Below are 72,089 nucleotides of genomic sequence, written 5' to 3'. Positions count from 1 at the left end.
GATTTGATGATTTTGATTCTGATGATCTTTTCAAAGGACCAACTTTCTGTTTTGTTGATTCTCTCTATTTTTCTATTATACTTCATTTATCTCTGCTCTAATCTTTGTTATTTCCTTCCTTCTGCTTGCTTTGGGATTAGTTTGCTGCTTTTTCTAGTTCTTTGATTTTTGAGGTTAGGCCTCTGATTTTAAGTCTTTTTTCTTTTAAGCATTTAGAGCTATAAATTTGGCTCTCAGCTCTGCCTTTGCTGTATCCTATTAAGTTTTGGTGTGTGTATTTTCATTCTCCTTCACCTGAGGATATTTCTTAATTTCACTTCTGATGTCCTCTTTAAACCATTTGCTGTTTTAGAGTATGTTGTTTGATTTCCACGTATTTGTGAAATTTCCCTTTCTCATTTCATTGTGGTCAAAGAATATACATTGTATGATTTCAATATTTTTTAATTTATTGAGACTTGTTTTGTGATCCAACATATGCTCTCTGCATCGGCCCTTGAGAAATATGGATTCTGTTTTCATTGTGTGCAGGGTTCTACATATGGCTGTTAGGTCAAGTTGGCTTTCTATATCATTCAAGTCCTGCACTTCCTTACTGATCTTCTGACTAGATGGCCCATCTCTTATTGAGAGTAGTGTGTTAAAATTCCCTACTATTATTGTAGAACCATCTATTTCTGTCTCTGAACTGACAGTATTTGCTTCACATATTTTGGGATTCTGCTTTTGGGTGCATACATATTTGTAATTATTACATCTATCTGTTGAATTGTTGCATTTATCAGTAAGTATTGTGCCAAAACAAATGTACATCTCTATTACAAGGTGTTAATAATAGGGTGGTATGCAGGGGAAAATACACCTAATGCAAACTATGGAATATAATTAATAGTAATATTTCAGTATTCTCTCACCAATTGCAACAAATATACTATACAAAGGCTAAGTGTCATTAATAGTGGGGTATAAAGGGTATTCTTTAGGGAGCAATGAAAATGTTCTAAAATTCATTGTGCTGATGAGTACACAACTCTGTGATTATACTGAGAGCCACTGACGTTATACATTTTGGATGGATTCTACGGTATATGAATACCATTGCTTTAAAAAGAAAAAAGAGCCAACCGACAGTGCCCAGAATATCCCACACACAGGTGTGGTGAGGAAGCTCCATCTTTACTTGAAGGTATCCTGGGGCCCTACACTTTTTTTTTTTTTTTCATAAGCTTATAAGTGTCTATGCCCATTTGAATCTGTTGTGAACTCCAGAAAAGCCACATTCCTTAATTTTCATTCAGTATTGCTAGGTGGGAGCATATTGATTGTTTCCATGGAGATGTGACCCACCCAGCTGTCGGTGGTAACTTTTGATTAGATGGTTTCCTTGGAGATGCGTCTCCACCCATTCAAGGTGGGGTCACTTACTGGAGCCCTTTACGAGGAAACCATTTTGGGAAAAGCCTTAGAGCCACAAGAGCCCGTGCAGCCAGAGACCTTTGGAGATGAAGAAGAAAAACACCCCCAGGGGAGCTTCATCAAACAAGAAGGCTGGAGAGAAAACTAGCAGACATTGCCGTGTTCACCATGTGCCTTTCCAGTGGAGAGAGAAACCCTGAACGTCATCAGCCTTCTTGAATCAAGGTATCTTTCTCTGGATGCCTTAGGTTGGACATAACTATAGCCTGATTTAATTAGAACATTTTCATACCCTTGCCTTAATTTGGACATTTTCATGGCCTTAGATCTATAAATTTGCAACTTAAAAAGATCCCCTTTTTAAAAGCTATTCTGTTTCTGGTATGTCACATTCCAGCAGTTTGCATACTAGAACAGTGTCCAGGGCTTTATAAATGAAGGAGGTCTATATGGAGTTAAACTGGTGGAGACCTGACTAAGCCTAGGGGCCTAGAAAGTCATTCTAGCCAGGCAGCAGGTAAGGTCCTGGCTGCTGATGATATGCACTCATCCCCAGAGGTGATTGGAGAAACACCTGGAGTTGATCCTTGGCTTTGTCTCTAGGACATTCACACTGGAATGAAGGCTAATTGGTCAGCTAGCAATACAGTATCAGAGAAAAGGTGTCTCATACCAAAGGGCTGCCAGAGAAAAGGTGTCTACGGGAAAATACAATTTCTCAAACTGTAATTTATGGACCTCTACATCCAGCATCACTGGGATGCTTATTTAAAGATTCCTAGAGACTAGGGGAGTAGAAACGATACAGAAAGCGCCCAAAGCCACAACAGAGATAAAAAAGACAGCGTACCCCCATCCTGGAACGGCTGGCTGGCTGAGAGAAGCAGCTCGGGTGAGATCGCCGAGGCGCGCGGGCCTTACCGGGTGGGGTGGCAAGCGGCCGGAGTTACTCCCTTCCCTCTTCCCGGGCCGGCTGGGAGAATTGGAGAGGCGGTCCCCTGAAACCAAGGCGACTGGCGCCCACACCACGCGCAGCCCCCGGACCAACTGAGAGAATTGGATCGGAAACCCCCAGGCCGCGGAGAACGGTGACGGGTGGGGGAGGCCCCTTCCAAACCCGTGACTCCCGGGGAACGTGCACTCTCCCGGGCGGGCCGCTGCCGCTGGCGCCCTCTCGCCACGCTTGTCGCCCAGGGCCGACTAGGAAATTCGGACGGGCTCTTTCCCTGGCTGAGGCGACCAGCAACCCTACCTGCGTTCGGACCCTGGGCCGGCTCAAGCCGCTTCGGCTAGCGAACCCCCCGGACGGCGAGAGTTTTCCAAAGTTTAAGGTCCCACAGCACCTTTTACTGGTGGAACCCGCAGACAAACGTGTGCCACGAGCGCCACCTACTGGGTAGGATAAGAAAAACAGAACCCAGAGATTTCACAGGAAAATCTTCCAAACTTTTGGATCCAATACCCAGGGAAATCTGTCTAAATGCGCAGACGCCAACAGAAGATAACGGATCACGCTCAAATAATTGAAAATATGGCCCAGTCAAAGGAACAAACCAATAGTTCAAATGAGATACAGGAGCTGAGACAACTAATGCTAAATATACGAACAGAAATGGAAAACCTCTTCAAAAACGAAATCGATAAATTGAGGGAGGACATGAAGAAGACATGGGCTGAACATAAAGAAGAAATAGAAAAACTGAAAAAAACAAATCACAGAACTTATGGAAGTGAAGGACAAAGTAGAAAAGATAGAAAAAACAATGGATACCTACAATGATAGATTCAAAGAGACAGAAGATAGAATTAGTGATTTGGAGGATGGAACATCTGAATTCCAAAAACAAACAGAAACTATCAGGAAAAGAATGGAAAAATTTGAACAGGGTATCAGGGAACTCAAGGACAATATGAACCGCACAAATATACGTGTTGTGGGTGTCCCAGAAGGAGAAGAGAAGGGAAAAGGAGGAGAAAAACTAATGGAAGAAATTTTCACTGAAAATTTCCCAACTCTTATGAAAGACCTAAAATTACAGATCCAAGAAGTGCAGCGTACCCCAAAGAGATTAGACCCAAATAGGCGTTCTCCAAGACACTTACTAGTTAGAATGTCAGAGGTCAAAGAGAAAGAGAGGATCTTGAAAGCAGAAAGAGAAAAACAATCCATCACATACAAGGGAAACCCAATAAGACTATGTGTAGATTTCTCAGCAGAAACCATGGAGGCTAGAAGACAGTGGGATGATATATTTAAATTACTAAAAGAGAAAAACTGCCAACCAAGACTCCTATATCCAGCAAAATTGTCCTTCAAAAATGAGGGAGAAATTAAAACATTCTCAGACAAAAAGTCACTGAGAGAATTTGTGACCAAGAGACCAGCTCTGCAAGAAATACTAAAGGGAGCACTAGAGTCAGAACCGAAAAGACAGAAGAGAGAGGTATGGAGAAGAGTGTAGAAAGAAGGAAAGTCAGATATGATATATATAATACAAAAGGCAAAATGGCAGAGGAAAATATTATCCAAACAGTAATAACACTAAATGTCAATGGACTGAATTCCCCAATCAAAAGACATAGATTGGCAGAATGGATTAAAAAACAGGATCCTTCTATATGCTGTCTACAGGAAACACATCTTAGACCCAAAGATAAACATAGGTTGAAAGTGAAAGGTTGGGAAAAGATATTTCATGCAAATAACAACCAGAAAATAGCAGGAGTGGCTATACTAATATCCAACAAGTTAGACTTCAAATGTAAAACAGTTAAAAGAGACAAAGAAGGACACTATATACTAATAAAAGGAACAATTAAACAAGAAGACATAACAATCATAAATATTTATGCACCGAACCAGAATGCCCCAAAATACGTGAGGAATACACTGTAAACACTGAAAAGGGAAATAGACACAAATACCATAATAGTTGGAGACTTCAATTCCCCACTCTCATCAATGGACAGAACATCGAGACAGAGGATCAATAAAGAAATAGAGAATCTGAATATTACTATAAATGAGCTAGACTTAACAGACATTTATAGGACATTACATCCCACAACAGCAGGATACACCTTTTTCTCAGGTGCTCATGGATCATTCTCAAAGATAGACCATATGCTGGGTCACAAAGCAAGTCTTAACAAATATAAAAAGATTGAAATCATACACAACACTTTCTCGGATCATAAAGGAATGAAGTTGGAAATCAATAAGAGGCGGAATGCCAGAAAATTCACAAATACCTGGAGGCTCAACAACACACTCTTAAACAACGAGTGGGTCAAAGAAGAAATTGCAAGAGAAATTAGTAAATACCTCGAGGCAAATGAAAATGAAAACACGACATATCAAAACTTATGGGATGCAGCAAAGGCAGTGCTAAGAGGGAAATTTATTACCCTAAATGCCTATATCAGAAAAGAAGAAAAGGCAAAAATGCAGGAATTAACTGTTCAATTGGAAGAACTGGAGAAAGAACAGCAAACTAATCCCAAAGCAAGCAAAAGGAAAGAAATAACAAAGATCAGAGCAGAAATAAATGAAATTGAAAATATGAAAACAGTAGAGAAAATCAATAAGACCAGAAGTTGGTTCTATGAGAAAATCAATAGATTGATGGGCCCCTATCAAGATTGACAAAAAGAAGAAGAGAGAGGATGCAAATAAATAAGATCAGAAATGGAAGAGGAGACATAACTACTGACCTCACAGAAATAAAGGAGGTAATAACAGGATACTATGAACAACTTTACGCTAATAAATACAACAATTTAGAGGAAATGGACGGGTTCCTGGAAAGACATGAACAACCAACTTTGACTCAAGAAGACATAGATGACCTCAACAAACCAATCACAAGTAAAGAAATTGAATTAGTCATTCAAAAGCTTCCTAAAAAGAAAAGTCCAGGACCAGATGGCTTCACATGTGAATTCTACCAAACGTTCCAGAAAGAATTAGTACCAATTCTCCTCAAACTCTTCAAAAAAATCGAAGTGGAGGGAAAACTACCTAATTCATTCTATGAAGCCAACATCACCCTCATACCAAAACCAGGCAAAGATATTACAAAAAAAGAAAACTACAGACCAATCTCTCTAATGAATACAGATGCAAAAATCCTCAATAAAATTCTAGCAAATCGTATCCAACAACACATTAAGAGAATTATACATCATGACCAAGTAGGATTCATCCCAGGTATGCAAGGATGGTTCAACATAAGAAAATCAATTAATGTAATACACCATATCAACAAATCAAAGCAGAAAAATCACATGATCATCTCAATTGATGCAGAGAAGGCATTCGACAAGATTCAACATCCTTTCCTGTTGAAAACACTTCAAAAGATAGGAATACAAGGGAACTTCCTTAAAATGATAGAGGGAATATATGAAAAACCCACAGCTAATATCATCCTCAATGGGGAAAAATTGAAAACTTTCCCCCTAAGATCAGGAACAAGACAAGGATGTCCACTATCACCACTATTATTCAACATTGTGTTGGAGGTTCTAGCCAGAGCAATTAGACAAGAAAAAGAAATACAAGGCATCAAAATTGGAAAGGAAGAAGTAAAACTATCACTGTTTGCAGACGATATGATACTATACGTCGAAAACCCGGAAAAATCCACAACAAAACTACTAGAGCTAATAAATGAGTACAGCAAAGTAGCAGGTTACAAGATCAACATTCAAAAATCTGTAGCATTTCTATACACTAGTAATGAACAAGCTGAGGGGGAAATCAAGAAACGAATCCCATTTACAATTGCAACTAAAAGAATAAAATACCTAGGAATAAATTTAACTAAAGAGACAAAAAACCTATATAAAGAAAACTACAAAAAACTGCTAAAAGAAATCACAGAAGACCTAAATAGATGGAAGGGCATACCGTGTTCATGGATTGGAAGACTAAATATAGTTAAGATGTCAATCCTACCTAAATTGATTTACAGATTCAATGCAATACCAATCAAAATCCCAACAACTTATTTTTCAGAAATAGAAAAACCAATAAGCAAATTTATCTGGAAGGGCAGGGTGCCCCGAATTGCTAAAAACATCTTGAGGAAAAAAAACGAAGCTGGAGGTCTCGCGCTGCCTGACTTTAAGGCATATTATGAAGCCACAGTGGTCAAAACAGCATGGTATTGGCATAAAGATAGATATATCGACCAATGGAATCGAATAGAGTGCTCAGATATAGACCCTCTCATCTATGGACATTTGATCTTTGATAAGGCAGTCAAGCCAACTCACCTGGGACAGAGCAGTCTCTTCAATAAATGGTGCCTAGAGAACTGGATATCCATATGCAAAAGAATGAAAGAAGACCCATCTCTCACACCCTATACAAAAGTTAACTCAAAATGGATCAAAGATCTAAACATTAGGTCTAAGACCATAAAACAGAGGAAAATGTTGGGAGATATCTTATGGATCTTACAACTGGAGGCGGTTTTATGGACCTTAAACCTAAAGCAAGAGCACTGAAGAAGGAAATAAATAAATGGGAACTCCTCAAAATTAAACACTTTTGTGCATCAAAGAACTTCATCAAGAAAGTAGAAAGACAGCCTTCACAATGGGAGACAATATTTGGAAATGATATATCAGATAAAGGTCTAGTATCCAGAATTTATAAAGAGATGGTTCATCTCAACAACAAAAAGACAGCCAACCCAATTACAAAATGGGAAAAAGACTTGAACAGACACCTATCAGAAGAGGAAATACAAATGGCCAAAAGGCACATGAAGAGATGCTCAATGTCCCTGGCCATTAGAGAAATGCAAATCAAAACCACAATGAGATATCATCTCACACCCACCAGAATGGCCATTATCAACAAAACAGAAAATGACAAGTGCTGGAGAGGATGCGGAGAAAGAGGCACACTTATCCACTGTTGGTGGGAATGTCAAATGGTGCAACCACTGTGGAAGGCAGTTTGGCGGTTCCTCAAAAAGCTGAATATAGAATTGCCATACGACCCAGCAATACCATTGCTGGGAATATACTCAAAGGACTTAAGGGCAAAGACACAAACGGACATTTGCACACCAATGTTTATAGCAGCGTTATTTACAATTGCAAAGAGATGGAAACAGCCAAAATCTCCATCAACAGAAGAGTGGCTAAACAAACTGTGGTATATACATACGATGGAATACTATGCAGCTTTAAGACAGGATAAACTTATGAAGCATGTAATAACATGGATGGACCTAGAGAACATTATGCTGAGTGAGTCTAGCCAAAAACTAAAGGACAAATACTGTATGGTCCCACTGATGTGAACAGACATTCGAGAATAAATTTGGAATATGTCCTTGATAACAGAGTCCAGCAGGAGGTAGAAACAGGGTAAGATAATGGCCAATTTGAGTTGAAGGGATACAGACGGTGTAACAGGACTAGATACAAAAACTCAAAAATGGACAGCACAATAATACCTAATTGTAAAGTAATCATGTTAAAACACTGAATGAAGCTGCATCTGAGATATAGGTGTTTGTTTTGTTTTGTTTTGTTTTGTTTTGATTTTACTATTATTACTTTTATTTTTTCTCTATATTAACATTCTATATCTTTTTCGGTTATGTTGCTAGTTCTTCTAAACCAATGCATATGTACTAAGAAATGATGATCATGCATCTATGTGATGATGTTAAGAATTACTGATTGCATATGTAGAATGGTATGATCTCTAAATGTTGGGTTAATTTCTTTTTTTCCGTTAATTAAAAAAAGAAAAAAAAAGAGAGAAGGAATAATTGGAGCTGAAGGGATACAGACTGTACAACGGGACTGGATATAAAAACTCAGAAATGGACAGCACAATACTACCCAATTGTAATGCAATTATGTTAAAACACTGAATGAAGCTGCATGTGAGGTATAGGTTTTTTGTTTTTGTTTTTTTTTCTTTCTATTGTTTTAATTCTTATTCTGTTGTCTTTTTATTTCTTTTTCTAAATCGATGCAAATGTACTAAGAAATGATGAATATGCAATTATGTGATGTTATTAAGAATTACTGATTGTACATGTAGATTGGAATGATTTCTAATTGTTTTGTTAATTCTTTTTTTAATTAATAATAAAAAAAAAAAAGATTCCTAGAAACCTCCCCTCCAAACCTGCATGTCCATCCCACCAGAATCTCAGACAGAGAGGCCCATTTAAACAAGCCTTTTTAGCTCACTGAAGTTTGATAATTCTTGAAGTATGGCGAGGGCAGGGAGGTGGAGGAAGCAGAGGTTCTTTGGTTTTTTAGGGCTGAAAGAGAGGAAGGACCAAGCATGGTGAGGATGAGACGACTAAGGTCTGATGAAGGCTGCTTAACCCAACTTAGTGACCGCTGGCCTGCTGCCCATCCCCACAGGGGTCAGGGTCTCTTCCTGGGAAGTACCAGTCTCCACCAGTACTGGCTACAGAGGCCCTGATAGGAGTGAGATGCTGTGGTTAAGACCTGGAGGGCGGGGGTGGAGTGGGGTAGGGGAACCATACAGGTTCCAGAAGAGGAAAATCCCTGAAGCCAGAGGTGGGAAGAGTGGTTCGAGTTGAGGGTTTTTATGTCAGAGGGTAATGCTGGAAAGAGTTTGGCGCCACACTGTGGAGTGTTTTGGCTTGCAGAACAGAAGGAGATTAAGATTTAAACCTGTGATCAATATAAAGGATCTCTGGCTCTCTAACACATGAGCAACCAAACTAACCCTGGACTTCCTAACCAGATCGTTACATGAGGGATCAATATACTTTTCTCTTATTTAAGCCTCTGTTCTTTTGGGTCACTATTGCAATAGCTGAACCTATAACCTAATAAAGGAGTGGGTACATGCATTGGCTAGCTATTGCCACAGTAATGCTGTGTAACAAACCATTCCCAGATTTAGTGGCTTAAAATAATTCTCACGAGTCTCTAGGTTGACTGGTGCGGCCATGCTTTAATGCTGTGCTGTCTGGGTTGGCTCCTCATCTTGGGATGGATCCACAGTCCAGCTGGGGCAGCTCTATTCCACCTTCTGGGCCCCAGACTGAAAAGACAGCAACTCCCCAGGAGCAGCTCTTCTCACGATGAAGGCAGAAGCATAAAATTAATAATAGAAACTTGTAAGGCCTCTTAAAGTTTAGGCTCAGAACTGACACATTTTTGTTTCCGACCCATTCCGTGGACCAAGGCAATTCACATGGCAAAGGCCAAAGCCAGTGGATTGGAAAGAACACTTTACCACAATGAGACTGTGGCAAGAGTGGAGATGCAGGGAAGGATGGAAAATTGGGGACAATAATTCTACCTATGCCAGCATGTGACTGCCCTGGTTTGGAGTCCCATTCTTCCAGTGGTTACCTATAAATGAAGCACAGCGAAATGTTAAGTCCATCCACGTGAAGACTCAAGCACAGTTCTGTTAGGTCATCAAGAATCACATCTCTGGGTGGGCCACGATGGCTCAGCAGGCAAGAATGGTCGCCTGCCATGCCGGAGGACCCGGGTTCGATTCCCGGTGCCTGCCCATGTAAAAAAAAAAAGAATCACATTTCCTTCCTCTCCACACAGCCCCTGACTCCCCACAATGCCTAGTAACAGGCCCTGCCCTTAGTGATGACTCAGGGAAAATTACTGAGTGCACTGTAGGTCGTTCTTCCTTCTCCCCATGTGATTCCTTACGAAATACAGGCAACTCCCTAAGGTCAGTGCAGAGTGCTATTTCTCCATCCCATGAGTAGGGATCTGCACCCAGATCTCTCTGACACCCAATCCTGCACCCACTGCCTCCACTATGGACCTCCAGAAGGAAGAGCTTATGCAGAGTTAAAGCACCAAAACAGATTAGTGACATTTCTTTCTCAAGAGGCCATTTGGAACCAGAAAGATTCCCATCACCTGAGATACCCTAAGAGGAAGGCGGTCGAGAGGCAAGACTTAGTCAGGGACCCACAGGAACCTAAAGAAATTTTTAAGAATAGTGAGATTCATCATCAGATCCCCCACTGCTCCACGAAGCCCCTGGGCCCCTGTCATCAGGGCAAAAGCAAAATCAACCCCAGATGTTCTGCCTTAATATCTGCCTTTCCCAGGAGATTTTGCCCTTTAAAGGAGAACCAGTTAAAGAGAGCCACAATTAACTTTAAAGAATGTCACCACTGAATTCCAGGCACAGAGCCACGTGGGTGGAAAGGGTATTTTAGGGCACTGATTCATGATAAATAGTTTCCCCCATTCCCTGTAAGTGACTACTCAAAGTTAAGCTAACTCAGACTCAAGTTGATAAAAACAGAGGGGTTGAGAAACTCAAGTTGATGTGAAGCGTCTTGATTGTGATAGAGGTAGACTATTTGAGAGCTTGCTGTTAAAAGTAATGGCTAAGGGGGTGAGCCACAGTGGCTCAGCAGGCAGAGTTCTTGCCTGCCATGCCAGAGATCCAGGTTTGATTTCCGGAGCCTGCCCATGCCAAAAAAAAAAAAAAGAAAAGTAATGGCTAAGGGATTGCCTTAGTGGACTTCAAGAGGATAGTATGCAGCAGTTTTTTTTAGGGGACAAAATAGAACAATCTATCTCCAAGAAAGGTATTAAATGAACAAAGGAAGATGTACTATGGTATGTGCTATCCATTATATGTATAGAATTATTTGGTCCAATACAGTAGCCACTCACCACATGTGGCTATTTAAACTTAATACCAATGAAATAAAAATGTAAAGTAAGCTCCTAAATCACACTAGCCACATTTCAGGTGCTCAATTGCTACCTGTAACTAATGGTCATCATATTGGACAGTGCAGATTTCCATCGTCACAGAAAGTTCAACTGGACAATTCTGCTATAGAAGACCTCTGAAAAGACACACAAGAAACTGGTAATGGTGGAGGCCTTCAGGGAGAGGGACTGTGGGGCTGCAGCAATGTAAACACTTTGTACCTTTTGAATTTTATACCATGTGTTTGCATTAAGTACTCAAAAAATGAATCAGAACCTAGGCATTCTTATACAGGGTTACTGTATACCAGGCAATGTTCCCAAGGAGATCTCTTTGCAATTAAAACAAATTAAGAGACATCATGATTTCATATTTGATTTTTTCCTCCACAGCTTAAACTTTTAGTTTCTGCTGCCATTTTTCTGCTTATTATGAGCTCACAGGTAGCAAACTGGATTAATAAAAGAAAAACTCAACCAGCTGTCATGCACAGGTTGACAGCTTTTTTTTTCCCCTGAGAAATGTGTGCAGGTGGTTTTGATTTTATTTTGCATGAAAAAAGCTTCAGCCATAATTCCTGCTGGCAAGATTGTTCCTAGTTCTATAAGGGAAATAAGTGTTCTGTAAAATGTGTCATAACTCTGGGCACCCTGCCTCCTGGGCCAGTTTGAGAATTCCTGTAGTAGAGTTTGCGGTTCCTACCTGGCAACATCCTGAATCCAGGCCAGTTGAGGCAGGAAAACCAAAAGGGGGCAGGATAGCACAAGTTGCTCTACTTAAAAGGCAACTTGTGGGGCAGTGATGTCCAAACGGTGACCACAGTTTCCTTAGAGGGCCGGTTCCTGCAGGCACCTGTGCACCAGGCACTGTTCGCAGAGCAAATAGTATTCTTTCACTAATATCTACCATGTATAGAGGGCATATGCATCTCATTTCACTTAAATCTTATATTAAATACATTCATAAGTTACCTGTGAGGTAGATTTTATTCTCTGCAATTAACAGATGAGGAAACTTAGGCTGGGAGGTGGGGAGGGGGCTAGATAACTTGTCCAAGTTCACAAGGATGATAGATCAGCGAGGGCCCTTTCTGTTCCAAGTGAGAGGAATTCAACAAAGCATTGCATAAATAAACCAAGAAAATGGCATGCGGTATATCAGTTCATATAACCAGGAAGCCTAAGGGTTCCAGGCTGGGCTGTATTCTGGACTCAAATGACATCATCCTCTTCCATCTTTTTTATCTGGGTTGGTGTTTTCCAGGGCCATCAGTAATCAGGAATGTCAGTCTCATGCTGTTGCAGAGCAAAGCTCTCAGACAAAAGCAGGCCTTCCAAAGGACTCTAATTGGCCTGCTTGGGCCACGGGATAACCCTGGGATGGGGGCCTTAAATCAGTAACCCAATCTCAGCAGAATCCCAGGGAGTGGAGGAGGCTCATCCCAAAAGTAAAGAGAAGGTTCTGTGACCAGAAGTGGGCAAGGGATGGAGGATCCAAGATTGAAGTTAGATTGAGCTAATCCTTCAGTTTTTCACATATAAATAGATACTATTGTGAAAAGTAAAGCACAAATTCATTTGAAAGCCAGTAGTGTGTTCATGGTGATTTTTGGTTCTTATGTATCTTTTTCAATTAAGGGATACTAAAAATACAACTACAATCATGACGGAGTTCACAACTCCCCCCACCCTCACCTTTTTTTTTTAATATTAGAAAGGGAGTCAATTAAGGATGTGTTCTAGCAAAGGGGATAAACCAAGAAAAAAGAGAAGGGAGTCGGGAGATAAAGGCCCCAATCCAGGAAGCACTGAGGGGAAATCTCAGCCGTGTGACTGACCTGGGAGGTCCCAAAGTGAGCCAGGGACAAAAGGGGCAAGGAACTGCTGTGGACCATTAAGTTTCATTAATGGTCCTGGGCTCCACACTGCTTTAGGGAAGGCCCAGCAAACAGTTGGGATACAGCAGAGTGGCATTCAAACCTTAACAGCCCTTGCTCAGTCCCTAGACTCTGTTGCCTCTTGAACTAGAATAAAAAGACCTGGGTTAGAATCCTGTTTCTATGGCTCATTTGTGGTGTGGCCTTAGGTCACCAAGTTCCTTAACTTCTCTTAAGCCTGTTTCCTCATCTGTAAAACGGGGATAATAACAGGTGTTTGCTGTTTGCACCTATCTGGCAAAGAGTAGGGGCTTCCATTTTCCATAAATAGGTTGAAAGACATCTCCTAGGCCTGGAAGACAGATTTGAAGACTGAAAACAGAAAGGAGCTTCAGAACAGCAGGATTCCTCACATTTAATTATGCTTCAGATCCACAGTGGTAAGGGGAGGGGATGGGTGAGATGTGGTGAAGCCCAAATTCTTGAACCCCACTCTAGAGTGACTCCTTAGGTCCAGGGTGGGGCACAGGAATCTGCATTTAGGATTTATTTCCAGGGAAGTCTGACTCCTGGGTTTCTAATTCTGGATGGACTTTAAATCTAAACTGATGGGCCAGTGGGATGTGAGGAGCCCTTCCAGCACTGGCCTCCAACTTGGCCTGTATATCCTCCCTTTCTCCCTTGTCCAGTGTTTTCTCTATCTCCCCTTTATTCTGACTCCCTCTCCTTAATTGCTTTCCTTCTCTGACTTCTTAGTCTTCTCTTCACCTCTTGGTGCACTTTCCCTGTCCCTTCACCTGCAGTACCTTTCCCCCTACTCACCTGGGAAGGCTTGGTTCAAAAGTGGCCTCCTCCAGGCTCTCCTGTCTGGCCCCATAGCAGCCCCCGCCCCAGGATGCATTGCTTTAGTCAGCTTCCCAAAGTGGTAAGTGGTCCCAAAAGGGGTATAACAAGACAAGAAGAGAAGCAAAGCTAGCAGATTTTGTGGAGAGGTGGGGAGGTAAGAGAAGACCAGGAGAGGGGGCTCTTAAAAAGGCAGAGGAGAGATTTCTCCCCGGTTCCCACAGCTCCTGCAGAGAGCAGGTGTGGGGAAAATTCCATGGAACAACTGCAGGATAGTATGTGCTCGAGTGGGGAGGGAGGGGTATGCTTGTACCAAGCCCCCAGTGCTCTCATCAGGTCCCCCAGTGAACAACTTCAGGGATTCCCTAGACTCCAAAGTGACAGTAATGGCCAGAAACGCTATCTCTTTGCCAATTAACTAGACTTTCTCAGTATATCCCTTCCTACCTTGCTTAAAATGAGTTTAACTTGTCTCTGTCCTCATCTGTAATCTTCCTGCTCCAAGATTGACCATAAAGTCTCCTGAACACACTCTGATCTGTCCAACTTAAAACCTAGGACAGATAATCGTCACTTCTGGAAGAGAATTACTAAAGCTGCTGCTGGGACCCTGACCTTCCCAGGAGAGGCCAATGGAGCACAAGACTCCCCGCCGAGGTCAGCAGAGCTTGCTTCCAAAAACTGAGCTGTTCCCCGGCCACCCCTGTACATACTTAGGACCTGCATGTAGCGGCACCTCCCACCGTCCCGACCCACGCGACACTCGGGCCCTCTTAGACGCATGTGAAGGGTGCCTAAAAGCATGGCACCTGCTGACACCTCTTGCCCTGAATTAGAAACGTCACGGTTTACGATAAGAAAACAAATTACTCGGCTAGATGACAACAAGTGGTCCCTTGAGCTTTACATGCCGCGCAGGATGATGGGTTCCCCGTCGCCCGGGGGGACCTCGAGGCGCTCTCCCGGTATAAAGTGTGGTCAAACATGGATGTTTTTCCTGCAAGCCGCCAGGCGCGAGGCCCCAGCCTGGGCCCCGGCTCCGCCCGCCGGGCTGCACTGATGCCCTCGGGGAGGCACAATAGAGCAGGCTCTACCAATCTCCTTTTACAGGTGGGCAGCCTCCGGCTGAGGGAGGTGAAGAGTTGGCTCTAAAGTTAGGCTGAAGCCGGGAGCGGTCAGGAGCTCGTCTGAGGCAGACCCTGCGGGAGGCGGGCGGGGCGGACGCGTTCTGCCCCGCGGTGGGATCCCAGCCTCTGCACGCTACACCCCGCCGCCGGCTCGCAGGCCTCCCAGACCCAGGCTGCGTCGGGGCCTTGGCTCCCGGGCTAACCCCACCCCGCGGCTCCTTCGGGCCTCGCGATTGGCTGCACGTGCCGAGGGCGGGGCCGGAGCGCAAAGTGAACGTGATGGCGTCAGGCGCCGCCGGCCCTGTTTCCTGTTGTCAGTGGCCAAGAGGTCGTAGCTTCCGGTCGGAGGCAAAGGGGCTGCCGCGGCCGGCAGTGTTCCCTGCCCTCTTGCCCGCTCCCTTTGGTGAGTCAGGGGTCAGGCGGCGAGGAGGACAGCGGAGGGGCGGCGGGGCTGAGACGTGGACGCGCGATGGGCAGCCCTTTCCGTGATCCTAAACCCCTGGCTGCCTTGAAACGGTCCGGCTTCGAAACACCCCAACCCTTCCCGGCCCAAACTTCACGTCCTTCCCTAAACCCACTCCCACCCCAGCCTTCGACCCTGTCACTGCTGGGTCGTCCCTTCCACCTTCTCCCATGACCTGACTCCAGCCCTTACCCCTACCGCCTCACCTCTCCTCATGCGTAAATGCAGCTTCACCCCTGATCCCACTTAGTCCAGTCGCAACCCCAATCTCAACCACATCCTTTTACCTCCCCATAGCACGAATCATCCTCTACCCTCAACCCCCATGACAATCCTAATGCTCCGCTGAAACTTCCCCGAACCCACCATTCTGGTTTCCCGTTTTTTGGCTCAACCTTTTTAGCCCAGTCTCCCACCCCACCCCCAGGTCTGCTCATCTCAAACACCTCCCTCGGTCCCACTCTCATTTAAGACCTCCCACCAAAGTAGGTGTCCTGTTTAGTTTACCCCTTTCTTCTTTGATAAGTCTTGATCCCAGCCTTACCTTTGGTCTTACATGTATCTTCTCACAAACTCAGCCCATAACTTCCTAGCCCACTACATATGTACTCCATTCTGTAACTCCAATCATCTTTCCACTCCCTGCCATCTTGTGGACACCCCATCCTTAAATCTTTGCTTAACTGTGCCTACTTCTTGCTGCCCAGTTCCTACCAACCTTCACCCAGTCTTCTCAAGTATAAGATCTCTGTGTCCTTTCACCTCTGCTGCCTCACCCCAACTCTTCATACTCATTCTTCTTTTGACCCCAGTTCCCATTCATCCTGAACACTTGGTGCAGAGCACCCTGCCAACCCCACCAGTTGCTTCTCACCCTCCAAATCTGGGTGCTTGCTTGAGAGCCAGGCGGTTAACCACTGAGCAGCTTAATTGGGTGTGTGCAAAGTCTCTGATGGTAAATAAGTGTTGAGAAATACTGGGGTACTTCTCTCTCTCCCTCTCTCTCTCTTTCTTTCTCGGGTCAGGGCTTTCCCTGGGTATCTGATCCCCTGTACCTGTCCTCAGGAATTGTGTTTCTAGCATTCATATTAAATTACTTGTCCTGGCTGCTGGAATGGTAGGGCATCATCCAAATACTTAGGAGGTGAGGGATGGTCACTCATCCAGTTCATCCAGCTGAGGTCATTTGGAGCCCTCACTTCATCTTGGCTTGTGTTCTGACCCTGGAGAACATCAGGGAGTGTCACTGTGTGGGGTTGGCCATGATGACAGAACCATGTCCATGTACCTTGTCCTCGCATTTGTAAGGGACCCTCCCTCAAAGCTCCTTCCTACGAGGGCTGATTGCCAGATCTGTCCCAACACTGAACACAGGGTAGGTGATGGGTGCCAGAGATGATGTTACATGTTGCGAAGGATATTAGGGAAGCTGAGGCCTAGGTGTGTACAGAGCACCTGTACACACAGGTGCTGTCATTGAATTTTGGCAGTTTGAGGTTACCCATGAATGCCTGGAGCCAAGTTATCTTATAGTAACTGAGGCAGAGGGTTATTCTTGAGACACCCAGGCCCCGTTTTCAGAATTTACAGTCTCCTAGTGCTTCTTGGTGCACATTCCCTCTGCATTCTGGTCACCCAGCTTGAGAAGGGTTGGTCCTCCTCATGTAGCAAGCTGAAAGGCCCCCAGAGGAACACATTGCCTTTGCTTGCCATTCCACCATTATTGTCTCATTCTTTTGAGAAGGGGATGCTGTTCTACCTTCAGTAGCCCTCTGTTATAGTGAATGATTTTCATCCTGATAAGAGCTTAGTTTAAAGGAAAGAGCTCCATAATCACCCCATCACTTATGAGTTGTATGCCTTAACTTCCCACAGTCTATGAAATGGAGACAATGATACCTGTCCTGTGCCTTATTTTTATTTTATTCAATAGTTCACTCAGCAAGTATTTTTTTAGCACAACAGTGTGCCAGACACCATTCGAGGCACTGGAAATGCGATGATGACCGTATCAGGCAAAGTTCCTATTTACATTCATTCAGAATTTGGTCCCAGCTAGAATCCTATGGTAAATGGGACAGGAATATCAGGGGCGATGGGTGTTATTGGATGGAAGAAAGGAGGAAGGAAAGAAAGATACTGAGTGTTCACCAACTTCACAGTTCTGCCCTTGCCCGTTAGCCCTTGACTGGTATCTAACCCTCTTATTTCAAACCAATTAAATAACTGGTATTTAATTGCTTCAAAGGCTTCCTCTCCCCCACCTCTCACAAGACACTTGTCCAGAAATCCAGTTTTCTTCAGGTGGAAGGAAGCAGCTGTTTACTCATTCAGCACTCACATGTCTGAAAGATCATCTTTTCCAACTGAAAAATATGACTCATCAACTGGTACAGGAGCTGAGTGGCTTAAATTGCAGTCTGTTCTAAACAGGTACACAGTGTGATTCTGCCAGTAGAGGGAAGGCTGTTGGGAATGGCTAAGGAGTCTCTAAAGAGAAGATGTTGCTGTTTACTCATGGGCTGAATGTTTTGAAAACCCATTTGAAAGCGGTGAAGCTAGCTATCCATTTCTTCTTTTAATGTAAGTCTCATCTAAGCTATTCTATTTTTTTTTCTTCCCTGGTTTCTAGAGGAAAAGAAATTGAACATGTACAGAAGGCCAGGCAGTCCAGTGAAAAACAACCAGGATAATTCCTTCCTAACTATATGTTGTGGCATTTAAGAAATGCCAGCTCTGAAACTTGGGTCTAGTAGAAAGGACCTGGGCTATAGATCTGATTGGCAAGTTGGTTTTAGGCCTTTTAGATCACAGATAAAATGAGGCTTTTGAGTACCTCTTAAAACCTTCTTAAGTATTAAGTTTGCCTATAACTCCTTGAGCCAAAACCTGAGACAATTTGATCAGGTTGAAAGGCATAGAGTTGGAATGAGGGAACTGGAGAACTCTGGAGAACTCTATCCCTTACTTAAGGCCTGTTTCTGCTAAGCCTCATTTTTCTCAACTGTAAAACAGGAATAAGCATCCTTCTCCCACAGGATTGTTGTAAGAATTAAATGAGGTTAGAGTATGTGGTTAGAAATGCTTGTTTTATTCACCCTGGAGAGCTCTGTAAGGGAGAATCAATACTTTAAGGGCAGACGCAGCCCCGTATCACATAATGTGGTGTCTTTCTAAAGGGCAGAACTTACCTTTTCCCGTGGTAGACTTTCTGAGAGGCATTTGGTATCACTTCCCAAGTTCTCCCCTTATTCCCTTCAGCATAGGTTTCCTTGAAGCCACACCTCTTTGGTTTGAATCTTGGTGTCAGAGAAGAAAGTTTTGAGGACTGAATATGAATCCATTTCCATACAATGGTAGATTTAGGGCCTGGGCCACTCAGGTGGATGATGGGGTGCTGACCAGCAGGTAGAGGCCCATAGCCCTCTCTGATTCTACAGTGATTTCTTGGGTCTAGACTGTCAAATTCCTGCCTTTGAGTTGGTGTCTGCCTCCTGGAGGCATTATGTAACAGACGTGGCTAGGTAAAGCACTTTGGCTTCCTACAAGGAAAAAGATGTCCTGAATTGTGGCCTGAATCCCAAGGTCTTGGTCCTGTTTTCCAGATTGTCAAGTGGCTGCTCTCCTGGATTCCTCTGAACTGTTGTCATTTTGTAGCTTTTTTGACACTTTGTTTAGGAGTCAGTAACTTGTCTGGCCCTCCTCTAATCTCTCTTATCTTCAGTGTACTTTGGTTTGGCAAATGATTTCTTGGCAAGATCACCCCCTTACTCATACCCCCCTCTCCATAAATACTTAATTATTCTCAACTAATTAGACCTTAATGGAGCCAGGCTGTTAATTTAGATTGTTGAGATCCGTGACCTGGGGGCCTGGCCTGGCTGGCTAGGGAGGGGCAGTTTAGAGCTTGAGGGCTCTGTCTGGAAGGGCTGAAGTTGCTGAGTGTTGGAGCCCAGAGAACCTTGACTCTGCTGGGCAATCTCCCTGGGCTACATTTGGGTAGCCTTGAAGGAACCTAAGCTCCAGGATCAGACACATTTCCAGGGGTGACTCTGTGCTGGTTGACCACAGCACACCTTTCCTTGTCTTCTCGGTCCCTGAGTATGAGCTGGTTCCCAGGGGAAGGCCCTAAGATTCCCCAGGTAGATGGGAGCAAAGAATATGGTGAAGAGCGAGGCAGTCAGACAGGGGCTGCATCCATGGCAAATGCTTTTCCTGGCAAACTGTCACGTCCTGGCCAGAGCTGGTCTGCAGAGGCGCTCCTCTACACATACCTGCCTCCCTCTGTTTGTCTGACTTAGGAGTCCTGTTTACCTTCTACCAACTCCAGACACCAGGGATTGAATCAGAGCATCGTCAAGTTCTAGGACCACCCTGCTTCTGTCCTTTCCAGACCTCACACTCCCTGCTCTCTTATAAATCTTTCTTGCCAGACTGGCCTCGATGTGCCCGTGCACCTGGGCCCCCAGCTGAAGTGCACCCCTTCCTGCCTACCCAAGCCTAGCTCATACTCACCTCTTCCAGAAAGTTTTCCCTGTTCACTTAGGTGATTGTACCCATTCAGGTGTCTGAAGTCTTTTCCCTTGAGCTGGAGTAGGCACTCTAGGAGTGGGTGGTAGAGGCAGGCCACTTAGTAGCTATGGAATCTTGGGAAGTTCCTTGACTCCCTCAGCTTCCATTTCCTTATCACCCCTAATGTGGTTAATGAGGAAGGAGTAAGGCAATATGCGTAAAGGATACAGAACCCATTTAACCTTCCTTGGTTTTGTTAACCTCTGTTGGGCCATGATTTTTTGACGTCAGAACAGCAAATAATCTTTTTTGGGGGGAGGGGGGTGAGGATGTGAGGGGGAGGTATTCCCTGATGCTCAGCACTATGTTCACTGGAGATTTGTTGAGATGTGAATGGGCTTGTCCAATCCCAATCAGACAGACACAACTGTTCAAGTTATTGGGGGTTATATAGGCCAACTAACAGCCCTCTCAGTCTCAGTCAGGTGGAGGCTCTACCAAATATTCAGTTCCCCAGGGAGGAAGCCAGCTGCCCTGAGGCTGCACTGGTGGGGATGGCTTTACCCTTAGACCTGGGGATCTGGCTCCCCCATATCCCAACTGAGGGCCCTCCCTTTACTTCCTTTTCAGAACAATGCTTGTACCTCCAAGAGAAGGTGAGGGCTTCAACAATAGAAAAGAAAAGCATTTTCCCACTTAAAAAAAACAAACAGATTTAACTGAGTATTGCTTGTATATTTGGTATGTGGGTGGCAATATCCACTGGGATCAAAGATAGCATTTACTGAGTGCCTGGTCCATTTCAGGACCTGTGCAGGGTACTTCACATATGTTCATGTCTCTTTCTGACAGTCTGATACAATGTCTAAGCATGCCCAGCTAATTAGAGGTGAAATGGAGATTAGAACCTTTGTTGGTCTCTTTAGATGCATCCTCCTGTGCTCTGCAAGGCAGACCCTTATAGCCTCAAGGAGAAGCAGAAGTGTAGCAAAGCAGCAGTCTTTCCCCTTTTGAAGCTAATTCATTTGTTCTTTTCACTGCTGACCTGCAGACCAGGACTAGGGTAAGAGGGCCTAATACAGAACCAGGACCTGAATGTGAATTCTCAGCCCCGGCTTCCTGGTACCTATGGATCTTTCAGCTGCAGCATCTCTGTATCTAAATCAGCCATTCCTTCCACTCCCACACCCTGATCCCACAGGTTCCTGGCTTTCTGTACTGGCATTTGGAGTAAAGGGCCCTTACCGCCCACTCCTTGGGGCTGATCCACCCCGGGATCATAGGACTCCTCACCTCCTGAGGTCTGAGCCTTCTGATTTTTTTTTTTTTTTTTCCTTTTTTACTTCCTTCTTTATAACCCGCTTTCCAGGTTTTACTTTTGGATTCCGAAGAGCTTTGGTTGCAGTTTGAGTGAGATCAGCTGACATCCTACTGCCTACTGGAGGAACTGGGTAGAGTTAAGTTGAGAACTTGCTCATCTGGCCTCCATCTGTCTCACAGGTGACGTGTGATTCCACGGGAGTTGCGGCACAAGTGGAAATGCTGTCAGTGGTGGAGAATGGACTGGACCCCCAGGCTGCCATCCAGGTAGGTGGACAAGGGAAGATTAAGGGTGGAGAAGGGGTGTAGAGAGACAACTGTTTTATCAGTTTTTTCTAACTTTGAAATGAATGGGCACTATCCAAAAAGAGAGGGCTTAGGTTGAGGAAAATGTTACAGTAGAAGTAGGTCTGAGGAGAGCCTATCCTTTCTCAGTCGTCCTTTTGGTGATTAAAAACAAATGACAATTTACAAAAAAACAGTGGGGATTTAAGATAAGTTAGCCAGAGATCAGGAGTTTCCATTTAAACTTTCAGCCCTTGGCCTTTAGGCCATGATTTGGTCACACAGTTTGGCCAATACGGTAAGTTGGGTTGAGACAGCTTCCCAAGCACTGGTTTGTTACGTTTTCATAATTTTAAAAGTAAGTTGGCATCTTACATATATCTGAACCAGTCAACTGGAGCCCACTCAGCCTCCGCTGATTGCTGTGTGCATCCTAACTGGGCCCCGGGGCTCTCTTGGGCAGTCTGTGGGCTAAGCTGTCAGTTCCCTTAGAGTCAGGAGGTCAGGGCAAGTTTGGGGCTGAGCCCCTGGCAGAATCCTGAGATGGCTTTGGGGGGAGAAGGCAGGTTTTTTCTTTCCTCCCCAGTGTTGTTCCCCTATTCAGAGAACTTTCTGCTTGAAAGGAACTGCAGATGTCAGAGATGTGCTTTCCCCTCTTTTGACCAATGGAGAGTCCAGCTCCATACATTTAACCAGCTGGCTTTCAGGCAGAGGCCCTTTTCTTTGTGTTGCCTTTCCCATCCACCCAAGAGCTCTCCAGGAACATGGCCCTTGGCCTGCAAAGCCTGCTAACAAGGGGTAGCATGAACTAACTCCATGAGGGTATGAGATCCTCAAATGTATGTCTTATTAATCCCTCTATACCCTACACAATATTTAGTGGGTAGGTATTGGTGAGACTGTAGAGAAACTGGAACCCTCATACATTGCTGGTAGAAATGTAAAAATTGAACATGAAGTTACCGTATGATCCAGCAACTCTGCTTCTAGATATATACCCCAAAAAGTGGAAAATATGTCCACACAAAAACTTGTACATAAGTGTTCATGGCACAATTATTCATAATAGCCAAAAAGTGGAAATAACCCAAATGTCTATCAACTGAATGGGTAAACAAAATGTGATATATCCATTTAATAGAATATTATTCAGGCATGAAAAGGAATGAGGGTGGGCAATGGTGGCTCAGTGGCAGAGTTGTAACCTGCCATGCTGGAGACCTGGATTAGTTTCCCGGTGCCTGCCCATGTAAAAAAAAAAAAAAGTGGAATGAAATTCTGAGACATGCTACAAGGTGGATGAACCTTGCAAACATTTTGCTAATTGAAAGAGGCCAGACATAAAAGGGTAGATATTGGATGCCTCCATTTATATGAAATCCATAGGAACAGACTGAAGGTTAGTGGTTATCAGGGGAAGAAGGGAGGAGGGAATAGGAAGTGACTGTTAGTATATAAGGGGTTCCTTTTTGGAGTGATGAAAATGTTCTAAACTTTGTAGTGGTGGTTGCACAATTCTGTGAATATACCAAAAGCCACAGAATTGTACACTTTAAATGGGTGATTTTATGATGTGAATTATATATCATTTAAAGCTTATTAAAAAACCATTTAAATTTTCAAAGAACATTAGTGTTTACCACGTCCACTAAAATCAAAAGAGGGGCGGGCCACAGTAGCTCAGTGGCAGAGTTCTTGCCCGCCATGCAGGCAGTTCGTTTCCCGGTGCCTGCCCATGCAAAAAAAAAATCAAAAAGTAAAATTCTTATCTATATTCTATCAGCTAGCAAATCAAACCACAGTTTTTGCAGTCCTTTTTTAGTCATTTTCCAGTGGCTTTTGTAACTTTGACATAATTATAGCATACTGCCGGTTTTTACTTTTACATAGTACAGTATTTTTTACATAGTTCAGTTTTTACTTTTACATTGTACAATATTTTCAAAGGACTTTATGTACACTTTACAATTACTCATTTAACAAAGATTTATTAAGTCAGGCATAATGCTTAGTGTTGAGGACACAAAGATGAGTAAAATACTAGTATGGCCCTCAAGGTGCAATCCCTACAACCTCCCAGGTACTATAGATCAGGAAGTATTTCCATTTAACAAATGAGAAGATTGAGGCTCAGAGAGGTTAAGTAAAATGTCTGGGTACTAACAGAGCTAGAATTGAACCTAGGCCTCTGACTTCCGTGTCTAGTGTCTTTCTTTTTTTTTTTTAATGCAATTCTATTGAAATATATTCACATACCATATAATTATCCCAAGTATACAATCAGTGGCTCACAGTGTCATCATATAGTTCTACATGCATCACCACAATTTTAGAACATTTTCATTACTCCAAAAAATAAAAAGGAACTCCCAAAGAGGGGCCATGGTGGCTCAGCAGGCAGAGGTCTTGCCTGCCATGATGCCAGAGACCCGGGTTCGAGTCCCAGTGCCTACCTATGCAAAAAAAAAAAAGAAAAAAAGGAACACCGAAAACATCCCATCCCCTTATCCTCCCCTATTTATTTATTTATTTGTCTTAATTTTCTTACTAATCTACCCATACGCTGGATAAAGGGAATGTCAGTCTCAAGGTTTCATAATCACACTGTCACACCATAAAAGCTACATAGTTATGCAATCATCACCAAGTACCAAAGCTACTAGATGACAGTTCAACAGTTTCAGGCATTTCCTTCTAACCATTCTAATACACTAGAAACTAAAAAAGAATATCTATATAAAGCATAAGAATAGTCTCCAAAATGACCTCTCAACTTTATTTGAAATCTCTTAGCCACTGAAACTTTATTTTGTTTCATTTCTTTTCTCCTCTTTGGTCAAAAAGGTTTTCTCAGTCCCAGAGTTCTGGGTCCAGGCTCATCCCGGGGAGTCATGTCCCATGTAAGGGGGAGGGCAATGAGTTTACTTGCAGAGTTGTCTTAGAGTGAGAGGCCACATCTGAGCAACCAAAGAGGTTCTCTGGGGGGGGGGGACTCTTAAGCATAATTATAAGTAGGCTTAACTTCTTTGCAGGAATAAGTTTCATAAGGACAAGCTCCAAGAATAAGGGCTTGGCTTATTAAATTGGGAGTCCCTAATGCATGAGAGAATATCAGGAATTCCCCAGGTGGAGAAGTTTGATATTTCCACATTTTTCCCCAGTCCCTCAAGGGACTTTGCAAATACTTTTTAACTTTCTGCCCAAATACTCTGGGATATATGGAGATATTACAGTTACCTAAAAAGAATAATAGCTCTCGGTCCCTATTCTAGTTTCCATGTAATTATGTTGTTTAAGTAAACTGGCCAGGCAGGTTAAATTAAATAGTGTACTACAGAAAATATTACTTTTGTATAGGGTCTTTCCAAATGTAAACCATGCTTTTGTTTTTTGATATCTTAGTTGTTCTAAAGCAGCATTTTTATTCTCCACATTGATTAGCTCATTGATACTCTGAAAAAAATCTTGGTCAAATCAATAAGGTAGAAAGCCCCACCTCTGTCCTTAGAAGAATTTACCCAGTCTTTCATCTTTAATAGTCATCATGATGGAGCCAGTATTTAAACATAAGATATATAAGGCTTAAGTTCTTTGAAACTCCATTTAGAATACAAAAAATACCCAGTGAAGGATATGGGTTAAAAAAAAAAATAGTAACAATAGTTATTCTGTGGGTGGTGTGTGATTTTCCTTTTCTTCGCTACATTTTTATCTCTATTTTCTAGAATTAATACGTGCTATTTTTGCAGAAAGAATTTATAGATACATACATACATTCAGCCATGCGTGTATTTTCCAATAGTCAAGACTTAATATTCCAGAGGGTCTCTATAAGATTTTGTCCTAAAGGCCTGTGTTACGTTTGACACTGCATAGGTCATCAAGAAAAAGCTGGTGGGATCAGTGAAGGCATTGCAGAAGCAGTATGTGTCCTTGGACACAGTGGTCACCAGTGAAGATGGAGATGCCAACACCTTGTGCAGTGCCCTGGAAGCCGTGTTTATCCATGGCCTACATGCCAAGCACATCCGAGTGGAAGCAGGGGGAAAGAGGAAGAAAACTGCTCACCAGAAACCTCTTCCTCAGCCTGTCTTCTGGCCTCTCCTGAAAACCGTCACTCACAAGTAAGATCACCTAGAGAGGTTTTGCTTTCAGGAGGAATTTCAGAATATGGGACACGTATCTCTTCTGATCAGCAGTGAGAGAAACCAGCCAAGATGCCGTGTGTTCTACTGAAGAGATAACAGGTGTAGGCAGTGTCCTGTAGAGGGGTTTATTCTTAGATCCAGCTTCCCAGGCAGTGTGCCATTAGATATTGAGCCCCTCAGCCCTCAGACAATGGCCTGGGGCTGCTTCAAGGCCCTGGGCTGGTTGACTCTAGCAGGAACACCCTTTTCTGTTTACTTCAAGGTGCCATACAAATCTTTTGCATGTGAAAAAGGTTGGAGAACATTGTTTTAGGCCAGGCAGTTGGCAACCAAAGCCTCTGTGCCAATGCTGGCCCACCCCTTGTTTTTGTAGATAAAGTTTTATCAAAATACAGCCATGCCCATTCATATACATATTGCCTGTGGCTGCTTTTATCCCATGGCAGAGTTGAGTAGTTGCAACAAAGTTTGGATGACCTGAAAAGCCTAAAATATTTACTACCCAGCCCTTTACAGAAAACTTTTGCCAAAACTGGCTTAGAATGTTTGATAGTCTGTGTGCTAAATGTTATTCTTACAACTAGGGATGGGATTTTTTCAAAAAAGTAGACTCTGGGAAGAGCATCTGAATATTCACTGTTGAGACATTTGTCTCTTTGGCCTTGTCCCTAACTGCTTGAGCCTTTGAATAGGTATCTGGCACTGTGCCTGTAAGGGCTATTAAATGCCACCTTCAACCTGAAGGTGCCTTGTCAAACTTTGATCTTCCTTTCCCTGCTTACTGCCACTGTCCTATCTCAGATTCTTACCTCTCTCTTAGCTGACAGTGGCTTTCTAAGTGTCCTCTTATCATTCTGTTCCATCTTTCAGTATGTCAGTCAGTCAGTCAATATGGGAACTCAATCACTGAGTCCAGTAGAGTGAAATCTGTACTCCCTTGGAGAAGGCATGTGCAGGGGACTGTGACAGCTCAGAGGAATGGCATTTCCATTATCCCTTGGAATTCAAGAACTGAGTTTAGTAGACTTGGGTTCTGATCTTACTCAGACAGACCCACCCTGAGGTCTGCCTGGTTGTGGTCAAGTCACTTTCTTGCACAAAAACCTGTATTAGGCTTGCGAAGGCCAGCCCCATCAAGTATCTGAGTTACAAGGTCAGGCTTAGGGTACCAGAAGCTGATCAGGTTCTCCAGGTGATTCTAATGTACAGCCAGGTGTGGGGACCACTGCTCTACTTTGCCTTATTGGTTTGATACTCAAGGCCCACTTTTACCTGGCTTTGCACTGAATTACCTTCTCTCCACATGTTGTAATTGGAATGCCCAGCATTCCAACAGACAAGTAATTGTCTGTTTCTTCCTTATACTTTATGCTTTTTTTCTGCCAGTCCCTTGTGCCTTCCATTTTTGCCTCTTGAAATACCCCAAGGCCCATCTCAGATGCTGCCTGTTCTATGGCATTTTCTTACTCCAATCCTGAATTTATTTCCTCCACCCCATGCCACAACTCTACCACAACTGGGGCTCACCTAACATATGCCCTTGAGTGGTAAAGCAGGGACCGTGTCTATATCCTGTACCTTAACACCTGCAAGGACCTTGCTCAGCAAGCATGTCTTAAGTGAGCAGATAGATGTCAGGGGTCCAAGGCATAATTGTAACAAACATAGCAGTTATCCTTCATAACACTTCAGAAACCTGGGGATTATAGCTTAGCTATTTCTAAATTTCCCTTAAACACTATTATTCAGGAATTTTTCATGCTGGTATATATTTGCCATCATTATTTTTGGTTCTTGCTAGCAAGTGATTAAAAGACATGCCTATGATTTTTGATAGTTTCTTGAAAGAAGTCAATTCTCCCCCTTGCCAGACACATCATCTCAGAATTGGAACACCTGATCTTTGTCAACACAGATGTGGGCCGCTGCCGAGCCTGGCTTCGGTTGGCCCTCAACGACGGCCTGATGGAATGCTACCTGAAACTTCTCCTTCAGGAACAGGTCCGGCTGTGTGAGTACTATCAGCCTACAGCCCTGCTTCGAGATGCAGAGGAGGGTGAATTTCTCCTTAGCTTCCTGCAGGGGTTAACATCCTTGTCCTTCGAACTCTCCTATAAGTCTGCCATCTTAAACGAGTGGACACTCACTCCATTGGCCCTTTCTGGGCTTTGCCCACTCTCGGAGCTTGACCCTCTCACAACCTCTGGTGCCGAACTACAGCGGAAGGAGTCCTTGGATTCAATTTCCCATTCCTCTGGCTCAGAGGACATCGAAGTCCAGCACTCAGGCCATAAGATCCGGCAGAACAGGAAGCTCACTGCCTCCACCCTCAGCCTGGACACAGCCAGTTCATCCCAGCTGTCCTGCAGCTTGAACTCTGATAGCTGCCTACTCCAAGAGAACGGTTCCAAGAGTCCAGACCGTTCTGAAGAGCCCATGTCCTACGACTCAGACCTGGGAACAGCAAATGCTGATGATTCAGATCAGTCTCTGCAAGAGTGAGTGCCTCCCACCCCCTCCCTTCTTTTCTTCCTTCTTTCCTATACCGTGTTATTGCTGGCCACCAAGCACTGAACTCTATATTAGAGTATACAGAGAGACAGAGGAGATATCATCCTTCCTCAGGGACTGTAGGATCTGGGTGCTGTAATTAGAGGCACTATGGGTGTAGTTGGAAGAATGGATATAGGCAGGGCTCTAAACTGCTTCAAGCTCCAGCTCTGCTCTTGGGTGACTTTTGGCAAGTTATTTTGATTCCCTAAGGCTTCGTATAAGTTATACATGTTGTCTTCATCTAGAAGGAAGGAAACTTAACAATTCAGTGTTAGCTACAACTTGCAAAAAATGCAGTGATGCACAAGGGCATGAGGAGTAATAAAGAAGGACTCCTGGAGGAGGCCCGAATGACCTGTGGAGAAGGTGGTAGACAATGGCGACAAGTGTGTGGAGGAGTGAATGGAGCAGATCAGTTTGACTAGAAAGGGAAGCCTGGGTAGAACCTTCTTAATACAGCCCTTTTTTTTTTTTTAAATAGTTAATTTAATTTAATAGTCCATTCTTATGGTTAGAAAAAATCTAAAATGTGTTATAGTAGATCAGGTTCAGCAGACTAAGAAAACCAGCAGGATACATATATATGTAAATATTAAGAGGCTTAGTATAGGAATTAGTTTATGCTGTCATGGGGATTAGCAAATCCTAATTCCATAGGCTGCAAATTGCGAACTCCAGTAAGATTTTAATGCCTCAGAAGAAGTTGGCTAGCTGATATAGGAATTCTTTCTGACTGCTGAAATCACCAGTTCTCCCTTTAAGGCTTTCAACTGATTGAATGAAACTGCTCTCATTGTTAAGGCAGTCTCTTTTGTTGATGGCAGATGTAATCAGCTATAGATGCAATCAATTTAGATCCATGAAATATCCTAAAAGTAACAGGCCAGCGCTTGCATGACCAAACAACTGAACCCAATAATTTAGCCAAGTAGACACAGTCTTTCCAGCCTACCCCTCCCCCCTCCCCCCTTGTTCTTCATTCTTCCCATCCTCATGACCACAATTATTCATTTCTTCATGTTCTTCTAAAGTTTCTAAATGCTGCATCTACAACAAATACAGATATATAGATTTTTAAAAATTGTATCTCTTATCACTTATCTGCCCCCCACCACCACATCTTTTCCATAAAAGGTAGCAAGCACATATGTACTGTTTTACATCTTGTTTTAGAGATCTTTTCATATCAGAGTTTCTTTCTTTTTTTCCTATTACCTAATATTTCCCTTGAACAAATGGACCTAAGTTTATTTAACCAGCCCTCTGTTTAATGAACATTAGAGTATCTGGTTTTTTGTTGGGTTACAGTGTTGTCATAAATATCCTGGCATGTGTGCTCTTTTAGTTGGTATGCAAGCATACTTGTTCATAAACTCCCAGAAGCAAAATTGCTAAGCCAAAGGATTAATTAATTTGTAATTTTCAGAGATAAACTCCACCAGAAATGTACCTGTTTCTCCTCAGCCCTGCCAACACAAGGCATTACAAACTTTTGGATATTTGTTCATCTAATAGGTGAAAAATGGTAACCTTCTATTAAGGGCCTCTTTCAGTCAGACCCATTTTCCATCAGCCTCTGTTTAGGTCTTGTCCACTTTCACTGCCCTTGTCTTGGTTCAGGTCCTTAACCAGGTTCCCACCTGGCAGGGGAATAACACTGGACTGGGCTTGGGGCCGGAGCTGATTTCCAACCCAGTTTTCCCACTTACAAATATAGTGATGTCAGGCAAACTGCTGACTCCTTCTGAGGTTCTGTTTCCTCATCTGTGAAATGGAGCTGCCCTCATAGAGCTGATTGAGAATCAAATTGGATGCCTGTTAATGAGTTAAATATGTGAGAATGTCTGGTCGTCCTCAGAAATGGCTTCTGAACCCTGAACATACTACAGTTTTCCAATGTCAAAAGGAGGAATTTAGATATAATATGCTAGGAAGGAACAGTCTCTGTCTTCAGAGATGGCTGGGCCTGGCGCATGACTTAGACTTGCTCAATGTGTCCTAGCCCTTCCTCTGTGTCAGCCTTCTCCCGCAGACCAGCCAGCCTTTGTCATATGCCTTGTCCCGTGGCTGGAAGACTTTGCTCTTCATGAATCTGGTGATTGGAAAATTCCAGCTTAACATTGTTGAATCAGTGACCATCCACCCTGTGTAGGAAGGATGGTCCTTGGCATTATGGAGCACTCAAGGGAAAGTCAGAATATACGCAGGAGCACTGGACAGTGATATGCGGAAGTGGCAAACACTAAACAAACATGCAGATGCACAAACACATCCAACACCATCATTCTGAGAGCTGGCCCTAGAAGTTAGTATTTGAATATCCACAGGAGGCGAGGCAAGAGGTGACACCTTAGACCAGCATTCTTTAAATGTGTGTTTTAAGGGTGAAAGATTCTCACAGACACTTAGATTTATTTTTATTTTATTGCTTAAATATTTGTAAGCTTAAAATTAGGCATAAATAAATTGTGCTTATAACTCTTAAACCACTATGAAACCAAAGCCTCCATAAATTAAACATGAAATAACACAGCACAACATTCAAAATGAATTTTATTAATTAACATAGAGGTTGTGTCTTACTGAAACCAAGTTGCAGCTTGCCTTGTGAATAGACGATTGGCTGTCCTGATAAGGTTCATTTGTGTTTGTTGGGTCTGTATTTATCATCATCATCATTAGTAGTAGTAGTAGTAGTCACAGAGGGGCTTAAGTACAGTGTGGTAGTTAAGAGTGTAGACTAAGGAGTCAAACTGCCTGTGTCTTCGTATTGCCTCCTTTGTGGCCTTGGTACTCAACCTTTCTGACCTTGATATTTTTATGTATAAAATGGAGATAAGAATTCTTTAAAGGAATGCTGGGAGGATTAAATTAATCAACATAATGTAAGGTAATAAGAATAGTGCCTGGTAAGTGTTGGTACTCAGTAAGTGATATTGTCATTTTATTACTGGGTGCCTTGTGATGTCAGTTCTCCCAATACTATATAATCTGCAAAACCTTTGGTTGATATTATTTGTCAGATACTGTCATCGAATTTTCCCCTGGGAGAAATGATTTTTTTTTAAGGGGAATTTATTAAGTTGCAAGTTTATAGTTCCAAGGCCATGGAAATGTCCAAATTAAAGCAAGTCTATAGAATGTCCAATCTAAGACATCCAGTAAAAGATACCTTGGTTCAAAAGATTGATGACTTTCAATGTTTCTCTCTCATCTGAAAGGCATATGGTGAACATAACAGTGTCTGCTAGCTTTCTCTCTAGGCTTCTTGTTTCATGAAGCTCCCTTTTCTTCTGCTTTTTATTTATTTATTTTATTAGGGAAGTTGTAGGTTTGCAAAAAAATCATGCATAAAATTTATACATAGTTCCCTTATACCTCTCTATTATTAACACCTTGTGTTAGTGTGGTACATTTGTTACAACTGATAAAGGAACATTTTTGTAATTGCACTATTAACTATAGTCCATGGTTTACATTACCATTCACTGTTTGTGTGGTACAGTCCTACGGCTTTGATGTTTTGTTTTTTGTGTGTTTTTATTCTAGTAACATATATACAACCATAGACTTTCCCCTCTTCAGCCACATTCAAATATTTAATTCAGTGCTGTTAATTGCATTGGGAGAAATGATTCTTGGAATATGCAGCCCACCTCTGTGCTTTTCTAAGTGGCTCTTGACTGGCAAAATAGTACCATGTACCATCAACACAACAGTCCACAGGTTCAGGAAGACTGGCAGGACTACTTTATAAGGTGGTCATCCAGATTCTCTAGACCATGCTTTTTATTCAATTATTCGTGTATGTGTGGGTCCTGAAGTCTAGTATGATTCTGATGAAGCTCTGTTATTCCTCAATGTGAATTTTGTTTCATCTTGACCCTGGTTTTGGATTGGTGAAAATTCTGGTTATCTATCAGACAAGCTTCTTGCTCTTTGGTGACTTTTCCTTAGGCATTAAGTCACTCACTCATTCTAACATGCAGTATACTTTGTCATTAAAATATTTTTATAGATTAGGATTCGTTTATAATTGGTCATTAATTTGTTAGCTTTTGAGTAATTCTGTAATGCAGTTCCTCTCCCTTTCCTCAAATTTTTACATTTGTAGCCATGGTGGCTAAATAATCTTATCAATAATAATGAAAACAACTACAGTAACAAATTGTTATTAACATTTACTTTGTCAGACCCATGTTCCATCAGCCTCTTTTTAGGACCTTCCTGGCCACTCCCAGTGCCATTTTGTGCCAGACACTCTATTAAAAAGCATTTTACCTGTATTATCTCATTTATCTCATTAATCTTTGTTGCAGTCATAAAAGATGGGTGCTGTTACCAGCCTTGTTTTAGAGATGAGGGAATTGAGATCCATGGACTTTAAAAGCCTGTCATCTGACACAGCCCTGTGCTGAGGCCAGGTGAACTCAAGAGCTGCTGTTCTTAATCACTCACCACATCACCTCCCAGCAGCCATGAGAACCTGGGGCCTCAGAGGTGACATTTATTAAAAATGTGCCTTCCTAGTTCATTTCAAAAGGTAGGTATGTTCTGTCATGTGGTTTGGACACATACAATTGGTTGGCACATGTTCTTTCCCTTTCTGCCTGTAGGAAACTACTCTTTGTATCCAGACCTCAACATTGCCTACAAGTTGCACCCCTTGATTTTCATCAGTCTGTTTTAGAGGGAGACCTTTGACCAAAGACTAGCACCTGCCTGCCCACCCCTGTAATTACTCCACAGCATCTCTATGCCTTCCTCAGATTGACAACCTATTATTTTTCTTTTTTGAGATGTATTCACATATCATAAAATTTGCCATTTTAAAGTGTGCACTTCAGTGGTTTTTAGTATATTCATAAGGTTGCACAGCCATCACTACTGTCTAATTCTAGAACATTTTCATCACTCCAGAAAGAATCTCCATGCCCACTAGCAGTCACTTGCCATCCCCACTCACCCTAGCCCTGGCAACCACTAATCTACTTTCAGTTTTTATGGATTTGCCAATTCTGGACATTTCATATAAATGGACTCATATAATTTGTGGCCTTTTGTGTCTGGTTTCTTACACTAAGCATAATGTTTTCAAGGCCTATCCATGTTATAGCATATATCAGTACTTTATTCCTTTTTATTGCTAAATAATATTCCATTTTATGGATATACCACATTTTGTTAATAATGGATATTTGCATTGTTTCCGTCTTTTGACTATTATGAATAATGCTGAACGTTTGTGTAAAGGTTTTGTGTGGACATCTGTTTTCAGTTCTCTTGGGTATGTATCTAGGAGGGGAATCCCAGGGTTGTAAAGTAACTGTTTAATTTTTTGAGGCACTGTCGAACTGTTTTCCGAAGCAGCTGCACCATTTTACATTTCCACCAGCATTGTATGAGAGTTCCAGTGTCTTCACATTCTTACCAACACTTGTTTTTATCTGTCTTTTATAGTAGCCATCCTAGTGATTGATAAGTGGTACAGTATTGTGGTTTTGATTTGCATTTCCCTGATAACTAATAATGCTGAACATCTTTTCATATTCTTATTGGCCGTTAGTATATCTCCTTTGGAAAAATATCTCTTCAAATCCTTTCCCCATTTTTAATTGAATTATTAGTCTTTTTATTATTGAGTTGTAAGATTTTTTTTATATTCTGGATACTTGACCCTGATCAGATATACGATTTCTAAATATTCTGACTCATTCTGTAAGTTGTCTTTTTTTCACTTTCTTGCTAGTGTCCTTTGAGGTACAACAACTTTTTTAATATTGATGAAGTCCAATTAATCTATGTTTTTCTTTGGTTGCTTGTGTTATAGGGTCATATCTAAGAAGTCATTCCCTAATCTAATATCATGAAGATTTAGACCTATATTTATTCTAAGAGTTTTCTGGTTTTTGCTCTTGCATTTAGGTCTACAATTCATTTTGATTAATTTTTTATATCATGTAAGATAGGGGTCCAACTTTAATTTTTTTTAATTGAGAAGTTGTGGTTTTACAGAACAATCATGCATAAAATACAGGATTCCCATACACCACCCCACCACCATCACTTGCATTGATGTGGAAGATTGTTATAGCTGATGATAACACTTTTTTTTTTGTAATTCTATTTTTTAACAGTAGTTACGTTTGTTACAGTTGATGAAAGATTATTAAAGTAGTACTATAACTGCTGTCCATAGTTTACATAGGGGTGTTTTTTCCCCATATTCCTGACCTGTTTTTTTTTTTCATGCACGTCTCCATTTTATTGTTCATCTACCCATGCACTGGATAAAGGGAGGGTCACTTATTTTTTACTATAATTTCTTGAAAGACTGTTTTGAGATTTTTATGATTATGTAGGTAGGAGCAGAACTTAGTGGTAAGACAATCAGGTAAGCAACTTGAGTTCTAAAATCTTCATTTCCCTAAGCCCAAATTATGGAGAATTTAATATGTCTTTTGGGCCCATTCTAAGTGATTTGGGTAGATGTATGCAAATTTTGGGCTCCAGACAGCTTGTTGCCATCTGAACCTGGATTTATCAATGAAATACTCCCCTAATTTCATAAATCACAGGAAGAGACAGCAAATGTGTTATTTCAGAAATGGAACTTGGATTTTCAGAATCCTCAGATAGATAAAGTGCGGTCACTAACCAGTGCGCATTCAGAAGGCCTAGGAATACGTTTTTGCAGTGTGTGTGTGTGTGTGTGTGTGTGTGTGTGTGTGAACAAAGGCAGTAATATTGGCCCCCTCTAGTCCTGGGAGGCACCATGGAGGGGGCGGAAGAGCCAGTCCATTGGAGGGAATTTGTAATAACACACCCCGTGTATACTTATATACACCCTCTTACACCTTGTGGACACTGATCTCTAGCAGCGTTTTATAGCAACACCCAGTCTGTCTCTGAGGTGGACCAGCCCTTGCACCCCCAGCCTGCTGTTCCAGTTACTGTTCCAGAAACAAAATAGGCCCCCACTTAGAAAACCTGCATGGTCCTTATTCACCTAAGTCCATATCCCAGAGTGGAGTCTTGGTGCCTCAGTGGCATGTTCTGTTGGAGAGCCAGCTCTTAGATTCACTCTGCCTATCTGCTCTACCACAGATGGTGTTTGGGGAAATGATTGCCCACGCAACCATTTTTTTGGCTAAATAAACTCTCCTCGCCTTCCGTTAGCCTGTTCACAAGGTAAAAGGCATGCTTATTATACCTGTGGGAGAATGCTTGAGCCCCAGAATAAGGGGGTGGAGAGGTATTTCCTAGAAAGCTAATCAGTTCCTATTCTTCTCAAGTCCTTTCTCTGCTATGTGAGCTTTTTCACCTGAGATCTTGAACTTCACCACTTACCTACCAACCTAATCTGCAAAGTCCTGCCTGAAAAGAATCCCTTGGTGGTGAGTATAGAGGAGGAGGGCTGTGTGTGAGTGATGGATGCAATGGATAATTAAAAGGGTTTTTAAAATCACAAAACAGGAGTTTTCCACTTTTGCCACTATTTCAGTAACCTTGGGCATCCTAGCCAACCACCAGTCACACGGGTTTCTTTGTTTAAAAACTTCTAGGGTGTTGTCAGAATTCAGCAAAGCCCATGTAAACTCTGTGCCAACCAATGGACTGAGCCAAGAAACTGAGACTCCTGCACTGCAAGCCTCGCTCTCCCTTCATGGCCTGGGCACCAGTACACACCTGCACTTTGATGTGCCTGCAGAGTCCATCCCTGCCCAAGCATGCTCTGGGACTCCAGGTGGTAGCCACAAGCAGGACCTGCTTTCCCAGGCACCTGGCACCCTGGACTTGTCACAGCTGGACACTGCCCAAACTACCTCTTCGGGGAACACCTCAACCCAGCAGCCTTCTAGTCCTGTGAGAGAGAAAACCAGGGCAGGCTGCCAAGGGAGTGGCCAGAAGTCGTCCCCAGAGGACAGTGGAGTTAGACTGAACCTTGTGGTTTCCTCACCTACCAGTCCGGTGAGTGTTACAAGTTATTTGTGGGGAGATCTTGGCAACATATCTCAGAGCTCATGCAAGGTTTCCTCAGCTAGTGACCAAGTGGTCTCTACTTTCTCCCCACTACCTACTCTTTACTTGCATGGTGATGGTATTAAAAAGCATTATAATGGTAGAGTGATGCTTCTCGATGTGGAAGTAGTGGCTGTGAGCCAGGTACTGTGCTGAACACTTCCCACGTCACCTTCACATCAACCAGACAAAGGTCCTTCTCATCTGACCAGAGTCTCTTAACCACTACCGCTTTCTAGCATAAAGTCTTGGGAAAGTTACTTGGCCTTACTGAGCCTCAATTTCCTCCTTAGGTTGTTACTATTAAATAAATGTTTTTGTAAAAATACCAGGCTTTCAAACAACTCATTTTGCAGTATGAACTAGGCTTTAGAACTACGCTGTTCAGTGTGGCAGCCACTAGCCACATGTATTAACTAAAATCCATACTAAAATCTATATTTCACTCTTTGGATTGTACAATTCTGGGGATTTTTTTCTTTTAATTTTTGTTGTGGTAACATATATACAACATAAAATTTCCCATTTCAATTACTTTCAAGTATACAATGAGAAGGTGTTAGTTACATTCACAGTGTTGTTGCTACCATCACTACCATCTAGTACCAAACTTTCCCGTCACTCCAAACAGAAACCCTCTTTCAGGCATTAATCCCCCACTCCCCAACCCCAATTTTGCATTTTGTAGTGTGGCTGCAGAACATTTAAATTTACAGGTGTGGCTCTCATTATATTTCCATTGGACAGCACTTTCTAGAATAATGGAATCCAGCTTGTTGACAACCCAAGGTGGCAATAAGAAGCCAATCCTAGATATCTTCTTGAGAAAGCCATTGAGTTGAAGAGGAACCCAATGTCTTTTACCATTTTACATTTTTTCTTGTTTAGTCTCTGAATCTGGAGTTTCCACATATACCACTTTTTCTTTATCCATTCATCATGAATGGACATTTCAATTTTCAAGTTTTGGCTATTTTGAAGAAAGCTGCCATGAACCTTCTCGTACATGTCTTTTGGTGAATCTGAGGTATATACCTAGGAATGGAATTGCTGGGTCATTGGATAGGCATATGTTTAGCTTTAGTAGATATTGCCGAGCAGTTTTCAAATATGCTTTTACTAATTTCCACTCACATTAGTAGCGTATGAGAGTTTTAGGTGTTCTTCATCCTAGTCGATGGTACCGCAATCTTTTAAATTTAGCCACCCTAGTGGGTATGTAGTAGTATCACATTGTGGTTTTAATGTGTATTTCCCTGATGACTAATGATATTGATACCTTTTCATTTGCTTATTGGCCATTTGATACTTTTTTGTGAAGTATCTGTTCAAGTCTTTGTTCCATTCTTACATTGAGTTGTGTGTCTTTTCCTTTTTAATCTGTAAAGAATTCTTTATATATTATGGACATAATGAATCTTTTGTAGGATATACGTATACTGCAAATATCTTCTTCCTATATATGTTTTTTTTTCCTGTATGTTTTTAAAGTCTCTTAAAGGTATCTTTTGATGAACATAAGTTCTTAACTTTAATGATGTCCTGCTTACCAATATTTTTGTTTATGGTTGACTTATTTAAGCAATTTTTTACTACTCCAAGGCTATCAAGGTATTCCCCTGTTTTCTTCTAGAAAGTTTAGCATTTTACCTTTCAAAATTATGTTTATGATCCATCTTTAATTAACTGTTGTGTATTGTGTGAGGTAGGGGTTAAGGATATCTGACAGATCTTTGCACCATTTACTGAATATATAAATCTTGTAACCATGTAAGTATAAGTCAGACTCTCCATTTTAATTGTCCTGAGGATGGCTTCAGGGCCAAAAATGTCATAGGACCCTGAATGTTGTGAGTGGGCAACTGTCCACACATGCTGAAAATTGAAGAAGAGAGGCTGTGCAGCACTCAGCTTGGATTGGAGGCAGAAGGATGTCCATTAGGGAAGATGGCTGTGGGCTCCCACAGAGAGCCATGTACTGGTATTGACCATGTTGCGTTCATGCCTGTCTAGGGTCTGGCTTCTGCTTTGCAGTTCCAGAAATCCTATCTTGCCAGTGTCCCAGAGTCTATGCCACAAGGCAGCTGAACTCATTAGCAGAATTCTTCCTCTGCTTCCTAAATCCAGCCTCCCTGGCCTCCTTGTAACTCCCTAGGCAAGAAAAGCTCCTTCCAGCCTGGGGGCTCTTCCTTTCTGTTCCCCCCTCCTGGACCACTTTCCCAACTTGCTCCTTTTTCTCTTTGCTATTTATTTGCTTTACTTTGTTTATAAAATGGTCATCACTATGTAAAATTGTAGTATCTATCTGTCTGCTTCTTTATTTTCTGTATTCCTTACTGGAATATTAAGGACCAGGTGTGTTCATCTCTGTATTGTCAGCACTGAGCACTATACCTAGGAGAGAGCAGTTGATAGTTCTTGAACTCTCAATAGGCTCTCAAGATGCCTATTATATAATATATAATGCCTATTATATTATATGCCAACTTATAAATTGACACTGACAAGTACACCATCCTGTGGACAGAGTGGTCACGTTGCTCTGACCAGGATAGACTCTCTCTTCTTACTGGCCTCAGAGGACTTTGATTCCTAAAAGGTTGCTTGGGGTATGTGGGATCAAAGCACTTGGCGCTGTGAGTCCAGTGTTAGCATCCCGGATGCTGTTCCTCTTTCTGTGTCTATTGCTGCACCAATTTGTTTATTCCTCCACCCAGGGGAAACACTGGACACCCACTCTGAAGCCTGCCTGCTCACACTGTCCTGGGGCAGTGCTGGAATATGACTTGCATGTCCCCCTCTGTGGTCCACATCTCTCTGGGCTCCCATAACTTAGTCATAGGCCTTTTATTTAACATTTTGTGAGAGAGGATATTGGGATCATTGTGAAATTTTACAGGTCTGACAGTCATTCGGTCTTTCTTACAAAAAAAAATTTTTTTTTTAATTGATGCAGTAAGAAGCATCTACTATGAGCCAAGCACCATATTTGGTGCCAGAGTACAGTGATGGAGCAGCATCCTTCAAGGACAGACCTGTATCATATATGTGGTGTTAAGTGCTAGGAAGGAAAGTCTCAGGGAGGTGGGGGCAGCTCTCTGGAGTGACTTGGCCTATCTGGCATCCAGGGGCTTGTGAGCTGGTTTCATAGTTTAACTCCCAGAGGGCAGTCTCAGTTTTCAGACTCGGTCCCAATCATCGTCCCCATGAACCACTGCCTAGGACATGTGCTCCCCTCCCCTGGTTAGGGTGCAGGTAGACCCTTTGCTTGGCATAACAATGATAGACTGGATCAAAAAGTACTTTTTTAAAAGGGGTCCAGAGACGTGGCATCTCACCCTCAGCCAGACTCCATTCTGGGATTTAGCTGTTGTTATATATGGTAAAGTGATACCGCTAGTTGCTCAAGTTGGCATTTCTCTGTCTTGGATCCATGGCTCTGGTTCAGATCCTTGGTCAGCGGCAGAGCCTGGTGATTTTTCCCCATTGTTAAAGGGCAGGGAGCTGACCAGATGTGGAGCACTGGCTGAGCAGGTAGGGTAATGGTAGGAAGAGAGGAGGGAAGGAGGAAACAGTGGCTCTGGTGCTCTCACTCCTGCTCCCTCTCTCCCTTCCCCTCCCTTCATACCTGGGGACCCTGGGGAAGGGACAGGGGTCACACAGCAGAGCTCTTTCTAGCCCCAAATGCAGACGCTCTGGGCATCAGTGCTCCCATTCACTGTCTCTGTGGCTTAAGAGAACAAGAGGAGGTTTTTCCTAGAGTGTCATGTCTTGCTGGCTGATACTGTGGTCAGTGGGCTATGTCTGAACATTTCCTAGTAGTTCCTCTCTCCTAAGTAGAGAAAGAAACCCTCACCAGTGGACATACATAATCTTAAAATTCCCATTCACCTCCTCCTTCCTTCCAGTTTCCTTACCCCACCCTTGCTATTTTATGTTAAAGATAGTTGGTTAGTCAAGGTTTATTCCCTCATCATGTATAACTCTGTGCCAGGCATGCTTGCTGGAGATATCAAATAAATAAATAAACTTCCAAACAGCCATAGAAGTGCTAGGATGGAGAAAAGCATGGAATTCCACTTGAACATAATAGCGGTCCCTAACCCAGCTGGGGATTGGGAGAGTATAAGCTGGGGATGGGTGAGGAAAAGCTCTAGGAAAAGCCAGTGAATCTTAAACAAACAGTAACTTTCCCATCAGGACCTTTGACAGGGACTGGAGTGCCACACAATTCCCCAGGTGTGTGCATCAGGCTCCATGAGCCTGCCAGAAAGGCTAAGTAGTTGCTAGGGAGCTGGCCCTCTGTGTCTTGCTGACCTAGACAAGCTGTGCTCAGAATCTGGTGTTGTAGCTAGTCCCCAGTAACCGCCCTGGATGATACCTCACCACATCACTGACAGAAGGAAGCACCTGCCAGTTCTGAAGGCCCCGCAAAGGAAGTTCTGGAGGCCCAGCTCTGTGAGGCCTCTCACCAAGTGCCTCACTCAAAACTCATCACTTGTGGCCTAAGGGGTCTTGTAATATATAGATGGCTGAAACTGTCCCAACCAGTCCTTCCAGGACAGCCCCAGCCTAGCTCCTCTTCCCTGCCTAGAGGGAGAAAGAGTGCAGCTTTGATTTAGAGCTTGGAAATAACAAAGTCAGGGTGAGGTTGGTGGCACTTAACAAAAGAAGTGGGCTGGTTCCACCCCTTTTATGACTTACTTTCCATCTGTAGATAGCTACTTGGAGTGGCCCACCCAGCTGCTTTGCTTCTGTTCTCCCACGTTTAAGCACAGAAAGGCAGGGAAGGCTAGAACGAGTGAAAAACAGAACTAGAATCTATTCCCACAAGCCCCACTGACCCCAAACCCATACCACTTCCCCTAGCCAGTGAGCACCTCCAGACTTGGGGAGTGGAAAGTGGCATACCCTGACTGCCTGGGCTCTCAGGGCCTGCTCACAAGTGGGGAGCAGAGCCAGAGGCAGACAGTGAGAACTGTGAGTCCTACCCATCTTTCTCATCACAAATCCCACAAGCAAGGTTGCAAAACCCTATGTTCCTTCAACAAATGGTTCTGGGTCAACTGGATAGCCACATGAAGTTGGACCCCTTCTTTACACTATAAAGAAGAAATCACTCAAAATTGATTATAGACTTAAATGCAAAACTATAAAACTCTTAGAATAAGAAATAGGTGTAAATCTTCATAACCTAGGATTAGGCAATGGGTTCCTAGATATGACACCAAAACCAAAAAGAAACAAAAGAAAAATGGGTAAATTGGAGAAATGAGCCAAATTTTAAAGTGTGTAAAGGATTTGAATAGATATTTCTCAAAAGAAGATATACAAATGACTAATTAGCTCAAGGAGAGATGTTCACTATCATTAACTATCAGGGAAATGCAAATCAAAACAACGAGTGACAACTTCACACCCACCAAGATGGCAATAATCTAAAAGATATCACCGGTGGGAACTAAAACAGAACAGTAGCTTTGGAAGAACTTTGGCAATAACTCAAAAAGTTAACATATTTACCGTACGACCTAACAATTCCACTCCTAGGTATAAATCCAAGAGAGAAAAGATACAACTAAAATCATGAATGAAAGTAGGGACATTTCTACCAACTTGAAAGAAGTAGAAAGGATTTTAAGAGGGTACCATGAAGAATTACATGCAAATAAATTAGAAAATGAGAAGAAATGGGCAAATTCTTAGAAACATTCAAATTACCTAATCTGATGCAAGAAGAAATAGAAAATCTCAACAGCTTTATATAACAAGTGAAGAGATTGAATCAGTAATTAAAAATGTCCCAATGAAGAAAAAGTCCAGGACCAGATGATTTCTTCTCTGAATTTTCCCACACATTTAAAGAAGATTTAATGCCAATCCTTCTCAAACTCTTCCCAAAAATAGAATAGGAAAGATTACTTCCTAACTTATTCTCCGAGGCCAGCATTACCCTAATGTCAAAGCCACAATATAAAGATAGCACAAGAAAAGAAAACTTCAGACCAGAATCACTTGTGAATATAGATTCAGAAATCTTCAACATCAAGACAGAGGATCAATAAATAAACAGAGAATTTGAATATTACAATAAATGAGTTAGACTTAACAGACATTTATAGGACATTACACCCCACAACAGCAGGATACACCTTTTTCTCAAGTGCTCATGGATCATTCTCAAAGATAGACCATATTCTGGGTCACAAAGCAAGTCTCAATAAATTTAAAAAGACTGAAATCATACAAAACACTTTCTCAGATCATAAACGAATGAAGTTGGAAATCAATAATAAGCAGAGCGCCAGAAAATTCACAAATATGTGGAGGCTCAACAACATACTCTTAAACAACCAGTGGGTCAAGGAAGAAATTACAAGAGAAATTAGTAAATATCTTGAGGCAAATGAAAATGAAAACACAACATATCAAAACTTATGGGACACAGCAAAGGCAGTGCTAAGAGGGAAATTTATTGCCCTAAATGCCTGTATTAAAAAAGAAGAAAGGGCAAAAATTCAGGGATTAACTGTCCGCTTGGAAGAACTGGAGAAAGAACAGCAAACTAACCCCAAAGCAAGCAAAAGGAAAGAAATAACAAAGGTTAGAGCAGAAATAAATGAAATTGAGAACATGAAAACAATTGAGAAAATCAATAAAACCAGAAGCTGGTTCTGTGAGAAAATCAGTAAGATTGATGGGCCCTTAGCAAGACTGACAAAAAGAAGAGAGAGAATGCAAATAAATAAGATCAGAAATGGAAGAGGAGACATAACCACTGACCCCACAGAAATAAAGGAGGTAATAACAGGATACTATGAACAATTTTATGCTAATAAATACAACAATGTAGATGAAATGGACAACTTCCTAGAAAGGCATGAACAACCAACTTTGACTCAAGAAGAAATAGACAACCTCAACAAAGCAATCACAAGTAAAGAAATCGAATCAGTCATTAAAAACCTGCCCAAAAAGAAAAGTCTAGGACCAGTGGCTTCACATGTGAATTCTATCAAACGTTCCAGAAAGAATTAGTACCAATCCTGCTCAAACTCTTCAAAAAAATTGAAGAGGAGGGAAAGCTACTTAATTCATTCTATGAAGCCAACATCACCCTCATACCAAAGCCAGACAAAGATATTACAAAAAAAGAACACTATAGACCAATTTCTCTAATGAATATAGATACAAAAATCCTCAACAAAATTCTAGCAAATCGAATCCAGCAACACATTAAAAGAATTATACATCATGACCAAGTAGGATTCATCCCAGGTATGCAAGGATGGTTCAACATAAGAAAATCAATTAATGTAATACACCATATTAACAAATCAAAGCAGAAAAATCACATGATCATCTCAATTGATGCAGAGAAGGCATTTGACAAAATTCAACATCCTTTCCTGTTGAAAACACTTCAAAGGATAGGAGTACAAGGGAATTTCCTTAAAATGATAAAGGGAATATATGAAAAACCCACAGCTAACATTATCCTCAATGGGGAAAAACTGAAAACTTTCCCCCTAAGATCAGGAACAAGACAAGGATGTCCACTATCACCACTGTTATTCAACATTGTGTTGGAAGTTCTAGCCAGAGCAATTAGACAAGAAAAAGAAATACAAGGCATCAAAATTGGAAAGGAAGAAGTAAAATTCTCACTGTTTGCAGATGATATGATACTATATGTCGAAAACCCTGAAAAATCCACATCAAAACTACTAGAGCTAATAAACGAGTACAGCAAAGTGGCAGGTTACAAGATCAACATTCAAAAATCTGTAGTGTTTCTATACACTAATCATGAACAATCTGAGGGGGAAATCAAGAAACAAATTCCATTTACAATTGCAACCAAAAGAATAAAATATTTAGGAATAAATAAAAAAAAAAGGAAAAAAGAAATCTTCAACAAAATACTGGCAAAACGAATCTAATGATATGTTAAAATGATTATATACTAAGTCCAAGTGGGATTTATTTATTCCAGGAATGGAAGGATGGTTCAACATAAAAAAAGTCAATGTAATATACCACATTAATTATTAGAATGAAGGGGGAAAAAACACATGATCATCTCATTTTATGCAGAAAGGGCATTTGACAAAATCCAATTTGATTAAAAAGATTCAGAAAACTAGGAATAGAAGGGAACTTCATGAACATGGTACAGGACATTTATGAAAAACCCATAGCAGATATCATACACAATGGTGAAAGACTGAAAGCTTTCCCCCTGAGATCAGGAACAAGGTAAGTTTGCCCATTGTCACTATTGTTATTCAGCATTTTACTGGAAGTTCTAGTTAGGGCAGTCAGGCAAGATAAAGAAATAAAAGGCATCCAGATTGGAAAGGAAGAAGTTATAGTATCCCTATTCACAGATGTTATGTTCCTATATATAGAAAATCCCGAAGAATCTTCAAGAAAGTTACTAGAATTAATAAACAAATTCAGCAAAGTTGTGGGATACATGATAAACACACAGAAGTCAGTTGAATTCCTATACGCCATTAATGAACAATCTGAAAAGGAAATTTAAAAAAACAGTTCCATTTACAATAGCTCTAAAACAATAAAATACCTAGAAATAAATTTAACCAAGTAAGTGAAAGACATGTACACTGAAAACCACAAAACACTGCTGAGAGAAATTAAAGAAGACCTAAATAAATAGAAAGACATCTGGTAACATGGATGAGAAGATTTAATGTTAGTAAGATGTCAGTTCTGCCTAAAGTGATGTACAAATTCAATGCAATCCCTCTCTAAACTTCAGCAACCTTTTTTTTTTTTTTTTGCAAAAATTGGAAAGACATTCCTCTAATTCATATGGAATTGCATGGGGCCCCAAATAGACAAAACAATCTTGAAAAGAAAAAGTTGGAGCCCTCACACTTCCTGACTTCAGAACTTATTATAAAGCTATAGTGATTAAAACAGTATGGTACTGGCATAAAGATAGACATATCGAATAATGGAATAGAATATTGAAAAGTCCAGAGTTATATCCACATATCTATGGCCAGTTGATTTTTGACAAGTGTGGCAAGCCCATTCAGTGGGGAAAAAATAGTCCCTTCAACAAATGGTACTAGAACAACTGGAAATCCGTATGCAAAAGAAGGAATGTGGACCCATACTTCTCACCATAATCAAAAATTAATTCAAAATGGATCAAAGATCTAAATATAAAAGCTAATACTATAAAACTCTTACAAAAAAAAAATCGGGAAACATTTTCAGGACCTGATAGTAGGTGTGGGTTTTTAAAGATTACACCCAAAACAGACAGAAAAAGAAAAAATAGATAAATGGGACTTCATCAAATTTAAAACTTTAAGGATATAAAATTAATGTGCAAAAATCAGTAATGTTTCTATATACAAGCAGTAACCTAACTGAGGAGTCAATTAAGGAGAAAATCCCATTCAAAATAGCAACAAAAAGAATCAAGTATCTAGGAATGAACTTAACTAGGGATATAAAGGACTTGTACACAGAAAACTATATAACATTGCTAAAAGAAATTTTTTAAAAATCTAAATAGGTGGAAAGATATTCCCTGCTCATGGATAGGAAGGTTAAATATGATTACAATGTCAGTTCTACCCAAATTGATCTACTGATTCAATGTAGTACCAATCAAAATTCCAACAACCTACTATGAAGACTTGGAAAAGCTAGTTACAAATTCATCTGGAAGGGAAAATGACCCCAATTAGCTATAAGCATCCTAAAAAGAAGAACAAAGTTGGAGGGATTAACACTTCCTGATTTTAAAACTTACCATAAAGCCACGGTCGTCAAAAAAGCATGATATTGGCACAAAAATAGAATTTTTGACCAGTGGAATTGAATTGAGAGTGCAAAAATAGACCACTGAATCTTTTTTTTTTTTTAATTTTAACCACAAATTGATGGAAATATTTTATTTAAAATAGGAAGGACATAGCCATGTAGACCACTAAATCTTTGGTCAGCTGATCTTCAACAAAGCTCCCAAATCCACTGAACTGGGGCAAAATGGTCTTCTCATTAAATGGGGATGGGAGAACTGGATACCAATAGCCAAAAGAATGAAAAGAGGACCCTTTCTTTAAACACTCCACAAAAATCAACTCAAGGTGGATCAAAAACCTAAATAAAGGACCAGTACCATAAAGCTCCTAGAAAAATATGTAGGGAAATATCTTCAAGACCTAGTAATAGGAGGTGGCTTCCTAAACTTTACACCCAAAGCACAGACTGCAAAAGAAAAAAAACTAGATCAATGGGAAATCCTCAAAATCCAAAGCTTTTGTGCCTCAAAAGACTTTGTCAAAAAGGTGAGGAGACAGCCAACTCAATGGAGAAAATATTTAGAAATCACACATCAGATAAAAAGGTTTGATATCCTGTATACTTAAAGAAATCATACAACTCAACACAACAAAAGAACAAACAACCCAATTATAAAATGGACTAAAGATATGAATATGCAATTTTCTAAAGAGCAAATATAGATGGCTAAAAAGCACATGAAGAAATGATCATTTTTTTAGCTATAAGGGGAATACAGATCAAGACTACAATACCCAAGATATACAAGATACCACCACACACCTTTGAGAATGGCTGCTATTATAATGTGTTGCTGCCCGAGAACCAGAGACAGTCCTGCTGCCACCGCAGCTTTTACAGGCGTCCAACAATATCTTCTCATTTATTTGAACAGCTACCGCACCTGCGTAACAACTGCGATGAATGTGAACAGCCTTTGCCACTGCCAGCCAGCCTCAACAGTTCCTGGATGAGGCTTCTGATGAACAGCAGCAATAGTAATGATAATGGCAGTAGGGAAAATGGGGGGCTGGAATATGTGCTTTCCTCATCCTCTGTCCACAGTGGAGACATGGAGAAGATTCTTCTGGATGCACAACATGAACAGGACAGAGTAGTTCAAGGGGCTGTTCTCATTGTGACAGCCCTTCCACACAAGAAAATGGACAGATTATGTTTGATGCGGAAATGCATACCAGCTGGGACCACAGCTCTCAGTCAGAAGAAGAAGTTGGAGGAGGAGAAAAAGAAGTTGAGGGGTTGAAGAAAAGTGTAGACTGGGTATCCCACTAGTCCGGCAGACCTGAAAACGTTCTACCAGAGGAGTTCCACTTCAGGCACCTTAAACATTCTGCTTCTTTAAAAAAAAAAAAAAAAAAAGGAACTCCTACAACTCAACAACAAAAAGACAAACAACCCAATTAAGAACTGGGACAAAGATTTGAATAGACATTTCTCCAAAGATGATATATTGAAAGGACCTATAAGTATATATAAAGGTACTCAATATCTTTAGCCATTAGGGAAATGCAAATCCAGACTACAGTGAGATACGACTTCACATCCACTAGAATGGCTATTATTAAAAAACTGAGTATACGTTGGCAAGGGTGCTGAGAAATAGTAGCTTTCGTGCATCGGGGCAATTGTAAAATGGTGCAGCCACTGTAGAAAAGTTTGTTGGTTCCTCAGAAAGTTAAATATAAAATTACCATATGACCTAACAATTGCACTCCTAGGTATATACCCTAAAGAATTGAAAACAGGAATACAAACAGCTATTTGTACACCAGTATTCATTGCAGCATTATTCACTAGAGCCAGAAGGTGGCAGTAACCCAAGTGTCCATCAACAGATGAATGGATAAATAAAATGTGGTATATCCATTCAATGGAATACAGTTCAGCCTAAAAGGAAATAAAATGCTGATACATGCTGCAACGTGGAAGAACCTTGAAGACATCCTATTGAGTGAAATAAGCCAGTCAGATAAGGACACATGTATGATTTCTTTTACATGAAATACTTAGAAAAGCAAATTCATAAAGTCAGAAAACCCGAATAGTGGTTACCAGGGCTGGCGAATGAGGGAATGAGAAGTTATTAGTAAATGAGTATGAGTTTTGATTTTGGATGATGAAAAAGGTCTGGAAATAGTGGTGCAAGTTATACAGAATTGTCCACTTAAATTATTTTTATGTTATATGCATTTTACCAAAATTAAAAATAAATATAATTAATTTTAAGAAAAGAAAATAAATGTGCCCATTCAAAAACTTGTACATGAATGTTCATAGCAGCATTATTCATGACAGCCTAAAAGTGGAAACATCCTAAATGTCCCTCAACTGATGAATGGATGAAGAAAATGTGGTATATTCATACAATGGAATATTATTTGGCAGTAAAAAGGAATGAAGTACTGATGCATGTTACAACAGGGATGAACTCTGAAAACCTGCCAGTGAGAGAACTCAGTCACAAAAGTCCATGTACTATATAATTCCACTCATGAAAATCTAGAATAGGAGAATCTCTAAAGACAGACAGTAGAGTAATGGTTGCCTAGGGCCGGGAAATGGGGAGTGACTAATATTGGAGAGTAATGAAAATATTCTCAGTTTAGATTATGGTGATGGTTGCACAACCCTGTAAATATACTGAAACCATCGAACTGCACACTTTAAGTGAGTGAATTTTATGGTATGTGAATTGTATCTTATAGATGCTTTAAAAACCTTAAAAATTGAAAATGAAACAAATGAAAAACACTTATGTCTTTACTTCTTTGTCAATAGAAAAACACGAACTGGATTTCTGAAGATGACTTCTACCGGCCTTCCCAGGAACAACTCCCTGACACTCCTTCAGCTCATTCTGTGGCTTCTTCCACAGGGATTCTGGAGTCAAGGCCTGGTCTCCGCAGGCATTTTTCTCAAGGGCCAAGAAAAAGCCACTCTCTAGGGGCCTTAGACAAAGCTTGTGTGCCTTCCCCGGAAAGCAGGAAGACCAGGGCAGCCCCCGTACCCGAGCATAAGAACTTCTGGGTGGTGCACCGGAGGCAGATGGGTAGGTGACGCGAGGGCTCCTGGCCGCCTCGATGCTCAGGGCAGTGCTCTTCAGAAAGCAGCCCTGAGGGGAGCTGCGGCCACTCCGTCTTTAACATTATCAAGTGGATGGATGTTCTCACAAGAAAACTTCATCCGAAAATGTAATAATAAGGGGCAGTCATGCTTTCTGATAGGAATTCAGAAAAGCCTGTCGTGGAAAGGGCTATATTTTCTTATAAAATCTTAATTAAATAATGTTCAACTACCTACAGAGTACAAAATACTCTTGTATATTGAAATGGAAAATACTTTCTCTAAATCTACTCTATAAAATGTATGATTATAGTAGAGAAGGCTTGATTCTGTTCTGTAGCCCAGAGAAAACCCACTCTCATGAAGCCTCAGGTGTTTTAGCAGCTCTTTCCAAAGATTTTTATCTTAGATGGTTTATTTCACAACTTTAAGCATATGAAGGGTTGAACAGATCTGCTATTTGTTTCATGTCCATTATGTGCTGTTTATGAGGAAGCCAACTTGATCAGTACACCCTGTGAAATTCCAGAAGAGTGTTAAATAATCATAACCTAATTTTTCTGTAACCTCCTGTAATGGGTCTGTAAACCTCTTTAAAAAAAAATACTCCAGATTTAATCTTTTTACTCATTTTCTGTTTGTTGTGACCCAGCAGAGCATTCTAGCCAGGTTTGTGGGGTACTGGCTTGGATAGTATGATTAAAGCCCTGCTTTATATGGCTTCTTTTAGGTTTCACTTTCAGCCCTTGAAATGGTTGCAGTCTATAACCATGCTACAGAAGGTGTGATTCATGCCTAGGCTATCAGGCTCCCTGAGGGCTAGGGAGACTGGTTCCTTTAAGGGCCTGGGGGTACCCTGTCTGTATAATAGTTTGAAATCTCCAAGGCCAGTCCAGGCTAGGAGAGGGAGTATTGTGTGTCCTCTGGAATCCCTGGTTGGTGGCAGAGTATAGTATGGGGTACATAGGGATTCACACACTCATTCATTCATTCATTCATTCAACAGTTATTGAGCATCTGTGATGTACCAGGTGCTGTTCTGGGTGCTAGAAACACAGCAGGAAACAAAGCAATGTCCCTATCTTCATAGAACTTCTATTCTAGTAGGGAGAAACTGGAAATAAAGGCAAGAAATAAGAAAAAGACAACAACTAAATGTCTAGTATGAACTGTTGGCAAAAAGTGCCTCGAGGGATAGTAAATCAGGGAGTACCCAAGTGGGGAGCATACCATTTCATATAGAATGGCCAGGGATGTCCTCATTATTAAGGTGACATTTGTGAAGATGTGAAGGAAGAGGGGATGGAGACATGAGGCAATCTGTTTGTTTTAGGCAGAAAGAGCAAATACAAAGGCCCTGTGATGGGAACTTGCTTGAAGTGTAAGGAAACAGTGGGAGGGGCAGAGTGGCCAGAGCAGAGGAGCTGGGGAGGAGGTGATTAGACATGAGGTCAAACGGCTGATGAGCCCGAATAATGGAAGACCTTATAGGCCACCAAAAGGACTTTAACTTGTGCTCTGAGGGAGATAGCAGCCATTATAGAGTTTGGGGCAGAGGAACATGATCTGACTTATCTTTTTTTTTTTTTCTTTTTTTATCACATAGTTGTATATTCATCACCATGATCAGTTCTTAGAACATCTACATCAATTTAGAAACAGAAATAAAAAGAAAACAGAAAAAAAAATTCATACATACCATACCCCTAACCCTTCTCTTTCATTGATCACTAGCATTTCAATCTACCAAAGTTATTTTAACATTTGTTCCCCCTATTACTTATTTTTTTCTTTTTTTTTTATTAATTAATGGGAAAAAAAGAAATTAACCCAACATTTAGAAATCATACCATTCTACATATGCAATCAGCAATTCTTAACATCATCACATCTGACTTATCTTTTAAAAAGGTCATCCTGGCTTCTAGGATTGTAGGGGAAGAAAGACCAAGTAGAAGACTAATGCTATAACCCAGACTATAGATGACTGTAGAACAGATCCATGTTGTAGTAGAGGATTCTGGAAATGTGCTACAGATAGAGCCAATAGGATTTGCCAGTGTACTGAGTATGGAGTGTAAAAGAAAGAAAATGAATGATAACTCCTAACATCCTCCCAAGCAACTGGAAGGATGAAGTATCCCTTTTTATGAGATAAGGAGTATTAAAGGAGGAACAGGTTTGGAGTGAGAGAATCAGAAATTCCTTTTTTGGGCATGGAGTTTGAGATGCCTATTAGACATACTTGGAGCAGATGGATGTAAGAATCTGAAGTTCAGGGGAAAGGTCCAGGCTAGAGATAAAAATCTGGGACTTGTTGAAATATGGATGATATTAAATCCCCCAGAGTAGATAAGATCAGCCAGAAAGTAACTGTCAACAGAAAAGAGAAGAGGACCCAGGACTGAGCTTTAGTGCCTACCAACATTTAGAGGTCAGGAAGAGGAAGGGGAGCAAGGCATAGAGACAGAAGACTGGCCATGACATTAGAGAACTGAGAGTAGTATCTCAGAGGCCAGTGGAGGAAGTATTTCAAGAGGGAAGGAGAACTGTCTCCATGGCTGCTGATGGTCAAGCAAGATGAGATCTGGGATCAGCTTTCGGATTTGGCAACACGAAGGGCATTAGTGGTCTTTACAAGAGCAGTTTCACTGGAATGAGGAGACTCACGAAGAAAAAGGAGCAGGGGAATTAGAGACAGAGTTTTGATACCTCTTCAAGGATTTTTCTGTAAACAGGGCCAGAGAAATAGAGTGGGTGGTAATTAGAAGTGTGAGTACACTCAAAAAAGGTATTTTTAAAGATGAGAGAAATAACATATTTCTATGCTGGTGGGAATGATCCGGTTGAGGATGGTGAAATCTGCAACATGGGAGAGAAAATGGGAAAATTGTTGGAGAGAAGTACTTGTCCTTGAGCAAGCTGCTGGGGTAGACGGGTGGAGGGCTGGGAAATTCCTGCAAAAGTGGACAGGGTGGCCTCAGACAGGAACACAACCATTTCTCCTTAATGACAGGAGGGAAGTCAGATTCTGAGTACAGATGCTGGAAGGCACAGTGAGGGGCCATATGGAGGTCATCTTTTGGGTGCATTTAGTATCTCCATGAAATATAGGAAGCAGAGTCAACTGCTGAGGGTAAGGATGGGGTGGAGGCAAATATATGTTCCCATCCAGCTTTTAGAATCCCATTTGGCAGTGCCCTGTTGGCTGGCCCATGTTCTGGTGGCCATCACTTTGTCCCTACCTCCTTGCAGGACATCAGTTAACAGAAGTTTTTGGGGGGTGGTAGAGGGCCACGCCCATTGTCTAAAGTGCTTCTTTCTGCCTCCAGGGCTATCCAATCCATTCCGGGGCCTCATGAAGCTGGGCACCTTGGAGCGGCGGGGGGCAATGGGAATCTGGAAGGAACTCTTCTGTGAACTCTCCCCTCTGGAGTTCCGCCTCTACCTGAGCAATGAGGAGCACACCTGTGTGGAGAACTGCTCCCTACTGCGCTGTGAGTCTGCGGGGCCAGCCCACAGCGATGGGCGTTTCGAGCTGGTCTTCTCTGGCAAGAAGCTGATTTTACGGGCCTCCTCCCAGGATGAAGCTGAGGACTGGCTGGACCGGGTACAGGAGGCCCTGCAGAAGTGCCGGCCTCAACAGGAGGACGAGTGGGTAAACATCCAGTACCCAGAGCAGCCTGATGACGCCCCTGAGGCTGCCCCCAGTGGTCTCCCCTCCCACTCAGACTCACTCTTGGAACCAGAAGCCTTCCAGGGCACGCAGTTTGATTGGGCATCTGCCCAAACTCCAGAGCCAGACGCTATTAAAGAATCCCTTCTGTACCTGTACGCAGACAGGACCTGGATGCCCTATATTTTTTCCCTGTCCTTGGAGTCTCTGAAATGCTTCCGTGTGAGAAACAATGAAAAGATGTTAAGTGACAGCCATGGAATTGAGACCATCCGAGATATCCTACCAGACACAAGTCTCGGGGGCCCATCCTTCTTCAAAATCATCACGGCCAAGGCCGTCCTGAAGCTGCAGGCTGTGAATGCCGAGGAGGCTGCCTTGTGGAGGAATCTAGTACGCAATGTCTTGGCATCCTACTTGGAGACAGCGGAGGAGGCAGTGACTCTCGGTGGGAGTCTGGATGAAAACTGTCAGGAAGTGCTGAAGTTCGCCACGCGGGAGAATGGCTTCCTGCTGCAGTACCTGGTGGCCATCCCCACAGAGAAAGGCCTTGACTCCCAGGGCTGCTTCTGTGCAGGTGCCATTTGCTCCCCCACCAACCCAGCCTGTCATCTGCACTCTGCCTCCTAATTTAGGCACTCCATCCTTCCTGGCTTTCCCTGTGTGCCTCTTTCCACCCCTGGGAATGGTGCAGCAATTGAGGCTCTCCCTGCAGCCTCTCCTCCCCACAGCACTCACTGGGCCAATACCTCTGCTCATGAGTAGCCCCCCCCACCTCCTGCCACCTACAACTGATGGGTAGAACATGTGGGTGGCAGCTTCAGCTGCCTGCTACTCACTGCTCAGGGCATTCCAGGGGAATAAGCACTTCTCTCCTTCATTATCATATTACTAGATTATCATCTTCTTTTAGAGCAGGGGTCATGGTATCTTCCAAATATTATAAGCAAATGCTCACAAGTTTTTAAATTTACAAAAATGGGCTCATGGTATTCATTACTGTCAGTAGACTTTCTGTGATCACGAAAATGTGTTGTATCTGTGCTGTCCAATACAGTAGCTGTGAGCCACATGTGGCTACTAACTACTTAAAATGTGATGGGTGTGACTAAAGTACTGAAGCCTAAATTTATTTAATTTAAATTTGTTTAGATTTAAAAGGCCCTTTTGGCTCATGGCCAGCATATTGGAGAATACAGTTGTATATGTTCTGCAACTTGCTTTTTCTTACTTAATAATATTTAATGGATATTATTCCAAATCAGTACATCTGCTATATCATTTTGATCATCAAATCCAACACTTCTGTGTTAGCCAAATGCTTTATTTGTATTATCTACTTTAATCCTCACAATCACTCTCTAGAGATAGGCGCTACTATTATCTCCATTTATAGACAAGGAAACTGAGTTACAGAATTGGTAAGTACTTTGTCCCAGGTTCACACAGCTAGTAAGTGGTAGATCCAGAATTAGAATCTTGACCATCAGGTCCCGGTTCTGACCTGTCCTTTTAGCCAGGACCCCATAGGGCCTCCCACCCTCGCTTGTATTTTTCAAGGCTGCATGATATTCCACTGTTCATGTTCCATTTTTAGCTCCTCCCACTCCCCCACCCAAACAGTGATTTCTGTCTCCATGGGGGTCCTCCAGGAGAACTTTCTAAAGGTTGCCCTGCTGTAGAATACGAAAGCTGAAACCTGTCTATGAGCTGAGCCTTGCTTAGAGCTGTCCTGCTGGGTAGAGCTTGTGGTATTGGGGGGGGAAACCTCTGGGTATCTGGAAGGAGGTAGTCTGCACTTGGCACCCCTGGAGGATGAGAGACACTAGGCAGGGCAGAGCTTCCTGCACAGAACATTATAACCACTCACCCCCCTGCCAGTCCGCAGCACTCACACTTTGTTTCTCAGCCTGTGGTGACTAGGCTCAGGAAGGAGGCAAAGGGACTTCTGGGCTTGTGAGGAGTTCCCGCCTGTGGATGTGAATCCTGGCTGGGGGCAGCTGTCACCATGGTGCTCACCTGCTGCTAGCCAGGACCGTGAAACTGAGGAGTTTATGTTTCCTCTCTGACCCACACGCACAGCCCGGTAGCCAGACAGACACTGACCACTGGTACCTTGGTTGCAATTCATAATTTTCAGGGTACTTTCAAAGCTTCCTGTCATTTAAACTTTGTAATAACCCCCATGAAATAGCTGAGTTTTGCAGGTACTAAAATGGAACCTTGGAAAAAATCCAGTGATTCTCTTAAGATCAGCGTGAGACAGCTGATAAGCAGAAACCTGAAGGAACTCTTTCCCCAGCCCCTGTGGGAGGCAGGGCATGTGTTTAGAATTTGTGCCTGCCCTTTGCTTTTGCCCTGGACCTACCCTACTACCACTACCACTGCCCCCTGCTCTGGAGGGGCCTCCAACAGAGGGGGCTAAAGCTAGGCCCTAACCATTGTCCCGAGGTATCAGGCAGCTCTGGGTTCAAGCCGGCACCAGGCAGTGTCCAAACTGCCCTGTCTACTGCTGGCTTCCCACCCACTCCCTGTGATTGCCCACACCTCCTCAGCTCCTTCTCTGCTTTCTGAGGCCCTAACTTGTTTCTATTTCAGAAAAGAGATGGACTTGAAGAAGGTTGGCGCTGGTGGGCAAGCACTGAGGACTTGGAATAAAGGCAGCTAGGTGTAACGGGAGAGAATCGGGGCTTTGGAACCAACCATGCCCTACTTGAATCCCAAGTTTGTAACTTTGGGGAGGTTTCTTAACCTCTCTGAGCATCAGTTTCTTCAGCTCTAAGGTGGTGAAGATTTTTAGTGTTTTATTGTAAAGATTAACTAATAGTGTTGATTCTTAGTGTTGGGACTGTGAGTGGTAGTTGTCTTCATCTTTGTACTTTTCTAAAAATAAAAAAAGATGAAATAGCTGGTCCTTTACATCATAGTAGTTTCTGTGTTATTCAAGAGCTGACTGGCCCTGCGGCTGCTCACTCTCCCACCATCCATTTCCCCAGGCTGCTCCCGGCAGATCGGCTTCTCATATGTACGACCTAAGCTCTGTGCCTTCTCTGGCCTCTATTACTGTGACATCTGCCACCAAGATGATGCCTCAGTGATTCCGGCCAGGATCATCCACAATTGGGACCTCACCAAGCGCCCGGTAAGTCTTGAGACCAGCCTGTCATGGTCACACAGAGCTGCTGAGTGACAGAGGAATGTTCACTCCTTTTTGCCTCTGCTGCTCAGCTGTTTAGGGGCAGCTGACCAACAGGAAACTTGGTACTAGTTCCAGCCCCTAGACAGAGCTCTGTCCATGCCTGCCTTGTCCCCGTCTCAGGATGGTTCTCTGCAGCTCCCCATGCTATGGAAAAAATTGTTTAAAGCACCAGCAACAATATGGATTGACAGGTAGAAGGTTGGGTAGGTGGATGGATGGATAGACGGGCTGGCCAGCTAGATGTACTTCCTCTTGGAGCAGTCAGCCTTGGTTTTGCTAACTCTTCGGGGACCAGGTGACCTTACTTTCTGACAAGTTATTTAATATTTTGGAGAGAGCACTTTCTGGGGCTCCCCACCACCACTCTAAAGATAATAGATGGTTATTGTTTAACATTTAGAAATTACAGAAAAGCCCAAAGACAAAGTCATGTGTCATCATCACCCAGAGATAACTATTAGCATTTTGGGGGTAAAGCCTTTTCTGTGTATTTAGTTAATATGCATATAAGTGAATATACCTACTTTTTATAAAATTGGGGTCACTGCTTTGTAACAGTTTTTTTTCAGTCAGTTGTCACTCAATATTATATTCTACCTAAAATTATGTCTTGGGTGCTTTCTAACGTTCACCAAATGCTTTTGAATAAGAAGTATTCTATGATCTTTCAGATTTTCCTCTCCTTCAGCTGAGCTTAGCGGCTTTCTAGCTATGTTACTTGTAAAGGGGGATTAATAACAAGGTCTGTCTCAGGGTGATAGTGAGGACTAAATGAGACAGCACACAAAAGTTGAGGCAGTACACACCAATCACTTAGAACAGTATCCTTTCCCTCCTGAGACCTCTCATATCTCCTGCCCCTAATTAACTTTGTCAGGAGAGTACCAGGCTCTGCCTCATCATAAGCCTGATTTTTTCCCAAATGCACTGATTTCTAATAAGACAGACAGAAAGATGAGGAAGAAGTTGTTTGTATCTCTTGAGACTCAAAGATTCTGGCTGCACAGTACTGGCCATGTAAGTGTATGCTTATTGGAGTGCAGGGGAGGTGATTCTCAGAGCCAGTCACAGGCTATCTAAAGGACTGGGAGGACAGTCCTGCTTGGTGCCTATGCCTCTTCCCTGATAGTAGCCTGTGCCACAGGTACCCCCCTCCCTTTACTCCCTTAGGAATGGGGAAACCCCAAAGAAGTGGCTTCACTTTGTGTTTTTGTTGTGTTTCTTGTCCCTATCCCTGCCTCTTAGTTTTAAGTATTTAGCTATATAGACAGGATTAAACCTCAAAATCCCCCAAAACACAAAGAACCCTTTGACCATAAAATACATCTACTATTTACTTCTGTTGAACCTTCTCTCTTCATGGCTGTTTCCTGTGCTACTTCCTTTTTCCAAATAGAAAATTAAAATTCTTCTATAGGCCTATTTGAGATCAGGAAATAGCCAGGTCTTTCAGAGATCGCTGACCTAGGAAAGACAAGGAAAATCAAAATACAAAGTAGCTGGCTCGAGAGTTTGGGGCCTTATTTGTTATAATCACTCTGGTTGATCCACCTGTGCCAAGGACTGACTGGCAAGGGGCAGGATGTCAGTCCAAGGCTGGGGCTTTTTGTTTGTCTGCCTCCTCCACACCCACAGAATAGGAACAGTCCCTGGAGACTACAAAGCCCCTGCCTGTCTGCAACTTGGTGCTTTTCAATGCACATTCCTGTGTGTTATTTCATCTGAGCCTCATCCAACGCCTGAGGCTGAGTCATGGGAAGAAGAGCTGAACTGGGGCTAGAGAACAGCAGTTTGGTCCATGTCTTGGTGGGGATGGGGTGGGGGGTATCATTGGGCTGCCCCTAGGGTCAGGGGTTGGCATATAAGGGCTTCCAGAAATGGGAAAAGAAGAGTTGTCCATTGCTAGGAGAGGTGAGAGATGCTGGTGGAGCTGGGAGGCAGGAGGCCAGGGGCCTCCACAGCTCCCCAGTCCAGAGGCCAGTCTCCTGAGGGCCCTGCTACATTCCCTTCACTGACCTTCAAGGGAACAGCTGGACCACAACAGGCACTCAGTGACAGCTCGTATTTACTGAGGATGAACTGTGTGCCAGGCCCTGTGCCAGGAGCTTACATGCGTTGTCACTTCTAATCTAAACTCACAATAATGCCATGAGGTTTATTATACCCATTTTACAGATGACGAAGTTGAGTCACAGAGAGATTAAATTTTGTAATTTAATAGTTAAGAAGTGGTGGGGCCAGGATTCAAATCAGTTCCAATTCCAAAACCTGACTCCTACCACTATGCAGCATTCAACTGTGGAGAACGCCTCAGCTCACTCATCCTTCCTGCCATGGCACCAGGAACATGCAGGGTAGAGAGTTTTCCTCCTCATTAGTTAGTGGGGCAGCTGGTATGCAGAGATGCCACCTCATTTCAGGCCTGGGCTCCACTTTCTAGATGTGGACTTGGATAATTTTTTTTGTTTTAAAATTTTTTATTTTGAAGTATTTCAAACTTATAGGAGAGCTGCAAAAATGATACAAACCCCGTATGGAGAACTCCAATATACCCTCACCCATCCCAGATAACCAGACCAACAAATTTAACATTTTGCTAACTTTGCTATTTCTCTTTTTCCTTCCTTCCTTCCATCCACCCATCTATTTTGTGAACATTTGAGAGCAGGTTGTGCACAAAATAACTCCTTGAACACATAATACTTCCATGTACATTTACTACAAGCAAGGATATTCACTTATATAATCACTTTAAATAGAGTTATCAATAGGGAATTAACTCCCTATTCCCTTTCCCTACCAAGTCCCCTAGTAACCTATATTCTATAGTCTGACTTTATATGAATTTGCTTATTCTGATTATTTCATATCAGTGAAATCATACAATATTTGTCCTTTTGTGTCTGGCTTACTTCGTTCAACATAATATCTTCAAGGCGTATCCATGTTGTTGCATGTATCAGAACTTCATTCCTTTTTATGGCTGAATAACATTATATTATGTGTATATACCACATTTTGTTTATCCATTCATCGGTTGATGGACATTTAGGTTCCTTCCATCTTTTGGCAATTGTGAATAATGCTGCTATGGACATTGATGTACAAATATCTGTTTGAGTTCCTGCCTTCAATTCTTTTGGGTATATACCTCTTCCCTCATTTTTGAAACACAGTTTTGCTGGATACAGAATTCTTAATTGGTAATTTTTTGCTTCCAGCACTTTAAAAATGCCTTCCTGCTTCCTTCTTTCCGCCACAGTTTCCAATGAGAAATTAGTACTAAAATCTTATTGAGGCTCCCCTGTATGTGACACATAGTTCTCTCTTTTGAGTTTCAGAATTCTCTCTTAATCTTTGGCATTCAGTAGTTTGATTATAACAATGGTGGGTCTATTTGTATTTATTCTATTTGGAGTTTGTGGAGCATCTTGGATGTGTATATTCATGTCTTTTGTTAACTTTGGGAAGTTTTCAGTCATTAGTTCCTTGTTTTGTCTCTCTGCCCCCTTTTCTCTTTCTTCTCTTTTTGGATCTCCAACAATGCATATATTGGCCACTAGATTGTGTCCCAGAGGTTCCTCAGGCTCTGTTCACTTTTCTTCATTCTTCTTTCTGCTCCTCAGACTGGATGATATCTGTTATCTTCAAGTACACTGATTCTTTCTTCTGCCAGCTCCAATCTGATGTTAACCCCCTCTAGGGGATTTTTAATTTCTGTTACTGTGATCTTCAGTTCTGTTTGGTTCTTTTTTATAGTTTCCACCTCTCTGTTGATATTTCTTTGTGTTAACTCTCATTTCCTGATTTCCTTCAATTCTTTGTCCATATTTTCCTTTAGCTCTTTGAACATATTTAGGACCATTTTTTAAAAGTCTTTGTCTGGAATGCCCCAGGTCTGATCCCTCTTCACTGAAGGTTTCTAATGCTTTACTATCCTTTGCCTGGGCCGTTGCTTCCTGTTCTTTAAACGTTTTTTGGTCTTTTGTGGAGACTTGGACATCTTGATATTTTAGGGTGTTACTGCTGTAATTTAGACTCTGAGGCTCTGTTATGACAGCTTTCCTTAAATGCTAGGAGCTAACAAAAAAAGAGAACACCTTTCCCAAGTCTTTGCAAATTGACCTGTACTAGTGCTGTCCTTCAGGACTTATCTATAAAATAAGTCTGAATAATAGTTCCAAGCCAATAAAATCCTAGGGGCCTTCCTGAGCCTTTTGGGCATGTCTGTGATCCTAGGAATTCCCCCATTTACTCGATATATATGTCCCCTCTTCCCTCTGTGGTCCTAGGAATTCCCCCATTTACTCGATGTACATGTCCCGTCTTCCACTGGAAACAGTTTCCTACGGTTCCGGGCACTGCACTATATGCGTACAGCCAGCAGTCCCTTGCCCCAGGCAGCATGACTTGCTTACTTTCCCACAGCATTATACCCAGGGCAAGTTTCAGGACTGCAAGATCCTCAGGTCACCACCAGACAGATTGGGTCACGCGCGTGAAGGTTACTCTGCTCCCTCCTGAATCAGGGATCCACTCTGGGAGCGCTGGCTATCTCCACACTGAACTGAGGGGATGGGGACAGATCAGCCAAGGCTCTGTGAGATCCTATGGTTTTTAAGTGGACTTTTTCTTGATTCAGTTCACCTCCCATTACCGCAATCCTGTAACTTTTTTCTGAAGCTTTTAGACAGAAGTTTCTGTCAGTTCTTGCTGGTTGTTCAAACTTCTGTGGGTGCAGCAGAACCCCGAAGCATCTCACTCAGTCATCTTAATCAGGATGGGCTGTTGTGGGTTTTTTTTTTTTCATTTTTATACATGGGCAGGCACTGGGAATTGAACCCGTGTCTCCAACATGGCAGGTGAGACTCTGCCCCTGAGCCACCGTTGCCCAGCTGTTGTGTTTTTAATGGTTGAGAACAGATAGGAATGCCATACAGCCATAAGGGACAGGCTGGCACACCAAGTGTCCCACTTAATGCCTAGATGAGCCTGGGTGAAAGGGTGGAAAGGAGGGTGTGGGGATACTCCCCCACCCCCACCCCCCAGTCATGGGCACATACCTGCCACTGCCAGTCTCTCACTTCCTTTTCTGTTCCCTCTAAGACTTGGAAAAAGCAAAACCAGGGAGGGAAACCCCTGGCCTCCAGCCTCTGGAAGGGGCTTGCCTCTTCCATATCCCATCCAGGACACCACCAGCATTTCAAGCCCCTTTTCACTTTAGTTTTTCTGACCCTCAGTCTCTTCTGTAAAATGGGGGGTGATGATACCTCCCCTACTGGACTGTTATGAAGATTAAGAGGATGTGATTCCTTAGCCCTATATCAAATAGTACAAATAGTAGGTACTCAATGATTGTCATTGTCCTTAGGGTCAGGGCTGAGGGTAGAACTTTCAACACTCTACCAGTTTGAGATTGAATACCCAACTGAGAACAGAGATTTGGGGGAGCACTGATTGTTGCTGCTGGCAAGAGCTGAGTGAGCTTGGGGAAACCTGTTGTTAAGCTGTATCTGATCTGTGGCTTCCTGTGGTTGGAGCCTGACTCAGACCAATCACCTGGTTCCTGAGTCAGAGCCCAGAGAGGAGCGCCTGTTTCCTTTAGGCAGGAAAATGGGGGTTGGGAGGACAGGAAATAGTGAGAAGGGTCTGTGAGGCCTGGGGGAAAAGGGGTGTAGACTAGAGCAGCTCCTCCCTCATCTCACATGGTCAGGAGGGGGCAGCAGTGCTGTGCAGGGTGGGTAGTTTGGGAATCAGATAAACTAGGTTCAAATCCTGACTTGACCAGATATGAGCCACGTGGCCTGGTCAAGCCACTTCTTCTCTGAACCTCAATTCCTCATCTGAAAAATGAGGATAGTACCACGTCCTTTATTAAGTGGTTGCAGGGGTGGATGAGCTAGTAGGTAACACTGAATGGCTATTTTTTCCCACTCCCTACCCCTGGTGGTATCTCCAGATTTGCCGGCAGGCCCTGAAGTTCCTGATGCAGATCCGGACCCAGCCCCTCATCAACCTGCAACTGGTGAATCCATCTCTGTATGAGCACGTGGAGCAGATGCACCTCATTGGGAGGAGCCGAGAGCAGCTAAAGCTTCTGGGGGATTATTTGGGCCTATGCCGAAGTGGGGTCCTGAAGGAGCTAAGCAAGAGGTGAGCACCCTGGACATACACACTGCTGAAGGAATGCCAGGGCTGGACTGAGATCTCCTTCCCACTGGGCTTGGGAAATTACTGCACGCTTTAAGGGTGGTTTTGTTTGTTTGTTCATGTATTCACTTACTCATTCAACAAACATTGGAGAACATGCTAAGTGCCAGTGTGTACTGCACTGCTGAGCATCCTAGCTCCTACCTCTTAGAGCTTCTGTTCTGGTGGGAAGGGTAGATGGATAAGCCAGAACTACAACCAGGGCAGTGAGGGCCAGTAGAGAGAGGTCAGATGTCCTGGAAGCACCAAAGTGGGGCACCTAACCCAGACTAGGGAGGGGTTGGTAGGGCAGATTTCCTGGAGGAAGTTGAGATCTGAAAAATGAGGAGGCATCAGAAAGGGAAAGGCAGGGGGAAAGTGTTCCACGCAGAAGGAACAGTGTGTGTAAGGCCATGAACGAAGTTAGCATATATGGAAAGAACGTTGGCTGGAATGGGGAGGGCAGCAGGGGAGTGTGGTAAGAGGAAGGCTGAGGCGGCAAGTGGGGGCCTGATCATGAAAGGCTGGGTTGCTCTCTCTCCTTTTCTAGCCATTTCTCTGTCCTGTGGCTACTTCGTTGCTCTCCATGATAACATCTTTCCCAGAGTTCTCAGCAAAGAGCAAGATTGGGGTGGAACTCTCAAGATGCCCTTCATGAAACTTCTTGGTATCCAGGGCCTGGAAGCCTTCAGTGCTCCAGGTTGGAAGGTGATGCTGGGCTTCACCGTGGACTTAGAGGGCCTTTCTGTTCCCAGCATAGACGGCTCCAAGGCCTTAAGTCATAGCTCAGGCATTCAGTAGAGCTGTGTTCTCCTGGGGCCCCCAAGAAGGCTGACCTCATGTGGAGGAACTGGGGTCTACTCCCCACAATGGGCTACATGTCTGCCTTTGCTAGGTTTCTGGGGACTTGGAGTAATTCATAAGCCCCTCCAAGATACCCCTCCACCATCCCTCCGCACAGGGCTGGCTCAGAGACCACCTTGTTGAAGCGCAGTTCCTCTTTACTTTTGAAGTTGCGTCCAAAAGGGAAGCAGTGCCCAAAGCTTCTCTTGCACTACTCCTTGTAGTCAGGGCAGTGCCCAGCATGGGTCCCCTGGGGTTCTTAAGTAGGGGGCTGCTGCTGGGAGCTCTCTCTAAAGGGGAGAGGCTGGCTTTTCACAGGCACCACAGAGCCATTTGAGCCCAAACCTCCTTGACAAGGCCAAGAAAGCCACCATTGAGGGACTGTAGAGGCTGCTACCCTGGGAGGCTATGGCTGCCTTGACTATCAGCTGGGTAACTGGGTCTTCACCTCTCAGGGGGTATTGACTCATGCTTATCCTTTATGAGATCCTGTGACCCAGGGTTCCAGAGAGCCTGCCCACCTGCCCTCCTCCTGAGCAGGTTGGTAAAATCTTAATAGGATTAAGACCCATTCTATCTGAGATGGTCCCCTTAACTGAATTAATGTCACTGCAAGATACTATTTTCAATGGATTCACCCACAGGAATGGATTAGATTTAAGAACATGTTTTCTAGGGTACCTAAAGCTTCACACCACTACAGGTGGGGTTCTGGGCACTGACCCCACTCCCCATCCCTACCCTGCCAAGCCAGGCAGAAGTTGAATCACAAAGTAGTGTTTATCCACTTGGGTTGGGCCAGGATCATTTGTTCTCCTGGCCTTACTGACCTGTCTCTGGGCAGATCCATGCTGGGCCCAGGAGACTGTCCTTGCTCTTTCTTCTAACTCTGCTGTTCCCATCCTTGAGCAGTAGCACTGCACACCTACTGTCATCCAGCCTGGGAGTGAACAGGGCTAGACCATGGACATTCATTTCAAAAGCTGGGCAGGGCAGGGGTAAGAGCTTGGGAGTAGTCCCTGACCCCAGTCCCCTGCTTGACTTGGGAAAGTGCTTTGTTTCTTGGAGCAACCCTGAGTTCACGACTCTTCTTGAGTTGTGGTGAGGGCTACCTCGGGGCTCAGAGTAAGGATGCACACAGACAGATAGACAGACAAATGGCCCTGGGTCAGCGTAGTGTGCGCTGCAAGGAGGGTACCTGACACACTTTGGCAGGGCCCAGAAGGCCAAGGAAGCTCTCAGAGGAGACTATTCAAGTCACCCCTTCTCAAATCTCACCAACATTAATATTTTTAAAGCATTCCTCCAGACCTCACTTTGTCCACATGCATGTGAAACAATTAACTACACAAATGGCAGCATTTATGTATTGAACTGGGGTTTAGAAAAATAAGAGAAGAAAGGAGAAGGGGAGAACCTGACCTGGTTTTCTTAAGGGAACGCGTGGCATGGAGGTGGGTGAATCATGGCTCACGAGGAACTATGCGGGGTTCCATGCAGCTGATTGTGTGTGTATGGGTCAGAGATTGCCCTGAAGGTCCTGTACGCCATATGGAAGACATCTGGATTTTATTCTGCAAGCAATGGGGAGTCATTGAAGAGTTTTAAGCAAGGGACTGTCAGGTTCTAATCAAAGTTTTAGGAAAACTACTTAGGCAGCAATGGAGCACATAGGTTCAAAGGGCTGAGCTCTGGGCAGGCAGCTGGTTAGTGGGATGAGGAGGCATGGCCTGAGTTGGCCTGAGTGGAGGTTGAGTGGAAGAGATGTATTGAGAAAGAAAATGAGCAGATCTTGGATATGGGGGGTAAAGTCAGGGAGGCATTCACTTTTGCTAGTGGCAGTACCCTGGCTGGGTTCTCTGAGAAGAACAGGTCCTCCAGCAGGCCTGGGACATGTCTCCAAGAGATAGTGAGGTTCCGGGAGTATCTTGGACCTTTGTGAAGGGGCATTTTGATACGCCGCTGCCCCCCCCCCCCAGGGGGCTCTTGCCAACAGCCAAAGCTCTCAAATGCTCCTCCCAACAGCCCAGGGAGGGGTGGGTCCCAGAAGAGCCCAAAGGAGGAGGAGGAGGTAACAGCCATACCACTACCCCAGTCCTATCCCCTACACACCCCCAGTCACGTAGACAGGATCTAGAACTCAGATCTTCCAGCCCCTTGCCAATGCCCTTTCCCACCCCATCACTTCATTAGTTACAGGAGTCAAGATGCAACCTTCTCTTAGCTTCCACTTTCTTCTAGAGACCTCTAGAGATTCCTGTAGTCTCTGAAACAGTCAGCCTTGTTTCAGAGGAGAGAGGGAGGTGTTTTCATTGCATGGTGGAAAAACTGAGGAGTTGGCTTAGAGTGTGCCAAGTCTACCTGACTTTCTTTACTTAAGGGCAGGACGTGAAGCAGCCTCTCACCTCTGGACAGTGCTTGCTCCCTCTGGCCTCGACTGAGTATTGTGAAAAGAAACCAATTATAGGACTTTGTGATAGCTAAAATGGTGACAGTTCCAGGAAATAGAGGCTTTCAGGGAAGGGCCTGGGCCTTACTGGCCCCCAGGACTTCCACAACTATAGACAGAGGACAGATGATAGAGATAATTCTCCATCCAGTCATCCCCTTCCTACCAGCCTGTGTACCCCCTACCCCATATGTTTTCTTGGTGATAAATGGCAGCTTCCTGTTCCCAGAAAACTGGAAGTTTACTGGAGAACCAGCGTGGCTACCTGAGTAGCTAGCTGGCAGCATCTTTAACGCACGTGACACAATGTGGCCTGCCTGGCTGTTTGGGACTCAACATCTCTACTCCATGGGGTGGAGCATGGCACTATTCCGGGTGCCCCATAGTTCTCACCCTAGAGGCTCAGCCCCAGGGCCTGGTCTCCTCCTTCCTCCTGATGTCCCAGCATGACCCTTGGGGTCCCTGGGAAGGTTTCCAAGCTTCCTTTGATTTGGTGCATTCCTCCCCTTCCCCATTGCCCACACAAACACACAGCAGAGCCAGGCAGGTTTTTGCACCAGGGGAATTTCTGCAGGTGTTTCCCCTCCATCCCTCAGTATGTCACCCACAACAGGACCATTGGTGTAGTAGAAACAGGAACATGGTTAGCAGTTGAGCTCCCATCCTCAGTCCTCCCTGCCTCTGAAATGGGATCTACAGGGCCCAAGGCATGGCTCTGTTCTTCTTACACAGCACTGAAACTTGCAACTCAGATATCTGTCCTTCAGGGCTGCAGGAGGGCAGAGGCATCATCCCATGCATTTCCATCCTTGGTGTTCTAGTTTGCTAGCTGCCAGAATGCAATATACCAGAGACGAATGGCTTTTAAAAAGGGGAATTTAATAAGTTGCTAGTTTACAGTTCTAAGGCTGAGAAAATGTCCCAATTAAAACAAGTCTATAGAAATGTCCAATCAAAGGCATCCAGGGAAAGATACCTTGGTTCAAGAAGGCCAGTGAAGTTCAGGGTTTCTCTCTCAAGTGGAAAGGCACATGGTGAACACAGTAAGGGCTTCCCTCTCAGCTGGAAGGGCACATGGCGAACACGGCATCATCTGCTAGCTTTCTCTCCTGGCTTCCGGTCTCATGAAGCTCCCCAGGAGGCGTTTTCCTTCTTCATCTCCAAAGGTTGCTGCCTGGTGGACTCTCTGCTTCGTGGTGCTGCAGCGTTCTCTGCTTTCTCTGAATCTCTCTCAATCTCCCATTCACCAAAACATTTCCTCTTTTATAGGACTCCAATAAACCAAGCAAGACCCACCCAAATGGGTTGAGACATGTCGTCACCTAATCCAGTTTAACCACCACTCTTGACTAAATCACATCATCCAGGGAGATGATCTGATTACAGTTTCACACATACAGTATTGAATAGGAATTATTCTACCTTTATGAAATGGAATTTTGATTAAAACATGGCTTTTCTAGTAAAGCAGCACACCCAGCATTGTGCCTACTCATAGAGGTGGCAGTTAATAAAGGCTAAACCTACTGGTGGGTATGGGTGTAGGCTCTAGAGTCAGACTCCTACATTCAAACTGCAGCTCTGCCACTTACTAGCTGTGTGACCTCAGGTAAGTTATTTGACCCCTTTGTGCCTCCTTTTCTCTAAAATTGCAATTATAATAGAACCAACCTCACAAGATTATTATGAGGATTAAATGAGTTTAGTATATATAAAGCTCTTAGCCCAGTACCTAGCACCAGGTGTTAGCTTTCATCCTCATACTCACTATTACTAATTGTCTTACTGTGTGCTAGTATTGTGTCCAGTGTTAAATTATTTAATCCTCAAAACAACTTAATTTCTCTGTTGAGGAAATCTGAGGCTCAAAGACCTTTACATAAATAAATAGGAAAGCAATGCTGAAATAAATAAGTAACTTGCCTGGGGTCATAACAGCTTGTTATCTAGCAGACCAGGTTCTGAACCTAGGCAGACCTGCTTTGTGCTCTTAACCATCAGTTCATACAAGGCAGAAGGTGTTTGTGCTTGGTTAGCAGTGCTGAGGGAATGAAAACACAATATAGGTTGGACTGGATCTTGGAAACCTTTCTAAGGAGTCTTTTATGTTTTCTCTGAAGGCTCAACCATAGGAATTATCTCTTGGAGTCTCCGCACAAGTACAGTGTTGCTGACCTCCAACAGGTGAGACTGTCATGTCCTCCACCCCCATTGACCTCTCTAGAGAGAGCTTATTCCTGGAGCAATCAGAAAGGGAAATGGAAGAGAGTGTACCTGCAATTTACTGACAAGATGGCAATCTTCAACTTTTCAGTACCTCCAAATGGGTTTCCTCTTTGTCCTAAGCTTCCTGAGGCAGTGACTCAGCTCCCAGCCCTTCTGAAATAAGTGGACACTCCAGCAATCGCCAAGATCACAGTGGTTCTCAGCCCCTTCCCTGACTGCGGACAATTACCCCAGCTGAGAAGGCTACAGGGATGTTAGTATGGGACCCTCCATTCCCTAAGGGAGGACACAGCAGATTTGAGTCTCCTCTATAAATCTCAAAATCCCGCCGTGATTTCAGTGCACAAAGGCTGGACACCTGCATTGCTCAACCTGATTTGGGGAGGATTTCTTGCCCAAGTGGGAACTTGGGGTGTAAGTTCTCCAGGGAAGGTGCTGGGAGGAGCACAAACCACCTTTTGCAGGTAGTTTCAGCGGGGCTGCCTAAAAGGCTCTGTGGCCTCCTCTTGCCCTCCACAGATCGCAGAGGGAGTGTACGAAGAATTCCTCAAGACCCTCATTGAATTTGCCTCCCAACATGTCAACCACTGTGACCTGTGCACCCAGCGGGGCTTCATCTGCCAGATCTGCCACCACCACGACATCATCTTCCCCTTTGAATTTGACACCACAGTCAGGTATGCGGGAAGCCCAGCCAGTGCCTCCCACCCCCACCCCACACAGTACTCCCACAGCCTGGCCTGGGCCTTCCAGGTGGCTGGCTGAGTTCCATTTTGTGAGAACATCTTGAACATTCACTCTGTGCCAGGGCTGAAGGGTGGCAGAAGTTGTCCAGACTAGCCCATGCCCTGGGCAGTCATGGCCTGCTCTGGTTCAGCTTAGGGGACAGGGTGAGGCTCTCACAGGGCGGCTGGCTTCTGAGTGGAGGCTTCTCTGGACCTGTTTTATTGTCTGTGATTGGGTTGAAGGGGTATTCTATCAGTTCCTACCCTAGAGGATTGGCACAAGGCCTGGTACCAGGTGGGCACCTGGTGGATGGTACCTGCTGCTGTTGCTGCCTCTGCTGTAATTATCATTCTTGTCCCCAGTTAGTGTGCATTTATCTGAATGCTTTCAATGGCATAGCTCAGAAGCCTCTAAATGGAAAAATTTATAATATAAATTTTTATTAAAATTTATTTAAAAATTCAATAAACCTTCATTCCAATCCACATGGGATTGGAAAACTGAACTTGTGGATCTTTAATTCCTTTTCAGTAGGTGCCCTCTAGCCAGGATTCAACACCTGACCAGCCTAGAGCTGAGTTTTATAAACTGCAGTGTTGTTAAACGTAGGCAAAAAAAATCAAGTTAACAAGTCTCAAACAGCATTTTTAAAAAGTGAAATAGAGGCTAGAGAATTATCAGAATGCATCACGTGACTTACTGGTAAGCATTGTTTCAAGAAAATTTCGTTCTACAACAGAGAGGTGCTGCACGCATGCATGGGTGGTGGAATCTAATCTAATCTCATCATGGGCCCTGGTCACACACACTGGCTAACCCCAAGCCATGGGGGCGGCCCCCCACCCATTTGACACAAACAGCACTCACTGCTTTCTCCCCCAGGTGTGGCGAGTGCAAGACAGTCTTCCACCAGAGCTGCCAGGCTGTGGTGAAGAAGGGCTGCCCCCGCTGTGCCCGCCGGCGCAAGTACCAAGAACAGAACAGTCTCACTTAACCCCAGCTTCCTGTCTCCCACCCCACAGACTGCAGGGGTAAGGGTGAAGCTCAGCCATTGCATTTGGGTTTCCCATCAGCCCGGTCTACTGATTCAAAGTATCGCCACTGTCTCTCTCTCTGTCAAGAAGACACTCAGATGTCACCAGAGCACGAACTTCTCAACAGAAAGGCAGGGAAGCCCATGATGCCTCACCATCTCCCCACCACCCATCTAATTCAGGAGTGGGGGACGCAGCTTCTGTCCTAGGGGGCTGGGGTGGCTTTGCACTAATCAGGCCCCAGCTCACCTCACTGTCACTCATACCTCCATTAGGTCTGTGAAACACTGTGGAAATGAGACTTGGGGAACATTTTCAATTCCGTATTCTTGATTAGAAGGACTAGTTTTTTTAAGTGGATTTTTTCCCCTTCCTATTTCAACAGAAAATATATTTTTATTCTTCATGCTACACAAGTCATCCAAGAAATCCAAGCATTCTTACCCTAAGCAGGATGTGCAGGAGCTGCTGAGACCTGCCCTGCAGGTGGGTGGGTAACTGATGGACAGATCACTGCAGGGACAGAGCCTGTCAACTGGATCTGGTGCCCTTCCTGTACCCCTGCTGGGTGCTCACTGCTGACAGCTTGTGGGCAGCATTCCAAACCGCCCATCAGCAGGACAGATGACAGTGTCAACCCACCACCTTCTTCCTCTTCTCTCTCTTTTCCTCCCTGTCCCCACCCTCCTCACCTGAAAGGCCCCTTACCTTTCTTGGTGTCAGAGCCCCACCCAGCTTTTCTGTGGCCAGGGACCTTGGTCCCAACAGAAGGGGAAATGACTCGAAACCAGCACTGTCAGCACTTTGAGTCTTCCTTGTTCCAGGGAAGGGTCATCATCTTGCCCACCCCTCACCCCCACACCCTCACTCCCACTCCCACCACAGCCAGCCAGCCAGATGGGTAGGCAGCTGCTGCAGACACTTCAGACCCCCTTGGGCAGAATCTCATGGAATGCACTCCTTGCCTGACTGACCCCTGCCAGGGCAGGGAGATAAGCAGGACCCACAGAAAGGGCAGCAAGCTCAGGCAAAGAGCCAGCCTTGGGCACCATGGCTGTCAGCCTTGCACTGGGAAAAACTGACCCCATGGTTCTGTGAAGAGTGCCAGCCCTGCTGCTGAGATGTGCAGGGACATGTAGGAAAAGCCACCCTTGTGGAAGGATCCTTAACCTCAGTTTTACAAAGCCATTTGTTCACAAAGCTTTACTGGACTTGCCTGGTGAGGATGCCCAGAGATTGGAAACTTGGGAGGCATGGTTGCCTGTTGAAGGGGTCTAGGGGCAGATGGGGCTGGTAATTGCTTTGCAGTTTGGGGAGAAATTTGGACATGAGAGCCCCGCTGCCTTCCCCGCCTTTCCTGGACCCAGCAGGCTCCTCTCAACCCTGGAATCCTCTGGCCATCTTACTTGCACTCAGCTATCAATTAAAGGCCTCAGCTGGAGGTCCTGCCTGTCACTGTCAAGAGATGACCCAACCCCCACCTCTCCTTTGGAGTGATTTGACTGCTGAGTCACCTGCCCAGCCTTGTGGAGCTGGGTAAATTGTGCAATAGAATAGAGGAGGCGGTAGGCAGGTGGCACAGGGGGAGGAATCTGCCACACAGTTTCTTCATCTCCATCATGGAAGCTGGTGCCAACCTGTGCCCAAAACACCAAGGCCTCTTAAGTCGGAAAATGGGTCCTTTTTCCCAACCCCACCCCCATAGCCAGCATTAAAGCCCCACCACAAACATGGCTTGACTGGAGCCATAATTGCCCCAGGTTCCTGAGTGGGTAGGAGCCCAGTCTGGAGTGGGCATTCCCACTCAGGCCTGGCTCTCTTTTCTTGAACCTATGAGTATATTCCAGAAGGAACCCCAGGAAGCAGCAAAAGTGAGGCCCTGACAGGACTCACTTTGACTGGTGGGACTTCCCCTGACCCTGTTAATATTAGGGTGACCTCCCCATTACTAAAAAGCTGCTAATGCTTTCAAATGAGTTGACTTCTACCACCCTCACCTCCAGTGGAAAGCTGATATGAACTTCATTAGTGCCCACACTATTCTTTAAATGTTATTTTATGCAATAAACTGTTTCTAGTGAGTGGGGCTCTGGCCCTGAAGAGTGCTTTGCAATGCATTGAAGGAACTGCTGCTGTGTGATTTTTGAATAATTTTGCAGTAAAGACCTGATCTTTTTAATCCCTTGTCTCGTTTCTGAATCCTAACATTGACACTATCTGGAGGGAAACCATGGGCCACCCCTTACTATCTGGGCCCACCCTTCCCTGTTATTCAGTACCTGGGCACAGGGGAGGTGGCAGGGGTCTTTTTTGCCAGGAGTGGGCACAGAGAGGGAAATAAACAGTGTTCCATCTATATCACCACTCGTAAGAGTCAGGAATCCCTGTAGAGTAGGATTTCAGGGGCTTTGGGCAGGTTTACTCCCATACACGCATATATAACCACTATAGCTGATGGCTTAAATTTCACCACAGTGTCTTTCCTGTACCTTAATGTTAAAGCATAGGACCCCTGACACATGAGACCCCTGACACATGTGAAACCT

The 72,089-nt window shown here is 43.3% G+C and overlaps 1 protein-coding gene and 1 pseudogene across 4 annotated transcripts; both read left to right on the top strand.

Moving 5' to 3' along the window:
• Window positions 1-15,276: 15,276 nt before the first annotated feature.
• LOC143687210 (putative pleckstrin homology domain-containing family M member 1P) lies at window positions 15,277-71,722 on the top strand. 4 transcript variants are annotated; one of them, XM_077163960.1, is made up of 12 exons: window positions 15,277-15,389; window positions 21,462-21,548; window positions 25,443-25,690; window positions 27,586-28,212; window positions 35,833-36,238; window positions 48,917-49,187; window positions 52,534-53,454; window positions 55,874-56,019; window positions 62,036-62,229; window positions 67,678-67,741; window positions 68,303-68,460; window positions 69,392-71,722. In XM_077163960.1, exons 2-12 carry the CDS (start codon window positions 21,501-21,503, stop codon window positions 69,501-69,503), a joined length of 3,195 nt encoding a protein of 1,064 aa, XP_077020075.1. In that variant the 5' UTR covers window positions 15,277-15,389; window positions 21,462-21,500; the 3' UTR covers window positions 69,504-71,722. The 4 variants fall into 4 exon arrangements, with proteins under 4 accessions (XP_077020075.1, XP_077020077.1, XP_077020076.1 ...); XM_077163961.1 differs by lacking the exon at window positions 15,277-15,389 and adding an exon at window positions 16,043-18,032; XM_077163962.1 differs by lacking the exons at window positions 68,303-68,460; window positions 69,392-71,722 and adding an exon at window positions 67,904-68,287.
• On the top strand, window positions 45,924-47,542 carry LOC143685597 (BCL2/adenovirus E1B 19 kDa protein-interacting protein 3-like pseudogene; annotated as a pseudogene).
• Window positions 71,723-72,089: the final 367 nt, after the last annotated feature.

Source organism: Tamandua tetradactyla, chromosome 6 (assembly GCF_023851605.1).
Source record: "Tamandua tetradactyla isolate mTamTet1 chromosome 6, mTamTet1.pri, whole genome shotgun sequence".
Classification (NCBI taxonomy): domain Eukaryota; kingdom Metazoa; phylum Chordata; class Mammalia; order Pilosa; family Myrmecophagidae; genus Tamandua; species Tamandua tetradactyla.
This window is presented reverse-complemented; position numbering and strand designations above follow the sequence as displayed.

Bases quoted from the DNA above. Each gene is read 5' to 3' on its own strand.
- LOC143687210 (XM_077163960.1), top strand. From the start codon at position 21,501: ATGCTGTCAGTGGTGGAGAATGGACTGGACCCCCAGGCTGCCATCCAG. The intron at 25,691-27,585 runs GTAAGATCACCT...CCCCCTTGCCAG, and splicing joins CTGAAAACCGTCACTCACAA to ACACATCATCTCAGAATTGG. The intron at 36,239-48,916 runs GTGAGTGTTACA...CTTTGTCAATAG, and splicing joins TTTCCTCACCTACCAGTCCG to AAAAACACGAACTGGATTTC.